The sequence below is a fragment of the Gastrolobium bilobum genome, unplaced genomic scaffold (assembly GCF_033153095.1).
Source record: "Gastrolobium bilobum isolate Gb01-03AN ecotype WA unplaced genomic scaffold, APGP_CSIRO_Gbil_v1 utg19125, whole genome shotgun sequence".
NCBI classification, from domain to species: Eukaryota; Viridiplantae; Streptophyta; class Magnoliopsida; order Fabales; family Fabaceae; genus Gastrolobium; species Gastrolobium bilobum.
In genome coordinates this window covers 2,747-74,835 of record NW_026895862.1, presented here as the reverse complement: position 1 = coordinate 74,835, position 72,089 = coordinate 2,747, and the positions used below count along the sequence as shown (strand labels likewise).

Here is a 72,089-nt window from a genome sequence, read left to right as displayed (position 1 = left end):
AATATAATTTTCATAAAAGAGTCAAAACTTCCTAATAAATCTTTATTTTTGTCAACTTCCCAACTTAGGAAGAGTTTGTTAGAAGGAACACAAGGATATGTTCTCTTTATTCCTCCAGAACCAAAGGTTAAGCCCGATACAACTAGTATCCCTGTTGTCTGTAACATCCTATGTCTACCCGATTTGTTATGATGCCATCGTATTAAGCCACGCTTAATTAAAATTGCGGAATAACTTTTTCTTTTCAGTTATGACGTCATTAATATTACCAAGTTGATTACTTAATCCTTTTCATAAAACATCGTCTGTATATAATTGAAAATAAACAGCTAGCTACACTGAATAACCTCATAACAGTGTCCAACAATGGCAAAACCGAGGACACGAAAGCTTACCTCGCAAGCTAAACCCTCCCTCACGACTCGGTGTCCAAAGGGTCACAAGTAATAACAGTGTCCAGCAAGGTCCCAGATCTGTTTTCATAACATTCATACTATCAATAAACATATCATAGATTTTTCAGATTTAAAATGAACATTATTTCTTTTTCATTTCGCTTACTGCGGGCTCTTTCCGAAGCCACAAGCACTAAACTATATTTACCATTTTCAAGATTGCAATTTCATCTTTTTATGAAATAATCTAATATTTTACTATGTTAAACTAGACATCTTAAGGTTTTCAAATATATATTTTATGTCTCAATCGGAGTTGTATAACTCCGGTTATATTTTTCGCAAAGTGACTGCTGCAAACCGAATTTCAAGCAATCAAGTCTCAACTTCAAACTAACACTACGACCAATCCACTTATCCAATGGCTATTAAATTTTACAGTATTTTAGCCCTATGTGTTAGATTTACATAGGTCTAAATCTAACTCAATTTGGAGCTCTGTAGCTCGAGATATCGCGATTTTACTAAACTAGGTCGTTGTTGTCACAGGTAGGAATCAATTCCCAAACATGGGGAATCCATTCCTGCACTTGGAAATCGATTCCTAACAGAAGGGAATCGATTCCCATGCATGCAGAACAGAATTCTGCAGCAGATTTCTGCATAATCCAAGGTGGGAAAGGTTCCTAATGATCCAAGGTCCGGTTTTTCTCAAAAACAGAAGTTCCAAAGCATTAAACATGCATAAATTAACCACTTTTAACTTGATTAATCAAAGTTCCCTCATTTAGTGACTTAAACAAGCTAAAATCATGGATTTCAAGAGGAATGATCAAGGTATACCTATGGAGGTCTCAAAACAGCAGAAAGGTGTGCTCTTGGAGCTCTCAAATCTGTCCCAAAAGTCAGGTTCTACAAAGCCTCGAAATGGTGACCAAAGCTTGATCCTTTCTCTACCAAGATGGCACCTTGAAGCTTCAAAAACCAATCACAAGACTCCCACATCACCTCACCACGAGTCAGCAACCCTCACTCACCCCAAACTGACTTCACAACTCAGAAATGCCAAGACTTTCACCCACCCAAGGCTAGAGCACACTCACACAAGGAACTTTTGTGAAGAAACCAAGATAAAATGTGGTCTCTTGGTGCTCATGGAGGGGAAATGGTGGAGGAAGGTGGCTGCCACACAAGGGTTCAGAAATGCCACGAAGAGGATGAAGAAAAGTGACCTAGGATCATGTGCCCTTTGTATTTATAGGTGCACTTAAGTTAATCGCGCAGTATTAACATTAATAGCTACGCTTATCATTTTAACCTCAAACTTCATTTTATGAACCTAATCATTTTTCTAATATTTTTCATATTTATATTTTAATTTTTCACAACACTTTTCCGGTACGCGTTTTAACGCTGTCAGTATTAGTTCTGCCATCAATTCTCGTCATTTTGACTTGAAACTTGTTTTACTAGTCCTATATATTATTATAGAAATATTCATGCACTTATTATAATTTTTTGGGATACTTCATCGGTACGCACTTATACTGTGGAACAGAACCGGTATCTGCACTTTTCGTCAGAAAAGTGACTTTCAGTGTTATTAAGCACTTACTATAATTATTCAAGGTCAATTAAGCACTTACTATAATTATTTAAGTCTTATAATAATTATTCAAGGTCAATTATGAAATTATTTCTTTAATCTCCTATTTATTTAATTAATTTTCTAAATTAACGGTGCAGGTTCTTACATTGTTTCTGAATACCCTGAGATTTTTTCATATGATATTCCAGGTTTTCCCCCAAGCAGAGAAATTGAATTCTCTATTGATTTGATATCTAGAGTAGGGGAAATTTCTATTACACCCTATAGTATGTCACCGTATAGCTTGTTGAACTAAATAAACAAATAGAGGAACTGCCATCAAAGTAGTTTATCTGGCCAAGTGTTCACCCTAGGGAACACCAGTGAACCGGTATCTGCACTTTTCGTCAGAAAAGTGACTTTCAGTGTTATTAAGCACTTACTATAATTATTCAAGGTCAATTAAGCACTTACTATAATTATTTAAGTCTTATAATAATTATTCAAGGTCAATTATGAAATTATTTCTTTAATCTCCTATTTATTTAATTAATTTCCTAAATTAACGGTGCAGGTTCTTACATTGTCTCTGAATACCCTGAGATTTTTTCATATGATATTCCAGGTTTTCCCCCAAGCAGAGAAATTGAATTCTCTATTGATTTGATATCTAGAGTAGGGGAAATTTCTATTACACCCTATAGTATGTCACCGTATAGCTTGTTGAACTAAATAAACAAATAGAGGAACTGCCATCAAAGTAGTTTATCTGGCCAAGTGTTCACCCTAGGGAACACCAGTGAACCGGTATCTGCACTTTTCGTCAGAAAAGTGACTTTCAGTGTTATTAAGCACTTACTATAATTATTCAAGGTCAATTAAGCACTTACTATAATTATTTAAGTCTTATAATAATTATTCAAGGTCAATTATGGAATTATTTCTTTAATCTCCTATTTATTTAATTAATTTCCTAAATTAACGGTGCAGGTTCTTACATTGTCTCTGAATACCCTGAGATTTTTTCATATGATATTCCAGGTTTTCCCCCAAGCAGAGAAATTGAATTCTCTATGGATTTGATATCTAGAGTAGGGGAAATTTCTATTACACCCTATAGGATGTCACTGTATAGCTTGTTGAACTAAATAAACAAATAGAGGAACTGCCATCAAAGTAGTTTATCTGGCCAAGTGTTCACCCTAGGGAACACCAGTGCTCTGTCTCAAGAAAAATGATGGAAGTACGAGGCTGTGTGTGGACTATAGGCAATTGAACAAAGTCACTATTAAAATAAATATCATTTTCCTAGGATATAGATGACCTTTTAGATCAGTGGAAAGGAGCTACAGTGTTCTGAAAAATAGATTTAAGGTCAGGATATCACCATATTAGGATTAAGACTGAAGATATTCCAAAGACAGCCTTTAGAACTAGGTATGGACACTATGAGTATCTAGTGAAGCCTTTTGGGTTAACAAATGCTCCAGCAGTATTTATGGATTATATGAACAGGATTTCTAGAACTTATCTGGATCAATTTATAATATTATTTATAGATGATATTTTAATATACTCTAAGAATGAAGAGGAAAATAAAGAGCATCTGAGGATAGTGTTGCAAATTCTAAAAGATAAGCAATTGTATGCTGAACTTTCAAAATATGAATTCTAGATTAAAGAAGTTAAATTTTTAGGGCATGTTATATCAAAAGTAGGAGTGTTAGTTGACCCTAGTAAAATTGAGGCTGTAATGCATTGGGAGAGACCTAAGACTATCACTGAGTTAAGATTTTTTAGGATTGACAAGATATTATAGAAGATTTATCAAGAGATTTTAACAACTATTATTACCTTTAACTAGGTTAACTAGAAAGGGAATTTCTTTTTATATGGACATAGGAGTATGAGAATTGTTTTCAAGATTTGATGAATAAGTTGACTCTATAATAATTTTAATAATTCCTGATCCATTAGGAAAATTTGATGTTTACAGTGATGCATCTATGAAGGGATAAGATGTGTTTTAATGCAAGAAAGGAAAGTTGTAGCTTATGGATCAAGGTAATTAAAACCCTATGAGAAAAATTATCCAACTCATGACTTAGAATTAACTATAGTAATTTTTACTCTTGAGATTTGGACGCATTATTTGTATGGTGTCAAATTTGAAGTTTTTAGTGATCATAGGATTCTTAAATATTTGTCTGACCAAAAAGAGTTAAATATGAAGTAAAGAAGATGGATGGAATTTTTGAAAGATTACGATTTTGAACTTAAATATGATCCAGGAAAAGCAAATGTGGTGGTTGATGCTTTAACCAGAAAATCTTTATATATGTCACATTTAATGGTCAAAGAAATAGGGTTATTGGAAAAATTTAGAGATATGAGGATATGAGATTATCTATGATTGTGTTGCCTCAAAGTTTAGGTATTAGTGAAATAAGAGTTTATAATGAGCTAATAGACAAAGTTAAAGAAGCTCAGCAGGAGGATCTAAGTTTAGAAAAATTGTTGGAGCATGAAGGACTTACCAAAAGGGATGATGATTTAGTGAAATTTCAAGAAAAGATTGTTGTACCTAGAAAGAAAGAATTGATGAAAGAAGTTCAGTAAGTTCACATTTCACCCTAGTTCCACTAAAATGTATCAGGATTTGAAAAAGATGTTTTGGTGGCCAGAAATGAAAAAGCATATTACTAAGTATGTTTCAAAGTGTTTAGTTTGTCAAAAAGTAAAAATTGAACATTAGAAGCCTTTAAGATTACTTCAATCATTAGACATACCAGAATGGGAGTGGGAAAGTGTAGCCATTGATTTTATAATGGGTTTTCCAAGAACCCAAGAGGGGCATAATGTAATTTGGGTAATCATTGATCGATTAACCAAATATGCATATTTTTTACCAATTAGGGCTCAATATTTATTGAGAAGTTAGCCAAATTATATGTAAAAGAAATTGTCAAACTTCATGGGGTACCTCTAAGTATTGTGTCAGATAGAGGTCCTATATTTACTTTGAGATTTTGGGGACCTTTGCAGCGAGCCTTTGGAATGAATTTGAGACTTAGTACATCTTATTATCCTCAAACTGATGGTTAAACTGAGAGAACCATTCAAACTTTGGAGGATATGCTCAAAGCTTGTATTCTTGAACAAGGAGGCAGCTGGTATAGATATTTACCATTAATAGGGTTTTCTTATAATAATAGTCTTCATCTAGTATTGGAATGGCTTGATATGAGACACTCCATAGAAGAAATTGTAGATCTCCAGTATGTTGGTATGAAAAAGGGAAAAAATAATTGTTGGGAGTAGAATTAGTCTAAGAAACCTCAAGACAAATTCAGATGATTAAGGAAAATTTGAAAAAAGCTCAAAGCAGATAGAAAAGTTATGCTGATAATAGGCAAAAACCTTTAGCTTTTGAAGAAGGAGAACATGTCTTTCTAAAACTTTATCCTATCACAGTTGTAGGCAAAACTCTTAGAGTTAGAAAATTAAGTCCTAAGTATATTGATATGTTTCAAATACTCCGAAAGATAGGGTCAATTGCCTACCAAATTTCTCTTTCACCTCATTTTTTCAATCTCAATAGTGTTTTTCATGTTTCTCAGCTTAGAAAATTGATACAGACTATGTACAAGTTAAAGAGAATCTGATATTGTTATCAAAAAAAAAAAAAAAAAGAATCTGATATTAGCACAAGGTCAGCTCAAATTCTTGACAAAAGTCTGAAGCAACTAAGAAATATAATAATTTTGTTAATAAGAGTACATTGGGAAGAACCTTCACCACATGAAAAAAAGAAGAATATTTACGACAGAACTATCTAGAATTTTTCCTTGCAGGTATGACAAAATTTTGAAGGCAAAATTTTATTTAGAGAAGGAAAATGTAATATTCAAATAATAATAATAATAAGGGTAAAAAAAAAATTAAAAAAAATGAAAATAGAAATAAAATGAAATAAATTAAAATATACAATATACAATATATATATATAAAAGTAATGATGTAAGATGTAAGCTTATAAGATAAGTAATGGTCTTAGACTTATAAGTTAAGTAATGATGTAAGCTTTTAGACTTATAAGATAAGTAATGATGTAAGATTAAGATATTTTTAGGGGGGAAAAGAAAGAAGAGACTAACATTAGCTATGTGTAAAAGGGACATGTAACACCCCGTGTATACCCGGTTTGTTAACATATCATCGTATTAAGCTGCGCTTAATTAAAAATGCGGAATATCTTTTTCTTTTCAATTATGACGTCATTATACTTAGTCAAGTTGATTACTTAATCAATTTCATAAAATATCGCTTGTATGTAAATTGCAAAAAGACATCTAACTGAAATACCTCATAATATAGATAAAGTGAGTATCTATGTCACAGATCCACTACACGTAGTCCGGACAATAATCCTGATACATTAATACAACTCCAACATAAAACAAGACATAATCAAGTCTATGTGGCATGGACAATCCCCATGCTCACCAAATCAGCAGCATAACCACAGAGTCTCAACAGAGGAATCCATAAAATGAAGCTAAAAGCGTAAGACAGTAAATAAGATCCAACATCCAATCATAACAGCATATCAGCATAAGCAGCATAAACATGTAACATCTATCAGCTAAGCTCTGGCCTCCTGCCACTAGAGGTCTCAACCCCCGCATTACCTGAACCTGAAATAAGCATTCCCCAAACGTGGGGTGAGATCTCTAAACCAGAAATCTCAGTAAGACAAGGGATCCTCAAGGATCTTCCACCCCAAGCTCACTTACATGTGCAATATAAGTTCAAAAAGCAGTAACTCAGTATAAGTTCCAAAACTATGCAGTGCAACAGATATTCATGCCATGTGTGTTTAAACTATTCTACTGGCCAGAGAAATGCAGGAATACGTCTATTACCTACAGATAGTACAAGGAACACCGCTTGCACCTCACCCACAACCTCACCATATCGTATGTATCACATACTCAGGCTTACCGTATAGGTGGAACACTACATGCATATTATAAAGGCACTAGCATATAACAGCTCAACAGCATTTCCAAAATATCAAAAACATGTAACACAGCATGCATATAACCATACCCCCATGGGACATGGTGGAACCACAACATGGCTAAACCGAGGACACGAAAGCTTACCTTGAAAGCTAGCTATCCCAGCCAAGAGTCCACACAATATCAATGTCCAAACACAGCAGTATCACAATCTGTTATGGACCAAATATATATATCATTAATCAAGCTCTACAAGCATACAACTTAAAGACAACGCCTTTCTTTACGTTTTACGTCTTAAGGCTTCACACCAAGCCACAAGCCCTTAATCACAATGATTCTGACTTAGTTCAATTAAAACAGAAGTTCAACTTCACTAATCTAGGATCCACAAACCCCCAATAGCCTACTGTATGAACAGTGCAGCTACTGTTCTTCGAAATCTTAAAATATTCGGATATATGTCGGGGGCATATCCGGATATCATATCCGGATATTCCGCGATAGAATGCAGTTTCTGCACTTCGCGAAATATCACTTCCAAGGTTCCATTTTTAAGCCATTCCAACGTCCAAGCATGCATCTTTATACATTTTTAGGTTCATGTTAAGGTTAGTTACTTGTTTAACCCATTAACATACCAAGACTTCATCTTTAGAGCATAAAAAAACATGATCAAGGTTGAGTCACTTACCCAAAGCTTAAAATTGAACCAAAGGTTGCTCTTGGAGCTCACAACAAGCTCCTCAAGGTTCTGACTTGGATAGAAAACGAAAATACCAAGCAAGTCTTGGCTCTTTCTCCCCAAAGGTTGCTTCTTGAAGCCACACAACCAAAGAACAAAGCTCTAAACCCCACAACCAGAGAAGACAGCCCACGAAACACCCAAGAGTAGCTCACCAACTCAGAAACCAAACGTCTCACCCAACCCAACACAACCGCAAGGTGATTTCGAGGAAGAATCAAGAGAAAAGATGATTATTTAGTGGTTTCTCATGAAGAAATGGTGAAGACAAGTCAACAAAGCTCCAAGTCAGCAATGGGAGGCACAAAGGTCACGTAGGAAGGCTGAGTATTAGCCTAGGGTTTAGTGCCCTTAGTATTTATAGGTGGTTTAACACTTAAACACACAATATTAACTTTAATTGCTACGCTTAGAATTTTAATCCCAAAATTTGGATTCTTAACCTACTCAATTTTACAAGAATTATCATATTTTTATTTTATTTTTCGGAGCACCTTTTCGGTACGCGCTTTTCATAGCCAGTATCAGTTTCTCGCACCAGTTCTCATTATTTTAACTTGAAAATTGTTTTACAAGTCCTATATAATATTCTAGGAATATTCATGCATTTATTATAATATTCTGGGATACTTTTTCAGTACGCATTTATACCGACTAGCGGAACCGATATCTACACTTTTCTTCCGAAAAGCGACTTTCAGCATTCTTAATCACTTACTATATTTATTTAAGCCTCATAATAATTATTAGGATCAATTATGGAATTATTTCCTAATTCTCATATATAATTAATTAATTTCCTTAATTAACGGTGTGGGTTCTTACATTCTCCCCACCTTTTTAGGATTTTGTCCTCAAAATCATAAACATACCTGTCTCGAAACTCGGGGTACTGCCAGAGAAGCTCGTCCTCACGCTCCCAAGTACACTCCTCAGGAGTTCTTCCAGTCCACTGCACTTTGACCATCGGAATGACCTTGCTCCTCAGCTGCTTCTCGCCACGATCGAGAATCTTGAGTGGTCCGATGGGAGTCTTTAGGTTCTCCCGAACTTCCACATCATCAGGTTGCACCACGTGTGAAGGAGCTGCTATGTATTTTTGAAGCTGAGACACGTGAAACACGTCGTGAATGTTGGCCAAGTTCGGAGGCAAGGCAAGCCGGTAGGCAACAGGTCCTACTCTACCAAGGACCTGGTATGGCCCAATATATCGCGGGCTCGGCTTCCTCACTCCGAGTGCCTGTCCAACACTGGTGACAGGTGAAAGTCTCACAAACACGTGCTCACCCTCACTGAACTCCAGTGGACGATGCTTGACATCATAGTAGCTCTTCTAGCGATTCTGCACCTGCTTCAACTTTTCCCTGATCATCTGGATCTTCTGGGTGGTATCTTGGACAAAGTCTAACCCAAAAATCTCCTTGTCTCCAACCTCATACCAACAGGTAGGAGTCCAACACCTCCTACCATACAGTGCTTCGTAGGGCGTCATGCTCAGGCTAGCATGAAAGCTATTGTTGTACGAAAACTCAACCAACGGAAGGTACCTATCCCATGCCGAGCCCTGCTCCAACGTGCAAGCCCGCAACATGTCCTCCAAGGTCTGGATGGTTCTCTCAGTCTGTCCATCAGTTTGAGGGTGATAGGCGGTACTCAATCTCAACTGCGTAACAAAACCCTCCTGCAGCGCCTCCCAGAACTGAGATGTGAACTTCGGGTCCCTATCACTGATGATACTCTCGGGCACCCCGTGAAGCCTCACAATCTCGCGAACATAAAGCTTGGCCAATTGCTCTGTAGTGAAGCTCACCTTCACTAGAAGAAAATGGGCAGACTTCGTCAGTCTGTCCACAATGACCCAGATAGAGTCACAACCCGCCTGAGTCTTAGGCAATCCCACCACAAAGTCCATAGAAATACTTTTCCACTTCCACTGTGGTACTTCAAGAGGTTGAAGCTCATCGGACGGTTTCTGATGCTCGATCTTCACCTTCTGGAAAACCAAACACTTAGACACAAAAACGGCAACATCCTTCTTCATGCCCGGCAACCAAAAATTATTCTTCAAGTCTTGATACATCTTAGTAGCACCAGGGTGGATAGAAAACTGGCCCTTATGGGCCTCTGCCATAACCTCTACGATCAACGGACCTCGAGGGACCATAATCCTCTGCTGAAACAAAAGAAGTACATCTTCATTCCAAGACACACCGTCTTGGTTCTTCACATAATCCAGATACTCTCTCGGAACTTGTGCCTCTTTGATCTTTTCTAACAGCTCATTCACAACGTCTGTTGCTTCCAACTCGAGAAGTGCACTCCCACATGGAACGGTCACTGCCAAGTTTCGGAACTTCTCAACCATATCAAAATTACCAAGTAACAAACTGGATGAGCTCCCGGGTTTCCGGCTCAAGGCATCAACTACCACATTGGCCTTGCCAGGATTGTACTTCAACTCGAAGTCGTAATCCTTTAGGAAATCCATCCATCTCCTCTGCCTCATGTTCAGCTCCTTCTGGTCGAAAAGATACTTCAAACACTTGTGGTCACTGAACACCACAAACTTCAAACCAAAAAAATAATGCCTCCAAATCTTGAAAGCAAACACAATAGCAGCCAACTCCAAGTCATGAGTAGGGTAGTTCTCCTCATGAAGCTTCAGCTGCCTCGAAGCATAGGCAATCACCTTGCTCAACTGCATCAACACACAACCTAGCCCATTCCCGGAGGCGTCAGTGTAAAGCTCAATCTCAAGCGCAGGATCAGGAAGGACCAACACAGGAGCAGTAGTCAGTCTCTCCTTCAACTCCTGAAAACAAACCTCACACTCGTGACTCCACACAAATGGAGTCTCCTTACGGGTAAGGCTAGTCAATGGCAGAACCATGGTGGAGAATCCCTTGATGAACCTCTGATAGTAACCTGCCAAACCCAGAAAGCTCCTCACTTCCGTAACTGTCTTGGGCCTCTCCCAATCTAGCACGACCTCGATCTTGTTCGGATCCACTGCAACTCCTTCAGCAGAAATAACATACCCAAGGAACTTCACGGACTTGAGCCAAAACTCACACTTGGAAGGCTTCGCATACAGCTTCTTCTCCTTCAGCACTTGCAGAACAATCCTCAGATGCTCTACATGCTCTTCCTCCGTCTTGGAGTAAATCAAAGTATCGTCAATGAAGACGATCACAAACTGATCCAGGTACGGCTGGAAAATCTGGTTCATGTAATCCATGAAAACTGCAAGTGCATTAGTGAGTCCAAACGGAATCACCAAATACTCAAAATGATCGTATCTCGAACAAAATGCGGTCTTAGGGACATCCTCCGGCTTCACCCGAATCTGATGGTATCCGGACCGGAGATCAATCTTCGAATACACGCAAGCACCCCTGAGTTGATCCAACAGATCATCAATCCGAGGAAGGGAATACTTGTTCTTGATCGTCACCTTGTTCAGCTGCCTGTAGTCGGTGCATAATTGCATTGTCCCGTCCTTCTTCTTCACAAAGATGACCGGTGCTCCCCAAGGAGACACACTCGGTCGAATGAAATCTTTGGCTGAAAGATCCTCAATATGTTTCTTCAGCTTTGCCAGCTCCGGTGGCGACATCCGGTATGGAGCTAATGAAATAGGCCCCACACCAGGCAACAGATCTATGGAGAACTCTATCTCCCTCTGTGGCAGAAACTCAGGAATCTCCTCAGGAAAAACCTCGAGGAATTCCCTCACCACAGGAATGCCAGTGATATCCTCTTGTGTCCTACTCACCAAACCTCCCAACATTACATATACAAATGCCCCAGCTCTCAAGGCTCTCCTAGCCTGCAACAAAGAAATGTACGGCGAGGAACTGACTGTGGAATCAGACAGAGACATCACCACACGCTTGGAACAACAATCAATCAATGCACAGTTCCTGGACAACCAATCCATGCCCAAAATAACCTCCAAGTTGGCCATCGGCAATCCTATCAGATCTACCGAGAACTCATGGCCGTCCCACTGAAACACGACATCTCGATGTACAGTGGTAGAATCACACTTTTCTCCGGTGGCGGTGGTCACCCGCAACGGTGGAGAAAGCACAGACATGGGCAACTCAAGCCCCACAACAATCAGGGTTGCAACAAAAGAATGCGTAGCCCCAGAGTCAAACAAGACATCAACAGATGATGCACCAATAGTAACAGTACCTCTGACAAGGTTCGGAGCTCTGTCCGACTGCTGACGATCCAGGGTATAAACACGCCCGGAAGACGGTGGCACTGCCAGTGCCGAAGTAAGTGGAAGGGGAACCATCTGAAGTGGCACTGCCTGAACCGCAATAGCTCTCGTCGTCGACGACGGAAAATCTCTAGAGAAGTGGCCCTCCTTGCCACAGTGGAAACAAATCAACTGGCCGGTAGAGCACGGCCCAAAATGAGTCTTCCCGCATCCCGAACACTTGGGAGAAGGAGGTCTCGCTGCACTCCCCTGAGCAAAAGTCCTCTTAAACTGATTCGGCGCTTGCCGAGACGCCATCTGTTTTCCCTTGCCCTTGTTCCCAAACTTCCTGTCTCTCCAAGAAGTGGAACTACCAGCTACCTTCGTCGTCTCAGCAACCTTGGCCATCTTGGCCTTACTCGAGCTGTAGAAGTCCTCGATATCCCGACACTGTTGTACCAGTGTCCCAAAGTCTCTCGAAGCAGAACCAGCAAGGTAACCAGTAATATCCTCACTAAGTCCCCTGCGGAACTTAGCAGCCAAGAACGTCGGAATAGGCCTCGCCATCCGGAAGTATGCAAACTTCACCACCTGATTAAACTGGGCCAGGTACTCGTCAACAAACAACGAGCCCTGAACCAACCTGTCAAACTCCCCCTGCTTCCTCTCCTGTGCGTCATAAGGGAAATAGTGACCCAGAAAACAATCCTCGAAGAATGGTCACGTCATCACATGGCCCTGCATCTCGTAAACATGAGAAGTGTTCGTCCACCACTCATGGGCATCGCCCTCCAGCATATAGGTAGCGAACATCAACTTCTGCGGATCCGTACACTGCATGACCAAAAAAATCTTGTCCAACGCCTGTAGCCAACGTGCCGCAGCAATAGGATCATAAGACCCATCAAAGGTAGGTGGCTTATGCTTACGAAAAGCATTCAGCCGGCGATCGATCTCATCTCGATCCTCAACAAAAATAGGGACGGTCTGCATGGCCCCTGTAAGGTGACTGCCATCACCCATCTGACTCTGACTGTCGTCCTGCAGACTGGGTGGAGGCAGAGGCGGTGGCGGTGGAGGTGGCGGTGGTGGCGGAGGAAACTGGCCAATAGCAGAACCAACCCTCAACTCCTCTAACATGACTCTCATCATCGTCATGTTCGCCAGACAGTTGGCCTCCAACACATCCTCAGTGGCCTTCCTGTTTGCCTCTCTGAAGGCGTCCAATATGGTCTGGTTTGCCATTCTTATGGCATCCTGGTCGGCTTGTCGGGCCGCCTGCATCTCAGCCAATGCAGCCAGGACCGGGTCAGGTTGACCCTCATCAGTCTCCCGTATTCTCCTGGATCCTACCATGACTTTGCACAAGTTACACAAATTATGAGTTGATCAGGCCCACGCAATGTGATCACGTATGCATCATCATAATAAAAACCAACGGAGCAAACACACAAGACAGACACAACCAAACATCCTAATCATTGCAATACATACAGGCTTTTCCCTCGAACCGTCGCTCTGATGCCATAAAATGTAACACCCCGTGTATACCCGGTTTGTTAACATATCATCGTATTAAGCTGCGCTTAATTAAAAATGCAGAATATCTTTTTCTTTTCAATTGTGACATCATTATATTTAGTCAAGTTGATTACTTAATCAATTTTATAAAATATCGCCTGTATGTAAATTGCAAAAAGACATCTAACTGAAATACCTCATAATATAGATAAAGTGAGTATCTATGTCACGGATCCACTACACGTAGTCCGGACAATAATCCTGATACATTAATACAACTCCAACATAAAACAAGACATAATCAAGTCTATGTGGCATGGACAATCCCCATGCTCACCAAATCACCAGCATAACCACAGAGTCTCAACAGAGGAATCCATAAACTGAAGCTAAAAGCGTAAGACAGTAATAAAGATCCAACATCCAATCATAACAGCATATCAGCATAAGCAGCATAAACATGTAACATCTTTCAGCTAAGCTCTGGCCTCCTGCCACTAGAGGTCTCAGCCCCCGCATTACCTGAACCTGAAATAAGCATTCTTCAAACGTGGGGTGAGATCTCTAAACCAGAAATCTCAGTAAGACAAGGGGTCCTCAAGGATCTTCCACCCCAAGCTCACTTACATGTGCAATATATGTTCAAAAAGCAGTAACTCAGTATAAGTTCCAAAACTATGCAGTGCAACAAATATTCATGCCATTTGTGTTTAAACTATTCTACTGGCCAGAGAAATGCAGGAATACGTCTATTACCTACAGATAGTACAAGGAACACCGCTTGCACCTCACCCACAGCCTCACCATATTGTATGTACCACATACTCAGGCTTACCGTATAGGTGGAACACCACATGCATATCATAAAGGCACTAGCATATAACAGCTCAACAGCATTTCCAAAACATCAAAAGCGTGTAACACAGCATGCATATAACCATACCCCCATGGGACATGGTGGAACCACAACATGGCTAAACCAAAGACACGAAAGCTTACCTTGCAAGCTAGCTATCCTAGCCAAGAGTCCACACAATCTCAAAGTCCAAACACAACAGTATCGCAATCTGTTATGGACCAAATATATATATCATTAATCAAGCTCTACAAGCATACAACTTAAAGACAACGCCTTTCTTTACGTTTTACGTCTTAAGGCTTCACACCAAGCCACAAGCCCTTAATCACAATGATTCTGACTTAGTTCAATTAAAACAGAAGTTCAACTTCACCAATCTAGGGTCCACAAACCCCCCAATAACCTAATGTATGAACAATGCAGCTATTGTTCTTCGAAATCCCAAAATATCTGGATATATGTCGGGGGCATATCCGGATATCAATATTCGAATATCCAGATCCCCATATCCGGATATCAATATCCGGATATCATATCCGGATATCCCATATCGGGATATCATATCCAGATATTCTGCGACAGAATGCAGTTTCTGCATTTCGCGAAGTATCACTTCCAAGGTTCCATTTTTAAGCCATTCCAACGTCCAAGCATGCATCTATATACATTTTTAGGTTCATGTTAAGGTTAGTTACTTGTTTAACCCATTAACATACCAAGACTTCATCTTTAGAGCACAAAAACACATGATCAAGGTTGAGTCACTTACCCAAAGCTTAAAACTGAACCAAAGGTTGCTCTTGGAGCTCACGACCAGCTCCTCAAGGTTCTGACTTGGATAGAAAACGAAAATACCTAGCAAAGCTTGGCTCTTTCTCCCCAAAGGTTGCTTCTTGAAGCCACACAACTAAAGAACAAAGCTCTAAACCCCACAACCAGAGAAGACAGCCCACGAAACACCCAAGAGTAGCTCACCAACTCAGAAACCAAACGTCTCACCCAACCCAACACAACCACAAGGTGATTTCAAGGAAGAATCAAGAGAAAAGATAATTATTTGGTGGTTTCTCATGAAGAAATGGTGAAGACAAGTCAATAAAGCACCAAGTCAGCAATGGGAGGCACAAGGGTCACATAGGAAGGCTGAGTATAAGCCTAGGGTTTAGTGCCCTTAGTATTTATAGGCGGTTTAACACTTAAACACACAGTATTAACTTTAATTCCTACGCTTAGCATTTTAATCCCAAACTTTGGATTCTTAACCTACTCAATTTTACAAGAATTATCATATTTTTATTTTATTTTTCGGAGCACCTTTCCGGTACGGGCTTTTCATAGCCAGTATCAGTTTCTCACACCAGTTCTCAATATTTTAACTTGAAACTCGTTTTACAAGTCCTATATAATATTCTAGGAATATTCATGCATTTATTATAATATTCCGGGATACATTTTTGGTACGCATTTATACCGACTAGCGGAACCTGCACTTTTCTTCCGAAAAGCGACTTTCAGCATTCTTAATCACTTACTATATTTATTTAAGCCTCATAATAATTATTAGGGTCAATTATGGAATTATTTCCTAATTCTCATATATAATTAATTAATTTCCTTAATTAACGGTGCGGGTTCTTACAGGACCCCCCTCCCCCAATTTTGATGGTCATGGAGGAAGAATAAGAAATAGAGAGAACAGGAAAGAAAAAGAAAGGAGGAAAAGAAAGAGAAAGAGATAGAAAGAAGAAGAAGGTGGGAGAAATAAAAGAGGCATGTAATATTGAACAGTGGTGGAGCCACTTAGGGGTAGGGTAAGGCTTGGGCCGGGCTAAAATTCGAAAACTAGCCACGTTTTGAACGTGGCTAAATAACCTTGGCTAAGTTTTCTGGATAAAATTTAGTGTTAGGCCCACCTAAATTTTTGGTGGCCCTATCTCAATGAATGGGTTGGCTCCGCTACTGATATTGAGAGAGTAAAATTTTCTCTCACTTTTCTTCTTTTTAATTATTCTTTTAAAGTTGATTTTTAGCTTTGATAATGTTGTTATATATTCTACCAAACTCTTTTATTTAGACTCTCTTTTATTTGACTTATTCTTTGATTTTATTATTATCTTTTATTTAGACTTTAAATTCTTTTGCAAGTACCTCTAGTTTTAAAATTTTATTTTTTTTAAAGATTGATTATCAGACTGATAAATTATTTGATACCAAATAAATAGAAAGAGTGTGTAATTTTTAACTGTTGATGCTGCTATGAACTGACCCACAAAATTTTGGGATCAAATAGTTATAGGATAAGAAACGTCTTATCATGGTTTGAGCTCTGCCATAGAAAACTTTTCACATGCAAAGACCCACAAAACTGGGTATTTAATTAGCTTCAATTAAATATTACACAATTTATTATTTATTATTACTTCATTTTTATGAAATTATTAGAGAGAATGATATTTTTCGTTATTGCGACTTCACTTGTTATAGTGCAAAAATCTCAATATTACTGAGATTTATCTCACGTGTATTTGTTGTTATGCTAATCTTTTCAGAAAATAAAGATGTGTATACTTGGAGAGTAGGATGAAGCACCATGATTAAAGATTGTGAAGAAGACAATATGGAGTTCATGGAGATCATGTATACAAGCTCAGTTAAAGTTCCTACTTGATGTAAAATAGTTTAGAGACAATAAATCAATATATTTGACTCAGTCATATGTATAATTAAATTGTAAGTGTATTTTATCATATGCTTTTTACAACCTACATTTGTTTTCTTAGTGATCAGGAATCCACTAATCATAATTAAGAGTTTTAGAGATTTAAATAATGGATAAAAGTTGACTTATTTAATTAATATTAGATTTTTCATGGGCATTATGTGCCATCAATATGCAATTTTATGTATAATTAAGACAAGTTACACAAGAAGTCCATTATAACTGCAAAACAAAAAATATTATAATCTTATTGTTTTTCTGTAGTCATGCTGATAAAATAACTGATATTAATTTTTCAAAATGTAAAAATTAAGGGTCAGGTTACGTTTATAATTTTTATTTATTTATAACTCTTACAACTTTAATTATGTGTTTGGGGAGTACACTCTTAAATATTTGTATTTTTCAGAATACATAATTGAGGTTGTAAGAGTTATAAACAAAAAAAGTTATAAACTCAACTCTTCCCATAAATTACATATGAAATATAAAAAGGTTTAATGTTTTTAATACTGTAGGAGTTAAATTTACTCTTATATAACACAAAACTGTATGGGGCTAATGTGAACTTATGTAAAGAAAAAAATATATATATAAATTTTACTTATTTTTATCACGAAAAACATTAAATCCTTTATTTAATTACGATAAATAAGAATAATCAGCTTTCAAAACTTTCTTTGCGAAAGACAGCTTGTCCATTTATCCTTAACGAAGCCCCTATCAATGGTGACTGCTAGCCCTACACTACATCCTATTGGTGGTTGTTGCCATCTTGTTCTATAAAGGAGGCACCTATAATAATGTTTAGGTCTAAGTATCTACCAACTTCCTTGTACACCCTTATTGGTTGCGGAAATTTTTTTGGTTGAGGAACCTATTACATGTGGTTCTTTCATATAGGAATGACATCTGGACAATTTTATTTTATTTTTTATTTCTCATCTCTTCTCTCTTAATTATCAGCTGATAACAAAAAAAAATGGTAACAGCCACGATTGATCCGAGTAAATTACACCTATAACAAATTATATGCGTTTTATTGCTTCCACAATTTATTTTTAATCAAGAGTTATGGGGTAACATGTGAGGGAGTTGGATAGCAATAGTTATTCATGAACTCCTAAAAAAGGCATATCATATCCGGATTTTAAGACTTGTGACATGTAACATGTGATTTGATGTTTTTATGGTTTTGTCGTGACTTTAATTTAGATTCTTTTTTTTCTTTTTTAAAGTCAATAATTAAATAAAAAATAAATATAAAGCAAATTAACATAATAAAAATAAGAGTTTATTGTTTGTCCTTCAAAAAAATGGTCTTTTTAGATAAATGAAGTGTGTTTTTTTAAATTTCAAATTATAAATTTTTTTCTTCACTCTCTCTTCTCCAAATTTGTTTCTTTATCTCTCCTAAAAGGATATAAGTGTGTATCCTTTAAAAGGATACACACTCTTCTCTAAAAATAAGGAAGAAATAAAATTATGGAGTTATATTTTCTTCTGTCATAGAAGATACCAATTTTTCCTGCACATCCATGAAAATCCGTGTTAACAGTTTTTTTTTTTTTTAAATAGTGGGACCCACTTAAAAAAAATATATCTAAAACAATTTTTCTGTTGCAGAACAATATGATTTCCCTAAAATTATACGGCGGAGGAATTAGCCAGTAATACGTACGGACATATGTTGCATTCTCCGATCAAATTTCTAATTAATTAATATCAAAATTTTCTAAAAAATTCAATCTTAAACTGTCATAATTGACTTATGATCTTTAATTGTGTTGCAAATAAATCCTGTATCAAAAGAATCATTTTCATTAAATCTTAATTATATTGCAGTATAATATATTATTTTCTTGAAATAAGTTACATTCTACTATCAGAATTTCAGTTAATATCATAATTTTCTAAATTAATTCAATCTTGAATAGTTATATTTAAATTTAACGCAAATAAATTGTGTATCAATAAAAATAATTTTCATTAAATCCATAATGAAATATATATATATATATATATATATATATATATATATATATATATATATATATATATATGAGTCAGGATCATTTTACACCAGTGTAAGTTACACTCTCAATCTTGTCCGTTGATCCCACTTATATCTAAGAGCTCTAATTTTTTAGTAATATGAGTCATTGGATACAAGTGGATCAATGGTCAAGATTGAGTGTAAGACTTCTAACTCTTACACTGGTGTAACAATATACTGCCCCATATATAGGGGCAGGATATTCTTACACCGGTGTAAGAGTTAGAAGTCTTACATTCAATCTTGAGCATTGATCCACTTGTATCCTATGGCTAACATTACTAAAAATTTAGAGCCGTTAGATATAAGTGGGATCAACGGATAAGATTGTGAGTGTAACTTACACTGATGTAAAATGATCCTGACCCATATATATATATATATATATATATATATATATATATATCAATCATGATGGCACCGAGGTTCCAACATATAACCTCGTTCATAAACACTTCTTTGCTCGTGTATTCAGTTATATATTTCATAGATAAACGGCTAGTGAAAGCTTTGCCCCGTATGAATCTTTTATTTAATAATGCCTTATTATTATAAAGACTGGGCTTTCGTCCGAAATGCTATGACTTACTGGTTGGACTTGTGATATTGAGCTCAAGATAAAACAAAGTCGTCAAAAACTCTTAATTGATATCAATTCAGCTTAAAAGAGAATTAATATTTTTTGATCTTTTATAAATGCCTTTATCTCTTTGAAGATAGAGTAGAGTGTTCGGTCCTAGAAAGACCGTATTGCTATACCGTATGGTATGCGCTCAGAGATACTGTATAAACTGATGTATACTTGGCTTATAGTCGATGTTCCAATCACTGCGCACAAGCAATAGGCTTTATAGCCAAGACGTGGGTGTGTGCACAGTGTTGGCAGTATTAGTAAATAGGTTAAAAGTGTATACTTGGGGTCTTTAACCTCTTATTTATAAGGGTTACCTCTTGGGCTTGTGTAGATCTCCCAGTTGTAGTAGGATTTAACTTCCTTTCTGTTGGGATAGGGACCCTATCCTTAGCTGCCTTACTGTTTTATATTGTTAGGATAATTGGAGAATTATCCTTTAAGGGATCCTTGGGTAGGTGGTTAGGATATGGAAATATTCCATAACAGTTGCCCCCCAGCCCGGCAGTTCGGAAGCTCGGACTGCTGGGGTGCCTAAGTTTGATTGATAAGTCGACCCTACCGAGGTACTATGATCCTGCCTTGGGTCTGGTGTGACTACCTCTTCTGGTTTTAGCTTTTTATATTGGCTTCTTTTCTCTTGAAGTCTCTGAGTGGTGAGTTTGTTGACTTTGAGCTCGACTTCTCTTGCCGAGGTTTTTTAGTTTTGACTAGGCTTATAGTCAGTCTTTTATATAGGCGTTCGCCTAAGTTTAGGATGGCTTTTCATGCCTCCTTAATAATTAACCCGACTTTGCACTTCCTGGCGTTAAGTGTCGTGGTTCCAGATTTAGCTCGGTTTCGCATACCGAGGTCTCTATTAGCATGGACTTCACCTTTTGCAAAGGTGTATTGTACTTTAGGGAGCATGGATTTTCTTACTACGACTTCCCCCTTTTGGATTTGACTTGCTGCCAATGTTAATTTTGGGAAGGCCTTCCGTGCCTTCTTGAACCATTAATCTGGCTTCGAATATCATGACTTCTCTTGTTTTTTATGGACTTGGCTTCTTTTGCCATAGTCTTGGATTCTTGAAGGAGGAGTTCGCCTCCTCCATTTTAAGCCCGAATACGTATACCGAGGCTTTTATTTTGAGCCCCACTTCATTTGCGATGGCTTTCTTTAAATTGACTCGGCTTTTGCCTTGTCTACACTTTTGAAGGCATCGTTGCCTTTCTGATTTTAGCCTGGCTTAAAGTACCATGGCTTTACTGTTGGACTAGACTTTTTGCCAGTTTTGTTTGAGCCCGGCTTCGCATACCGTGGCTTTCTACTTTGAGCCACGCTTCATTAGCGGTGGACTTTTTATCTGAACCTGGCTTCTTACGCCGTGGTTTTCTTATTTTGAACCCCGCTTCATTTACGGTGGATCTTTAATTTGAGGCTGGCCTGTTGGGCCGCCGCCTCGATTTTTCTTTTATCTCAAATTGGGATGTGATCCTTTTCCAGGATCACGATCTCTCCAAATTCGTCTTCTCAGATTGGGGTGTGATCTTTTTACTAGAATCACATCTCTCCGATTCTGTCTTCATTTTTATCTCAGATTGGGGTGTGATCCTTTTATTAGGATCACATCTCTCATTTTCTGTCTCCATTTTGATCTCGGAGCCTGAAGATAAGGCTAGGGCTGAGTTGAAGCTCAAGGCCAAGGTCAAGCTTTAATCTTGAAGCCCTTCACTGGGCTGAGTTGGAGCTCAAGGCTGAGGCCGAGCTTATAAACATGAAGCCCTTCACTGGGCTGAGTTGGAACTCAAGGCTGAAGCTGTGCTTTAATCTTGAAGCCCTTTTTTTGGGCTGAGCTCAAGGTAGTGGCCGAGCTATTAAACTTGAAGCCTTTCGTTAGGCTGAGCTTAAGGCCGAGGCCGAGCTAATAAATTTGAAGCCCTTCATTGGGCTGAGTTGGAGCTCAAGGCCGAGGCCGAGCTATTAAAGTTGAAACCCTTCACTGGGCTGAGCTCGAGGCTGATGCCGAGCTTTTAAACTTGAAGCCCTTTGTTGGGCTTAGCTCAAGGCTGATGCCAAGCTTTTAAACTTGAAGCCTTTTTTTTTGTAATAAAACTTGAAGCCCTTTGTTGGGCTTAGCTCAAGGCTGATGCCAAGCTTTTAAACTTGAAGCCTTTTTTTTTGTAATAAAACTTGAAGCCCTTTGTTGGGCTTAGCTCAAGGCTGATGCCGAGCTTTTAAACTTGAAGCCCTTTGTTGGTCTGAGCTCAAGGCCGAGGTCGAGCTATTAAATTTGAAGCCTTCATTGGGCTGAGTTGGAGCTCAAGGCTGAGGCCGAGCTATTAAATTTGAAGCCTTCATTGGGCTAAGTTGGAGCTCAAGGCCGAGGCCGAGCTATTAAATTTGAAGCCTTCATTGGGCTGAGTTGGAGCTCAAGGCCGAGGCCGAGCTATTAAAGTTGAAGCCCTTCACTGGGCTGAGCTCGAGGCTGATGCCGAGCTTTTAAACTTGAAGCCCTTTGTTGGGCTGAGCTCAAGGCCGAGGTCGAGCTATTAAATTTGAAGCCCTTTGTTGGGCTGAGCTCAAGGCCGAGGCCGAGCTATTAAATTTGAAGCCTTCATTGGGCTGAGTTGGAGCTTTTTCCTTATGATTTAATGACCTCCAGGTCTTCACTTGCTCCATCAAGAATTGCGACGACGAGAATCTTTGTCAAATCGTCATCTGCTTGGATCTTGAGCTCCATTCTAGAGTCTCTCGGAGGATCAAAAGCCTTTTTTGCGGTAGGATTTGTCTCCTCATATGTATGTGGTTTCAGCAATTTCAGGGCGCGCGAGGTCGCCTGCAATCTGTGGCTTCGTGCTATGTCGCGCGTGTTCACCATGGATGGGAGTCGAAATTTGTTATTTTCCACAGACGACGCCAATGTTCGGTCCTAGAAAGACCGTATTGTTATACCGTATGGTATGCGCTCAGAGATACTGTATAAACTGATGTATACTTGGCTTATAGCCGATATCCCAATCACTGCGCACAAGCAATAGGCTTATAGCCAAGACGTGGGTGTGTGCACATTGTTGACAGTATTAGTAAATAGGTTAAAAGTGTATACCTGGGGTCTTTAACCTCTTATTTATAAGGGTTACCTCTTGAGCTTGTGTAGATCTCCTAGTTGTAGTAAGATTTAACTTCCTTTCTGTTGGGATAGAGACTCTATCCTTAGCTGCCTTACTGTTTTATATTGTTAGGATAATTGGAGAATTATCTTTTAAGGGATCCTTGGATAGGTAGTTAGGATATAGAAATATTCCATAACATAGAGTATCTGCAATTTCATGAAGCTTGCTCGAAGATCATGGCATCCTATAGGTATTTTATTTAATTTTATAGGGATAATAATGATTCAATAGCATAAATTAATTCCTATGTTAACATCATGCTTTCCATTATATCATTTTCCTTTAATTGGTACCAGATATCCATGGAAACTTTTTATGTTAATATGTATGTTAGGGTTAGCGAGTTGGTGTTAGTTTTTTTTTTGGTGCCTTCCTAAGCTTTTGGTATATCTAATATAGCTTGGTCCAGTATCTTGCGGACCTATTAGAAGGGAAAAAAGAAATTGGATCCGACAAAGAATTTTTTTGGTATCAAATATGAGGCATATAATTTTATTTTATTTCATAAGAAAACTATGGATTAAGTCTATTTGATTAAATATTTTATGAATTATTAAATTAAATATTTGAGAACATGACTGGTGTCAAAACATGCCATATATAGAATAGGTGGTGTCAAATTAATTGTATTAAATGTTGATTATACGTGCATAATAATTATTATGATTTAAATCTAGATTGTAATTGTTATTGTAATTAATTTAGATTTTAAGCTATTTAAGAAATAATTGTTTATAATTATAATGATTTAATTTATATGAATTCATAACTATTAAGTTAATTATTTTAAATATTTAAAGTCTAGGAAAATAATTTAAAAATTTCTTATTAAAAATATCAAATGGTTGATGATTTTAATTAAGAAATTAATTTAATTCCACTTGCTCTGTTAATAAAATGATCATGTCAAATAACTGAATAAGTATGATTTATTTTATTGAGATTGAATTTAAATAATTTCAAAATTAAATGATATGGTTGATTACATTGAATTGTAATTTAAATTTTAATTCTCCCAAAGACTCTAATAAGTTTTTAAATAGACCGAAATAACAATTGTAATTTGATTTAAATGACTTGTGCAACGAAACTAAATATTATACGTATGACGTTTTTAGTTATTCGGTATAACTATCTTATAATATAAGGGTATGTTTGGTGCATAGTATAGGATAAGGCTTGATAGTATAAGGCTTGATTATATAAGACTTGATTGAATTTTAATACTATCAAGTGTTTGGTACGATATTGTATAAAATAATATATTGTATAAGATAATATCATCTAGTATTTGATAATCCACTGTATAATACTATATATGATAAAAATAAATATTTTTAATAAAAATATCCTTTAATAAAAAAATTATATAATTCTTCAAAAAATGTCATATGATATTAATTTTTATAAAAATTTATTGATCAGTGTGTCCAAAATATAAATTAATTTTTATAAAAATAAAAATATTCAATAATTTAAAAATTAATATATTGAAAAATAAATTTTTATTTTAATAGATTAATATTAAAATAATATATTAATTTTTAAGAATTACATTGGTTAACGATGTTAATACATTAATCTCTTATCAGGTCTTATCCATCACCCTTAGGCCGGATTAAATTATACATCGTTTTGATGTATTAAAAGATTATGCTATATAAGCTTATACTATGTGGTGGTCACACCAAACAACTGAAAATGTCATAACGTATAGTATAAACTTTTACTATCATGCCTTATACATCACACCAAACAAGCCCTAAGTTTATACAGCAAATTTTTTTAATATATTAAAATAAAATATAATTTAATAGGCCCAAGGGATAGAATTAGATCTAACAAGAAATTAATGTATTAGGTTAATTTCTTGTTAGAACCCCTGTGTCCCTTTCTTTTTCTTCCCTTTTTTTCTTCTCCCTTTTATCACCAGGCATTGCGTTCGCGAGAAAATTGGTAATTACAGCCACCTCACTACACAATCTCGTCTTCAAATCGCATATCCCTCTCTCTCACCCATCTTTGCCATCTCTTCCATTTCTCCTTTCTTCATTCTCTGTCTAAAATTTCAAACTTTCTATCTTCCATCGTCCAACTCGATTCCCGACACGAAAACCAACAACCATAATCATCAATCATCAAACCATGTCTCAGAAAACAGAGAAAGAAGAAATGGAGTTCAAAGTCCCCGAAACTATCACCCCCTACATTAACAACAATGGTGTCACTGGCAACCCCGCCACTACCGCCACCATGTCCTCCACCGGAATCTAACCTCCTGTTTCTAGATCCGCCACTACTGCTCGATCCCCCAAGAGATCCTGCCCGGAAGAGCCCAGACCGACCACGAATCTTCCTGCATCCGACCAAACGACGTCGTCCGAGGCCAAGCGGGGCGTTAACCGCTGCTCCAACTGCACGCGAAAGGTGGGCCTTGTAGGAAGAACCCTGTGATTAGAGCCGCGAAGATAGTGAACGTCTAAAGGAATACTGTTAAAATCGAGATCTTCGATATTTTAAAAAATCATAAAACATAAAATTGTGTTGTAAAAAAATTGTAAAAGTGTAAAAGTATTCTTGATAAAAAAAATCGTAAAAACATAAAATCATAGGTGATAAATCAAAATTTTAATAATAATCGTCTGAATCCAAAAAGAAGAACAAAACCGTATAGGAATCTCGTGCAAACATGGCTCGTTAATGTAAGAGTAAATATCATTTTTGATCCCTGACAATATCTACGAAATCTTGTTTAGTCCCTGGCAATAAAAAAGGACCAAAATGGTCTCTAAAATTATGAAAAAAGGGCCACATTAGTCCTTATGTCAACTCCTCCGTCACTAACGTGGCCCTTTTTGCATACTGTTAGGGACCAATTTGGTCTTTTTTTATTGCCAGGGACTAAAAGGATTTCGTAGATATTGTCAGGGACCAAAAAAGGTGTTTACTCTTAATGTAATTATTAAGAATTAATATATTATTTTAATATTAGATTTGATGTTTGTCATTTTAAATGACATAAGTTATGTCATTTTAGGAGAGAGATAGACAAAGAAAAACAGAAATCATGGAAGAGAGAAAGTGAGTGGTTTTTTTTAATTTAAAATTCAAATTTTCTGTGTCTGTATCTCTCTTAAAATGACATAACTTTCTGTTATTTAAAATGACAAACACTTTTCCCTTTAATATTAATATATTAAAATAAAAAATTAATTTTTTAAATATTAATATTTAAAATATTTGAGAAATTTATTTTTATGAAAAATAATATATATTTTTGAGCATATCGATCGATAGATTTTTATAAAAATTAATATTTTATGACATATTTAGAAGAATTATATATATTCTTTATTAAAAGCTGTTTTTGTTATTATCTTATCTAGTATTATATAATGCATTACAAAATACTGAATTAGATCTAAACAAGAAATCTCAGTAAGACAAGGGGTCCTCAAGGATCTTCCACCCCAAGCTCACTTACATGTGCAATATAAGTTCTAAAAGCAGTAATTCAATATCAGTTCCAAAATCAGTGCAATGCAATAGATATTCATGTCATGTGTGTTATAACAATTCTAATGATCAGAGAAATGTAAGAATACGTCTATTACCCACATAAATGTCAGCCCATGCTGTACCCGCCCACAGGAATACCCCATGGCATCCTGTTTAGACGGGACACCACATACATACCATATAGCATTTGCACTTAACAGTTCAATGACATTTCATCAAAACAATACATGAAAACACATCATGCATATAAATCATCCCCCCATGGAGTATGGTGGAACAGACAATGGCTAAACCGAGGACACAAAAGCTTACCTTGCAAGCTAACAATCCAAGCCAAGAGTCCACAGCTCAAAGTCCAAACACAGCAGAATCACAATCTGTTATGGACCAATAGTATATCAACAACCATACTCATAAACATAAAGACTACGTCTTTCCTTTTATGTTTTACGTCTTTAGACTCCTCACAAAGCCTCAAGCCTTTAATCACTTGATTCTGACTTAGTTCAATTATTACAGAAGTTCAACTTCCTCAAACTAGGGTCTACAAACCCTAAACATCAGTTCTGGATGAACAGTAAGCTATTGTTCCTCGCAAACCCAGAATATCCGGATATTCGTCGGGGGCATATTCGGGTATCAATATCCGGATATTTATATCCCCATATCCGGATATCAATATCCGGATACCCATATCCGGATATCAATATTTGGATATTCACAACAAAATATCCGGATATTTCACGACAGAACCCAGATTCTGAATTTTGCGAAAATCCAAACCAAAGGTCCAACTTTTACCGATTACATAAGCTTACACATGCATTTCTAAGTGTGTTAAGCATTACCCAACGTTAGGTTATCAACTTTAGCTCATTACATACATCAAGGTTCCATTTTTAACCACTTAGACTCATGATCAAAGGTGATGAAGCTTACCCAAACTTAAACTCAGCAAATAAACACTCTTGGAGCTCACCACACAGCCTCTACACTTCAGACTTGCAAAGGACACGAAAATGCTAACAAAGCTTGACCTTTTTTTCACAAAGGAAGCTTCTTGGAGCCTCCACACACACAAGACAAGGCTTCAACCTCACAACTCAGAAAACTCAGCACCTTAAACTCACTAGGCAGCTCACTCAACTCAGAAAAGACACCTTTTACATTCTCCAATGTTCACACCCAAGTGTTTGCAAGGTTAAAAGAGAGGAAACCAAGAAGAAAGGAAGCTCCTTGGCTCACAAAAATGGAGGAGAAGGTGGCAAATGGTGGCTGACTCACAGCACCAGAAAAACTAACAAAGGAGGCTAGAAACATAACCTAGGATCATGTGCCAAGGCTATATATAGCCACTTAAGTTCTAATCACACAGTATTAACTTTAATCGCTACGCTTAGCATTTTAATCCTAAACTCGTAATTTTTAACCTTCTCAATTTTACAAGAATTATCATATTTTTCTTATATTTTTCGGAGCACCTTTCCGATACGCGTTTTTCATAGCCAGTATCAGTTTCTGGCACCAGTTCTCATTATTTTAACTTGAAACTCATTTTACAAGTCCTATATATCATTCTAGGAATTAGTATGCACTTATTATAATTTTTCGGGATACTATTTTGATACGCATTTATACTGACTAGCAGAACCGATATCTGCACTTTTCGTCAGAAAAATGACTTTCAGCATTCTTAATCACTTACTACATTCATTTAAGCCTCATGATAATTATTAGGGTCAATTATGGAATTATTTCCTAATTCTCATATTTAATTAATTAATTTCCTTAATTAACGGTGCGGGTTCTTACAGAGCGTGCTACACAATTATATATAGAACTAGGGAAAAAGAAGTCATTTTAAAGGACACAAGTTTGTGTCCTTTTATGTGATTTACACAAAGTATGACCGATCATACTTTGTATAAATCTGAAAAGTTACTTTTTTTTCTCTCTCTCCCTAGTCATATCGCTGACGTGTAAAGTAAAAAAAAAATTTAACTTTTCAGATTTACACAAAGTATGACCAGTCATACTTTGTGTAAATCTGAAAAGTTGCTTTTTTCTCTCTCCTCAGTCACATTGCTGATGTGTAAAGTGAAAAAAAAAACAATTTTTCATATTTACATAAAGTAAGACCGATCAGACTTTGTGTAAGTCACTAAAAGAACACAACTTACATCCTTTAAAAATACACACACTAAACCTATAAAATTATTAATGTGGTCTTTCTTTACATTAGAGAACCCTGATTACCTTTTGGACTTAATTTATATTAATTAAGGGCCTGTTTGAATTTTGTTTTACAAAATAGTTTTTTAATTTTTAGAATGAAATTTTTTTTTTTAATAAGGTCTATTTTGTAAAAAGAGTTCTGGAAATTATAACTGTTTTTTAATTTTTAGAATCAAATTTAGAGATAATTTATCAATTGTTTTTTTTTTAAATATTTAACTTTCAAAATAAGAAAAAACTCAAAAGACACATATTTTATTAACTATTCTATAAATTAATTTTAAGAACAAAAATAAACAGAACACAATTAAACAGCCCTAAGTTTTTTTTTTTTTTTTTTGCATTTGTTTTCTAAATTTCAAAATCTTTACCTAGAACATGAACGTTGTGGTGATAATTTCAGAGGATGGGGAGGATCATTTTATGGAAATCAACGCCCCAAATGTCCGAAGTATGATCTGCATAGGTGTTAAAGCTTCGTTTTACAGCAGGAGTAAAGATACTTAGGAATTGAGTTGTAAATGTCAAAGTGTCAAACCATAGTGGTTTAGTTTTTCTGGACATTATTTTGATGCGTCCATGTGAGAGTTGTTCTTCAAGCTCCTAAAAGAGTTACATGGTGTGAGAACTTTACATCTTATCAACTGGTTTGTCCAAGTAAATTACTTATGCAGAGCAAACTAAAAACAGGACTTATAACTGGTGATTTGTTAGAGACAAGCATAAATAATTATATGTTTCTAAGTTTTGCAATGTGTACACAATCGCATACCAACGGGCTTGGGTAATGTTTGGCACTTCTTGACTCCATTCATAGCTCACTTCATGAAAGAATTAATCACTCTATAAGTTCCTATGGTGAAATACATTCTCAAGTATGGCAGAGATTTAGAAATTATGACTGTCATTTGTCCAAGTCAAGGTATGCATCAAATATCTTACCATTTTAGGCTTTTAAGAAAGCTTCCTCTGTTGCAATTTCTCTACTACCAAAATGATTATTAGCACGAAGGCAGCATCATGTTACCTTTTTCCATTATATTCTCTCTTTTTGTTTTCATTATTAACTTAATTGGTTCTCTATGTGATTGCTTAATATGATTAGCAAATCATTACTGTTCCGGGTTCATACCTTCGAGTATAGCAGGCCGAGGATAACGGCTGAGGGAACTCGGATTGATCCTTTATTGGGGGCTGGTTAATTAGCCGGGTGAAAGCCCACGTATTGGCATCAGGGTTGAGCCCTATCATGATTCCACGTTAACACCAGTAACCACCCACGTCTATAGTAACCGTCCAAGCTGAGCTATATATATAAGGGATAGATATCTAAGATCAGGTAGACACTAACTAAAGAGAATCCATACTAATGTTCATCGAGAACAATTACAATAGTACTGATATTGGCATATGAAGGAACTCCATAAATTTTGGTTACTTATTGTTTCTAATGTATATTAACATTCACATGAAGTACATAGAATTCCTATTCATTTTAACTTATAGAATCTGACTGACAACAAACAATAAGTTGAGGTTTCTGAGCATAGCTATCACTTCCCTAGTATTTACAAGTTTTTGAATATTAACTGCATTAAATTTCAGAATGACAGTCAAGCATACAGTTGCTTTCTACTATCTCAAGGGGTTTTTTTTGGATACTACAGAGTACCAAACACGGTACTCCTTTTAAAATTTTATCTCATTTGAATCCACACTTTTATTTTTATTTTCCTCTAAATCTCAAATTTTTTATCCCTTTTGGAAGAGATATATGTACTACTGGAGTACATTTCGAGCATATGATATCATAAGAAAGATACAATTTTTATTTTTATTTTTTGACTAGTAATAGAGCCTGATCAAAACATGAAAAAACATTATGAAGTATTGAATAGCAATTTGTCATTCTGGATTGTACATGACTTATGTCCATTCACAAGTCAGGGCTTCTGTTAACATGTAAAAAGATATGAAAACTGATATAAGACATTGATGATTTTGCTCGGGTTTGTACAGAGATACATCAACATACCCTAATACGAAAAATAAGTTAACAACTCATTAAGCTATTCTTATTTGGTAAGGTATACAAAATAAAAAACAGTTGACAAATAACCTTCACTTTCACATAGATCACTGATTAACCCTTTTGTGTCAACAATCGAAATAGTTAGCGTTAAAAAGAGTAAAGTATGAATTTATATCTTTATAAGAGTTTAAAGTTTACAATCTTTTGGATTACCACCTTTTAAGTCGACATTTAGGGGCACCTCATGTCACCAAGCCAATTCATATAACAAATATGTAGGGAATTCACTTTCTCTATCTATATGTGTTGTTTTTCTACCTTCTGTGTTCTCCTTGTCTTGATTTTGCATCTGAATCAATTGCCACAAACAGAATACACATGTAGATGCTAAAAAAATTACCAATCTAAAAAAACAATAATTACACTCTTAATGACTATTGATCATCTTGAATAATCATTTGGGTTAACCCATCCCATTATCTAATAGTTAGCATTTTATTTCTTCTCATGGCTAAGTATGCAACATGAAGGAATTTGAAGTCAACCTGGTACAAAATCTTTTTCTCAGATAGGAAACCAAAGGAAACTCAAATAATTAAATACAAACTAGAAATTTGGTTAGAGGAGATGGGGAAATGCATGCTTCATCCCTTCACACCTACAACTATGCTTCTCCTTCCATTTTCTCATGTTTGATTCAATAACTACTATTTCAAGCTCTCTTTTTCCTCGCCATTACAGATCTCTTGCCAAGAGCTGAACTTGCCTTGGAAGAACATGGCAGCAACCCTCGCAGAGTAGCTAAAACACCCATACCCATAATAGGGACATACATTGTCAACAGCTTATCAGATGCCCTGTTGGAATTCATCATTTCTGATAATATAGCAACCTGCAACCCACAAATAACCAAAAGATGTAAACTAAAAAGCAAGACATAAAAGCCACTAGGTTTGGTCTGGTGGCGAGGGGTTTGAGTAATTTGTATTAAGTTATATGTTCAATTCCCACCAATGTATCAACAAAAAGCAAAGACATAGATTATCCAAACTGCAACAAAATCTCATTGTGACAACACCTATGGCTGGGAGGGAGGCTATTAGACCTCCAACTTCGGGGAAACAAATGTCATTGTACAAAGCCAAAGCACAGAGGTCACAACTTAGGAGGGTAAAGCCCTAGCATGCATCTGATTGTTAGAAAAGCCATGTAATATACCTTGACCATATGTTCTGATTAAAATTTAAATCTAAGCTATAAATTGCATAACCCCAATTTTCTTTTGTATTATATATTGACATATCGATGACAAATTTATCATCATTTTTAACAGAACATAACAGCTAAAGCCTACAAATGCAAACATAAGGAAAGAGATAAGACCACTTCTCCTAGTACAATGTAAAACCAAGCTTATCTTCAAATGGAAATCTATGGCACAATACTATAGACCAAAGGACGAGGATGAATCTAATAACAACCAACAGATTCTTATAAAGAAAAGTGTTGATGCTAAATGAATGGTTGCTATTAACTGTTGTCCTATTCATCTCTGCCATTACAATTTTTGACTTTTCTTGATCCAAACATCAGAAAAAGGCATAATTTCCGTTTTCTCTCTTCCTCTCAAACGTACTTAGAGGCCTAATCATGCATATCATTGCAGGATCCATATAAATGCGTGATCCAATTAAAATATTAAAAAAAAAAAAGGTAGTTCATAAGAAATTCAAAAGGGAGAAACTTGAATAAGAAAAAAATGAATTTAAAGGAAATTAGTAAATACCATGGAAGTAGAGACAGAGACACCATAGATCAAGCAAGTGGTGTTGAACCAAGGCTTGGAAGCTAAAATGGCATAGAGATTGAGGAGAGAAAGGGGCCATTGGAAGAGAAGTTCAAGCCAAACAAGACCAACAAAGAAATGGGGCTTCTCAGAGACAAGGTAATCGTTATATTCATGGGTGTACCATGTCTTAAGTTGGACAAAGATGTCAGGGAAGAAGGTTAGAGGGAGACATGTCTGAGCATCTATGAGAGGAACCACCAATGCTATCAACAAAAAAAACAGAAACAGAATAGCATCTATGAGCTTACACACAACACCCATTTCTAGCTTCTCAAAACACGATGATGAAGATTGCAGGAATGAAAGAGGAAATGGGTTGCAGCAAAAGAGGGATCTTGGCTTGGAGCCTTGGAAATTCCACAAGATTTGGACTTTGAATTGTTGTTGTATGATTTGTATGGATCCATCTTTTTTTAATTTTTGTCTTTTTTTTTACAAAAAATAAATATAAAATAAAATAAAATTATTTCCTTGACATTTTTATTAATAATTATAATTTCCTTAAAATAGATGAAGAATGAATATGTTTAGATGTTATTATTTTCCACTTATACTTAGTTGTTACATTTTATTATGATTAGATATAACTTCATATACCAATATTTTACCGCATTAAGTATTCGTGTATGGGTTTCGATTTTTTTTGTAGAAGAAAATTTTTCATATCCTAAGACATATCTTATGTGGGGTCCACATCTATTAAAAAAAATAAAAAAATAAAAGAAAATATTACACAAAAATCAAAGGATCACTGTTAGAAGAAAATAACTCTCCTACGACATGAGAAAATATTTTTCTTTAATTTATTATATCCAAGTGAGCATTACCACCTCATTTAATAAGAATGAGAAGCCAAACTCATTAAAACATATGATGAAATTATACAATTTTTCACATTAACAATATATCAAAATTAAACTCTTATTTTAAAATGGGGAGGAATCATTTACCATCTCACTTCTTACCACCAAATCTTAACCATTGATTTTCATTAATTTGACGGTTATAATTTATTGGATGATACATATTAATTAATTATTAATTTCTAATAAATTATAAGCATCAAATTGACAGAAATCAGCGGTTAAGATTTAATAGTAAGAAATTGTAAATTTAATTGGTGGTAAGTATATCCTACCATTTTTAAAATATGATAAACAAAATATTAAATTTATAATACATAATCATAAAAAGAAGGTTTTATCTATGCAATCATTGTTATTATAATCCGTTTTTTCTTTTGTATTTTCGAATGTATATCCTTGCAATTTTTATTAGTGATTTTAATTTTAAATTTATATCCTCCTAACTTAATTCTATTTTCTCTTTACATGATTGAGGTAAAGAGAAAATTATTTATTAGTAAGTTTTAATCAGGTAAGATTTTTTTTTTATTTCGGTATAAAATTAAAAAATCTTACCCTTTATCTTAACCTTTGATTTTTGTCTATCTGACAACTGTAATTTATTGAATTATATCTATTAATTAATTATTAATTTCAAATAAATTACAATCCTCGTATAAATGAAAACCCCACACTGAGATAAGAAGTGAAACTCCTTAACCTTATACCAAAAAGATCGTCCCACAATTTTCTTATACATCATTTATCACACAAGTTATAAATTTTGGTACGGGTAAACACATATTTTATAAGATTTTTTGTGGAAAAAAATCGCGATAATTAACACCACTCTTTAGAAAAATGTAAACTTAAAATTTTTATATGATTCAATTTTGACCTATTATTAGTAAGTGATATTCTAATTTGCAACGATGTAGCACCTTATAATTTACCAAATGTTTCGTGATTGTGTTATGGCAACTCAAATTTTATCATATTAGCGAGTATCAGCTTAGCAAACATGCCTGCTGTAGATTGTTTCCAAGGATTATTCAGCACACATATTCTTTTGTAAGTTCCACAAAAAAATTATATTTAATTACTTTTGAATACTGTTTGATACTTAAAATTGTGTAGAATAAGGAAATGAGTGAAATGCTATCAAATCGAATGAGACTAGAGTGACAGAAAAAGGGAACCATATGAAATGATTTTATTTATTCAGAAGAAGCTTTGAATTACAAGAATTTCAAAGCTGGGGTGAAGAAAATAAAAACAAAACAAAACAAAACAAAACAAAAGGAGATTCAGTAAATGGCTAACTCTAACTGGTATCTAATTCTCCAAATACTTCATAGCAAGACAAGGGCACAATTGACTTAATTTATACTCGAATAATGCATTAGCTCCATGCTCTTGTTACCTTTAGTCCTTCTCCTCTGTTTCAAATTTATATTATTTCCCACTTGGCTTTTATTCCTTTCCTTGTAAAACCTTGATGTTGGTGATGATTAATGAAGAGTCTTTTTTCCATAGAAAATGAACATGTCTAAACCTAACAACTCGAATGCCCCAAGAGAGTGTGATTTACTTACACATCTCTTGGTTGGCCGGTTGACTTTTGAACACTTGACTCCAACATTTCTATGTTTAATGTACAGTTTAGAAATCTATGATGGGCTCCCCAACAGTTAGATTTCTTTCCACTGTCCATGGTAAGTCAAAGAGTTTAGCAGTGATGAACTTGAAGATCTTGTTCACGTTGATATTGTAGGTTGCACTCGAAAAAAACAACGTGGCATTGATGGCCTTTGCATATGTTCTTGCCTGTTCAATGTCATACACATCACTTACACCAAATCTTATCTTGATGAAATTAAAATTTGCTATCTTAGAAAGCTTATATAGCATTCCAACATGCATTGCATAACTTGCTTGTTAATAAATGGGCATAAGAGTATGGATGGACTTGTTTGATTTAGGTTCCATCATCATCTAACATGCACTGTCATCTTATAATGTAAGATGGGGTCAACACTTACAAAAAAATAAAAGATATTTATATGGGGTCCATAGTAGCACATTATGCTTTATGCAGGTGATTCTATTTGATTTGGGTTTTTGACCAAAAAAATAAAAATTTCAAAAAAATCCACATGTTTAGTTCGTTGACCAAACGTTTTACCGGACTAATGCAGGAAGACGCGTTTCAGGTGGTTACGCTCGTAGTCGCGCACCTGACACGTGCGTGTTTCTGACAAATCTGAATACGTTTGTACCAGGTACGTGTCTAAACACGTCTGTACCAAGTGAGCGTTTCTGACAAGTCTGACGAGCACAATACCAAGATGTGTCATATTCAGGCACACATTTCGTGGCATAGTCGCATCACAGTCAGAAACGCGCACCTGGTACAGACGTGTTTAGACACGTACCTGGTACAGACGTGTTCAGATTTATAAGAAACGTGTATGTGTCAGGTGCGCGACTAAACGCGTAACCACCTGAAACGCGTCTTTTTGCATTAGTCCGATAAAATGTTTGGTCAACAAACTAAACAGGTGAATTTTTTTAAAATTTACATTTCTTAGGTCAAAACCCCATTTAATTTTGAAAGGGGTAAAAAGTTCAAGACCATATAGAGCATGCAGAATTAACTTTATCATTTATGTGCCTACCCTACAGAGAAATTAATGGTTAGATAGTAATGTGTTAGGAAATTGTATGTTATCGGTAGAGATCCTATCAATCCCTTTCACTTGAGTCGACATTGCAACCGAAAACAACCATTTCTAAATAGTAGCTTAATCAAACAAACAAACAAAACCAATGGAGGAGGTTTTTTTAGAGCATGGACTAAAAAGTTTTTTGGTTTGATTTCTCTTTCAAATAGATCATTCTGTTGGCTTCCAAGGCAATCATGCCTTGGACTAAAATCCCCTTAAGCAGTTTTTAAACTATTAGATGCTTCAGGTAGTTATTGATAAGTTATAATCAAACAGTATTTTATCCAAAACATGATTATGCATAAAAATAATTGCAAAAGTCACTAGAAGAAATCTGACTAAATTTCGTCTTCTGTTGCTTTAAGAAATGTACACTATTTTTTGTAGATACAATTTTACTTTGTAAAGAAAATAAATTGTCAAATCATGTATATCACCATGATAATGTATAGATTCATTTAAAATAGTATATGAAATACTTCTTTAAGCCTGGAGGGGTTCTGTTTTAATAGATCTAGGAATTTCATACTTATTTTGTTGTGACTTGTGAGGAAGATCATGCTTGAACTGCAAATTTTAATGGTAAATGGTGAAGTTGGAATCTTTACCTCACTGGCGATGGTCCATTGCAAATCAATAGGGAGCTGAATGAAATCATCAAACTTTGTTCCTATCAACACTGGAATTGCCGTCTACAAAAAATTAAGCACACAGAACTATAAAATTCTGACCCTTCTCTGCATCCACACACATACAATTAAGTTTAAGCAAACATTGATGCCAAAAGATATATACATGTACCTGATTCCATTTCCTGGCTTCTTTGTACCAGCCAAGGACACTGAAATCAAACACCCACAACCAATAAACAAAGCAAATAAAATAAAATGGTGGAAAGTTCTTCTGAGATTAGCAATTAGGTCCTAAATAAAGAAGACACCTGTTTAATGTGCATCGACTTGTTAGATCAAACATAATCAAAATTGCCACAGAGTCCATACAAGCCATTGGAATTTGTTCTTCTGATTTTCCATCACCTGCATAGATAATAAACATACATATAATTGAATTAACAATCAATAATCATTCTTAAAATCATCAAATACAATATTAGATCTTGTGTAACTCTCTACCTTGTACTTCCCAGATACAATATGATATACGTGCCCCTCTTACAACCAAAGTTTTGTCCATTTGATTTAACCCTTTCCTCTGTTGCTCTTGCTGCTCATTTTCATCACCTACATATTTCACCTTCAAACCCAAAAAAATTAAAAAAATTAAAATAAAGTAAATCAAAACAAAACAAAACAAAACAAAATTGATCAACCCATTTATAGATTAAATTTAACAGAACAAAAAAAAAAAATTTAAAAAATGATGATGATAATTTGTGTATTTATATATATAAAGTAACACACTAACCAAAAAGCTGGTTTTTCCAATTTGGCAGTCACCCAACAAGGTGATCTTCAAGGAAACCAAATCAGAGTCCATGTCATGTGTGTGAAACACAGGTGGTGGCGCAACCTGCACCGTTTCACGGCCAGGCTCAACGGCGGAAGCCGGCGGCGGAGGAGGACTCGAGGGCAATGCTGCATGCGGCGGCAGCATGGTGTACACGGCATTGGCCGGCTTCCTTCCGGAGCAGAGCAGGAAGCGGTGGAGGACACGGAGGATGGATCGACGGAGCACGGAAACTCGGTGCTGAAACCGTCGCCGGAGGGTGGAGGAGCGGCCAACTTTCCGGCATAACTGGGACATGTTTTATTATTTTTCCTTTTATTTAATTTTTTTTTTCGGAGAAAATAAGAAAAGTGGGGAAGTAAGTGTGCGTAATGGTGATGGCCTCAAGTGCAACAAGTGAGCCTCTCAGCCATGAAAATGAAAACCGAGGTTATGTGTTGTCTCATATTTTTGAAAACGCAAGGGCATTTTCGGAATATCGCTTTTCTCTCTTTCGATTTTTGTGAAAGGTTTCCACTTTTCAGTTACAACTCACAACGACTTTTTTGCTCTCAGCAACGTTAGCGTTACTACTTTAACGCCACGGTTGACCGTTAAAACATGGACCCTATCCATTTCGTTCCGCATTTTTCTTTAATTAATTTATATATTTATTAGTGGCTACAATTTTTCTTTTTTTTTCTTTTATTTATTTTTCCTCTCAGTTTACTCTAAACACATGAATCTCTATTCAATAATTGTGAGAGACAAAAGCGTAATAGTATTAAATTGAAGAATTGTTTGGTGTTTGTGTTGCTTATGTTGTTAATGATAGAGATAGTGACTGTTCAATTACCCTTCCAAATGGCAATTGCACATAGATGTTCTCGTGCCACCCGTAACTCTTGTCGTGTTTCCTTGACAAGTGTCGATTAGAGAAAGGTTTTCATTTATAGGAGAATTGTACCTAACTGTTTGTATTCTTTGTAGGTTGACTAAATCAAAATCTGAAGTTCATGATTGAGGATATGGGTTAGTGAGGGTATTATAATTTTTATTTTATTTTTTATATTACAGAAAATAAATTTATTTTACATATATATATATAAATATATGGGATCAATATTTTTTTCTTTCTATTTTTTTATATGAATCTCACATATTTTTGTGTATTGTATAAAAAATATTAAAATATTTTTTATTTTGAGTTGAAAAGTAAAATGCAGCTTTTGAGGAACAAGACAACATCAATGAACACGTGTTGCCATGCCAAACATGTGCAGTGGTCTCATTGAGTTGATGAATCATTTTCAATTATGCAACTTAAGAAAGACAACCACATACAGTGAAGTTATGAAATTATTCAATGAGTAATGCGGTTTTGCAGATTTTATAATGCATGATTATATAAATAGTTTTGGAGATTAGTGTAATGACCGCATAGGATCCGATCATCAAGCTTGAATTTGCTGTTTTTTTTTCCTATTTTTTTAGGAGAATGGTTTATTACTAAATTAAGGGTCTGTAAAAACCCAAGTTATCAAAAGTGGAATTTTTTTTTTTAATACAATGGGAATCGAATGCAACATTTATTAGCCATTATCCCCCCCCCCCCCTCTCACCACTAGCTTGCCCTAATGGCTTAGACAACTAACAAGAGCTCACGTTAACACTTGAATAAATGTCACAGTGCGCATTAATTAACACAAGGGTACATTGAACATGCTGGTCTTGGAACCCTTGCCTATATTCGTATTCTTATAATAAGCTCACTTTATAAAAGGACCACCATAGGCTTAGCAATTGACGCATACAAGGATGGGAATTGCGGTACAATTAAACATGATTGTCTAAATCTAGGTATATGACTTGAAAATCAAAACTAACAATTTTTTATTTTGTTTTTTGTTTTTAATACCGTGTTAATGACATTCATGCAAGACAAGTGCATGTGAGACGGATGTGACTTATCCAAGGATCATTAAATAAATAATGAAAAATATTATAATTGAGTTAGCACATGGAAAAGAGTTATCTAATTTAAGATGAAACAAGATACTCTTCCTAACATAATATCTAGAGAAAAGTTGTTGAGACTTGACCAAATTGCCACGTTTATTAAAAAAAAATTGGAAAAGTGTGACAATTAAGTCACTGATTCAAAGTTGTTAATAGGAGAAAAGTGTGACCTATGCAGAGATTAATAAATAATTAATTAAACCATTAAAAGCTAAACTATAATAAGGCATAAAAAAAAGAGCAATATGAGATTACTTGATAGAAGTTAGCATCCTAAAGAAATTATCTTATTTAACGAGAAACAAGGTCCTGTTTTTGAAATAACAATATTCTCCTCTCTCACCATAGCCGTCAAGGGATAAAAATCAAGCTTCAAGTTCTTTTAAAAAATCAAAAGAAACTCAGTGAAAATTATAAAGTTCTAAGATTCTTGATGTTATAATTGCTAAGGTATAAGATTGTTGTTTGATTTAAGAAGACTATAGGAAAACTACAACTTACAATATTCCACTGCTCGAACCGGACTACTCGAGTAATCAATGAACTGGTTGGGAAACAAAAAAAAATACACCAATCAAAATGCAGGGGTTACTAGGTAGGTGAATTGGATATCCCCTCCAAGCTCTGGCTGCGTCTCCTTTTTTTATTCTGCTTAAGTATCTCTTTGATTTCTGCTTCCTTTCTATCTACAAAAACAATCAAGTCCTTGAAGCTAGGAGTTCTGCTTGTTCTTCTGAGCCTGTTTGGTTGAGTTTCCTCATCAACCTCCTCAGGCTCTGGGCTGAACTTGGTATATTGATATAACACTCTAGCAAAGAATACAATCAAAGCTAGGACACATGCAATGCCACATATTAGAAAGAGACCCCAGAAGCTTGTCAGAGATAGTTTGTCTGGACTAACATTAGTGGTTGCACACTCCTTTTCATTACTAAACCATTTGTCATGAATCTTTTGCAGGTTCCCATTCTCAGAGAGTTGGAGAATAGCAGTTGACAAGTCAATAGCAAGGGGAGAGTCCCTCTGGAATGCCTGTTATCAGGGAAACAAGAAATGAGAACAATATAAAAGATATAGAAATGACGAGTACACATGCACAAAGCTCCCCGTCTTGTGAGGGTAAAGGTGAAGGTCGATTGTGTTGTAAATAGTAATTATGTAGTCATTTATTAGTAATTATGTAGACATTTATTTGTATTAAGTAGTAATTATGTAGTCATTTATTAGTAATTATGTAGTCATTTATTTGTATTTATTTAGTCCGTTACTTGTATATTGGGCCAAGCCCATTAGGTCAAAATTAGGTCAAGAAGTCTCTATAAATAGAGACCCCTATGTACAGATTCAAATACGATTCAATAATATTTCAAATACCCTTTTATTTCAAGTTGGTATCAGAGCTCTCGATCCTGAGGGCTCTGCTTCCGCGCCTATTGTCTTTAGAACAAGAACCTTTTATTCTTTTTGTCTCTCGCTGCCATCAGCCGCCACCGGATTTTTTTTTCCGGGGACCTCTTGGACCGAGAAGATCTCTGTTATACTAGATCTCTGTTACTGTTCATCGTCTCCATTATTCTTCATCACAAGACAGCATCTGTTCATCACAACTGGACCCTTTCCCGGTGGTTTTTCAACTCCGAACAGACTCAGAAAAAACCGCGCTCACCGGACGACGTTGCTCCAGAAATTTCAGACCGGACGGCCACCGCACGCGCCCACACGCGCCGCCCCTTCAACCGCGAGTGAAGTCCACGTGCAGCCAATCTCACCGGCGCGTGGCGGCGCGTGAGATCATTTTTCCGGATCGGACCACCGCTATCTTGATCGTCCCTTCATCCTCTTTCTGGATCTGTGCTCCTCTCTTTGATCGGACATCGTTTGGTATTTATTTGTGATTTTTTGGCTTCTTGGAGCTTTTCTTTGACCATTTTCTGTGCAGTATGGCCTCTTCTCAAAGGAGTTCTTTTTCAAAATTTTATGATGGTACCTCTTCTAGACCTAAGAGAGATGATCGATGGTGTTCTTATTGTAAAAGAACAGGTCATATCAAGGATTTATGCTTTCGCCTTTATGGAAAGCAATTTGTCTTAGAAAAGATGGCAAAGTTGCGTGGTCAAGCGCATTTTACTTCCTCTGAAATAACTCCTACACCTAATAAGACCCAACCTGCATTTCGTCCAGATGAGTTGGAACGGCTCCGAACCATTCTTGATTCTATGAGTAAGCCATCTGATACTAGTGCTTTGACTATGACTGGTATGAGCTCCAAAACTTATTATTTCCTTTCTTCATGTAATGATTTTAAACATTCTTGGGTTGTTGATTCTGGTGCTACTGATCATATGGCTTGTTGTGCTGACTCCTTTACCTCTTATCATCCTACCATTGGAACTCATACAATAGCCGTAGCTGATGGCTCTCATACATCAGTTGCGGGATCTGGTGACATAAACTTACAGCAGTCCTTACATCTTAAGGATGTTCTTCATGTTCCTAAACTCTCCACGAATCTTCTTTCTATTCATAAAATTACAAAAGATTTGAATTGTACTGTAACCTTCTATCCTACCCATTGTGTTTTTCAGGATCTCGCCACGGGGAAGGCGATTGGTAGTGCTAAAGAGCAAGGTGGGCTGTACTATCTGATGTCACAATCTCCTGCAAATAAAGTAACAAATCACATCTTGATGTCTCATGGTCAATCAACTGCTAATTCTTTGATTTGGCTTCATCATAAGCGCTTAGGTCATCCTCCATTTAGTTTACTCAAATCTTTATTTCCGTCATTGTTTTTGTCTAAATCTGTTGAGTCTTTTCATTGTGATGTTTGTGAATTTGCTAAGCATCATCGTGTGTCTTTTCCTTCTAGTATTACTAAGAGTGTTGAACCTTTTGATCTTATTCATTCTGATGTTTGGGGTCCCTCTAAAGTCCCTCATGGTTCTGGAAATAGATGGTTTGTTTCTTTTATTGATGATTGCACTCGTGTAACTTGGGTGTACTTAATGCGTGAAAAGTCTGAGGTACCACAACTGTTCTTTCAATTTTATAAAATGATTGAGACCCAGTTTGGTAAAAAACTCAAGAGACTAAGAACAGATAATGGTATTGAATATGTTAATCATAGCTTTTCCCAATTTATAAGAAATAACGGTATGATTCATGAACTTACTTGTGTTGACACCCCCTAACAGAATGGGGTTGCTGAAAGAAAAAATCGTCACCTTCTTGAAGTGGCTCGTGCATTAATGTTTCAGACACATGTACCCAAATACTATTGGGGAGATGTTATTCTTACTGCAGCATTCTTGATCAACCGTTTACCCACTCGGGTACTTGACCATGTAAGTCCTATTCACTCTATGACTTTTTTTTCCCTTCTATTCCAACTATGATGAGTCTTCCTCCACGAGTGTTTGGGTGTGTTGCTTTTGTTCATGTTCATAAACATCATCGCAGTAAGTTGGACCCTAGGGCTATTAAATGTGTTTTTCTTGGTTATGTTCCTGATAAGAAGGGCTACAAGTGCTATCACCCTAGTAGTAGGAAATTTTTTGTTTCTATGGATGTTACATTTCAGGAATCTGAGTCCTTTTTCCAAGGTCCTCATCTTCAGGGGGAGAATCCTTCACCAGAAATCTCATCACCTCCCTTCTTTGAGTTTGAATCATCAGTGTCTACTCCTTTACCTATGTCAGTGTATCCTCCACCTGGTCCTGTTCCTCCTGTGTCTGTTTCTCCTTTGTCTGTTCCTCCTGTGTCTGATCCTCTTGTGAGTAATCCTCCTGTGACTGATTCTCATGTGATTGATACATCAAGTACACCAGAGATACGAAAGATTATGACACCTGAAAGAAGGAAACAACCCACATTGTCTCAGCAGCAACCTCAATCGTCTGAACCACTGGTAAGTCCTGAATCTCATATTTCTGAACATGATGTTAATACTTCTGATGACTTACCCATTACTACTGATTCTGATGATTTACCCATTGCTCTTAGAAAAGGAAAAAGAGCTTGTCCCAAGAAATCTTGTCCCTCTTGTACTCAATATCCTATCTCCCAGTTTGTTTCCTCTGCTAATCTTTCTGTGCAGCACAAAAGCTTTGTTTCAGCACTAGACTCTATTGCAATCCCAAAATCAGTACATGAAGCCTTGAAAGATAGGAATTGGGCTCAAGCCATGCAAGAGGAGATGAATGCATTGGAGAAAAATAAAACATGGGAGGTTATTGATAGACCTACTGGAAAGAAAGCAGTAGGGTGCAGATGGGTTTATGCCTGTAGGGGTGGCAATTCGTGTTCTTGGGTCGGGTTCGGGTCAACCTGGTTCTGACACGAACACGAATAAGCTCAACCCGAACACGACACGATTAACAATTCGTGTTATAAAACTGAACCCGAACACGACCTGTTAATTAAACGGGTTGACACGATACAACCCGAATTTGAGTACAACCTGCTTTTACACCACACAACACGACCCAACCCGACACGAACCGACTTTATTAGCATCCTCAACATTTGCATTTCGAACATCAACCTCCTGGTCCATCATTTCAGCGTTGTTTTGTGATTCAAAATCCATCTACATGTACAAATAATAACAATAATATAGATAAGAAATTTATATAACAAATAAAACCCAAATAACTAACAACCAGCACAGCTATACGGTGGGCATAACAAAGGAATGTGATATATTATTTTATTTTTATTTTAAAAAGAAAATTTTAAAATTGAAACCTGTGAAAACTGCATAACAATATACGGTGGGTTACTCACAAATTTTGAAAATTATAACTCTTGAATCCGTGAAACATGATCCATTGAATATATATATATATATATTCAGTAAAGCAACGGTGGGTATAGATTTCATTCGCAGGAAGTCAGGAACAAAATATATATATATATACAGTATATATATAAAACGACAAAAGTGAATAAAGCAAAAAAATGAAAGAAGACTTAATAAATTTGCGGACAGTATGCGTACCTTTTGGTTGAGGTGGAAGAAGGTTTGCAGACATACGAGAGATCGCCAACAGAGAGAAAGATCAGTAGCTGAGTGTTTGAACTTTGGAAGTGAGAGAGAAAAGGGTTGGGCCGCGGAGAGTGAAGAGAGAGAAGAGTTAAAACCCTAACATTTAGTTTTTATACCATGACATAAAATTACCAGAACATCCTTATAATTTTGCGGGTCGGCAGGTTTGCGGGTTAACCTGTAACCCGACACGAATTTTTTCGTGTTGTTTTTCTTCAACCCGGACACGACCCATTTAATAAATGGGTTGACCCGAACACGAAAATTTCGTGTCGGGTTCGGGTTGGGTTGGCGGGTCGTGTCATAAATTGCCACCCCTGATGCCCTGAAATATAATTCTGATGGAACTCTTGAGAGATACAAAGCTCGATTAGTTGCCAAAGGTTACTCTCAAACCTATGGCATTGATTATGAAGAAACATTTGCTCCAGTTGCAAAGATGAATACGGTGAGAGTTTTGTTATCTCTTGCTGCCCATTACAATTGGGATATAAACCAATTTGATGTGAAGAATGCTTTCCTCAATGGTGAGTTAGAAGAAGAAGTCTACATGGAAATTCCGCCTGATTTTGATTCTGTGAAGGGAGAAAATAAAGTTTGTAAATTAAAAAAGGCCTTGTATGGATTGAAGCAGTCACCTCGTGCCTGGTTTGGAAAGTTTACTAAGGTTATGATGACCTTAGGATATAAACAAAGTCAAGGAGATCACACTCTTTTTTTCAAAACTCCCAAAATGGGAAGCTTACTGTGCTCCTTGTATATGTTGATGATATTATTATCACAGGTGATGATTTTGTGGAGAGACAGATTCTGCAAACACAGCTTGCCTCTGAGTTTGAAGTCAAAGACCTTGGGAAACTGAGATATTTCCTAGGGATAGAAGTAGCTCATTCGAGCAAAGGAATCTTTATCAGCCAGAGGAAATATGTTCTTGATCTTCTCAAAGAAGCAGGAAAGCTCGCGTGTAAACCCTCTAATACTCCTATTGAGCAGAATCACAAGATGGGTTATGAAGAGGAGAGTCCTCCAGTTGATAAAGGACAATATCAACGGCTAGTTGGGAAATTGATATATTTGGCCCATACTAGACCAGACTTAGCTTATGCTGTTAGTGTTGTCAGTCAGTTTATGCACGATCCAAAGGAGAAACATATGCAGGCAGTAGAGAGAGTTCTTCAGTATCTGAAAGGTACTCCTGGTAAAGGGTTGTTATTCCGACGTGATGGCAATCTATCTTTAGAAGTCTACACAGATGCTGATTATGCTGGATCCGTGACTGACCGTCGTTCTACCACTGGTTATTGCATGTTTCTTTGTGGTAACTTGGTGACATGGAGAAGTAAGAAACAAGATGTGTCGCCAGATCAAGTGCAGAAGCTGAATTTCGAGCTATGGCTCAAGGCATTTGTGAGTTACTGTGGCTGAAAATTGTACTTGATGATCTAAAAATAAAATGTGAGGGACCTATGAAGCTGCTATGTGATAATAAGTCCGCTATTTGTATAGCTCATAATCCAGTTCAACATGATCGGACTAAACATATTGAGGTCGACCGCCATTTCATCAAAGAGAAACTTGATAGCGGGTTGATTACCACTCCATACATTCCCACTGGGCGTCAATTAGCTGATCTATTGACAAAGGGGCTTCCTTCAGATAGATTTCAAGAACTTGCTAGCAAGCTGGGAATGATAAATATCTATTCCTCAGCTTGAGGGGGAGTGTTGTAAATAGTAATTATGTAGTCATTTATTAGTAATTATGTAGTCATTTATTTGTATTAAGTAATAATTATGTAGTCATTTATTAGTAATTATGTAGTCATTTATTTGTATTTATTTAGTCCGTTACTTGTATATTGGGCCAAGCCCATTAGGTCAAAATTAGGTCAAGAAGTCTCTATAAATAGAGACCCCTATGTACAGATTCAAATACGATTCAATAATATTTCAAATACCCTTTTATTTCAAGTGATTGTATGCAGTATTAACCTTGTATTTTTTTAAAAAGATTGTTTCCCAGAAACGAACCCATGGTCACAAGGAGCAACCTTATCACCCTTTACTTTTATTTTTAGATATTAGTAGAAAATATAAAATGTTTTCAAATCACCATTTGTAAAGTAATTTTCTCTTTAGAGAGACGTTCTAACTGTCTAGTGTTCTATAAAAACATTAAAATCCGTGATTAGTATTAAACTTAGCTTATGGATAAACATATAGAATCATGAACCATTGACATGCAACTAGAGATTACTTACAAATCCCCAGCCACTTTTTGTGAATTCCTGTCCAACATTTCTGAACTTACAGTTGGCGCTGGACATCAAGATCTCAATATAAGGAAGCTCATCAACAATTGCCACAACCCCTCCACCACTTGGACCACGCTCAAGAGCATCAATATAATCCTGCATGTTTTTCAATGTAACTATCCTAGATTCGGCTATATGGAGTTCCTCTATCAGATACTTCCGTGCAAATGACCCATCTTGAATTCCAATCGGTTGAGTACTCGAGATCAAGCTGTCAATTCCTGCAATTTGTGATGACAGTTTCTGCACAGTGAGGATAGATGTCAAGCTAGCTGTGTAGCTTGAATTGATAATTAACACCACAAAGAGCCATATGATTAGCACCAATCTCCCAAGAGCACTCATAGTGTTCTCTCCTATGCCAAGTCAAAGAAGCAATCAAGTCAGAGAATTTTACAATGTACCATACAAAATAAGGATAATGAGAATCTATAGGGTACGTACTGTGTGAGAAAAACATTGTTGATAAACTAAACCTGCAAAAAAAGGAGCTAATCTCAGCAAAAATATCACTTAATTTTAGAGTAAGTCATACACCTCCTAAAGCTAAAAAAGGAACTTTTATCATCTTCACGGATAAACAATGTTTTGGAATGGATAAAAACTTAAAACAAACTAACCAAAAGATTGTGATAAGTTGCTTTCTTGGTGGCCCACGGAACTCAGGATTGAGCCGGTGCTCAAGAATCCACACAACAGCTCCCACAAAAAAAAAAAAAGCACCAGTGACACACCACATTTGAGTAGTGAATGGCTCAAGGAAAGACCAAGGGCTTGACTTCTCCTCCTTGACAGGAACAACAACAACAAGCCCTGATTCCAAGAAAGGTTGAGTAAAATCCACAATCCTTGTCCTGTTTGTGACAATTGTAACATCTCCAACAGCTGCATCAAAGTTCTGAACAAGGAAAGGACCAAATTAACATAATTACCAGAATATGAAAATCATAGCAGTGTTCTATATGTCCTTGAACCACTCATGGAAATCAGATACCCTATTTCAAATCAATCTTATAGATACCACATTTAAAAATATCCACAACTGGAATCCATATTATGGCTACTTGCAGTCCTTGTTAGACCATACATTATCAATGCTTGCATAAGATTTAGAAACTCACATTTTGTGCAACCTGTTCCACGAGCTCATTGTAGTTAGGATTCCTTTCGCCATTTCCATATAATATATATTGTCTTGGGACAGGATAAGGCAACAAGTTTAAGGCTGCTTCAAAGATATCAATGCTATAGCCTTGTACCCATGGTGGGTTCTTGTCTTTAGCAACAAACTCCTTGAAGCTTACCCGGTTTGGCACTGCTATTCTCAGTGGCTTTCCATTGTTGGGAAATACCCATCCCTTAGGTGTAGCTGTAGCCTCACCAGGCCATAAAACACTGTATAGTTGTTGATTGCTCGTTGAAGAAGTGTTAGATGATTTTTTCATATACAAAATTTCAGGTGCTATAACTGAAAGACCAGAGTGATTAGACCAATAACCAATTCTACGGGATCCAGTACCACCAATATTAAGAATATCATATGCTGGATGAATTAAATTCTTATCCATGTCAAACTCAATTTGACCACTCAGACCAGTGAAATTTATTCTCAAAATTGTCTGGAGAAACTGTGAGCCACCATCAAAAGTACGAAGTGATGCTAAATGCAACATGCTTCCATTTGTGTCACGCAACTTAGGGTCATTGGAGAAAGATATATTCCCACCTTCATTGAGAAAAACATCAAGGGCATGAGCTGCTAACCAAACAGAATCATATGCATAAAATGCATAAGAATTGAAGCTTGCAGTGTCCTTGGCTTTAGGGCTTTTCATCCTTGAGACAAAACTCTTTTTGAGATAAGTATCAGGAATGTGATGACGAAAAGCCACAACCCCTTGTAAATGATCCATTGTGTTAGTGTTAGCAGGCTCTAACGAATCCAGCACTGAAGGAAGCCAATCTGTTGCAATCCAAACATAACCATTGCTCATCATTCGTAGCTTGTCGGCAATAGAAAAGATTGCTAAACCGGAATCAGGATTAACATGCAGAACATAGACCCGTGATTCCATTAAGTTTACTTCATTTAACAAGTCACTGATATCACTTTCTGTGGCTCCAAGAGGGAATGCAGCCTTGTAAGAGATCTTGGCACGTTTCTTTGATAATGCATCACCCAATACAGAAATTCCATTCCTTCCATTATCATCATCTACAAAAATAGCAATTACCTCCTTCCATCTGTAATAATCAACAAAGTCTGCAATAGCAAACATCTGATAATAGTCACTTTGGGTAGTGCGGATAAAATATGGGTATTGCAAAGCAGATAGTGTTGGATCAGTTGCCCCGAACGACAGAAGAGGTACATGGAGTTCATTAACAACATGAGAGATGATATGAGCCACTCCAGAGGATTGTGGACCAACGACAGCAACCACATCATTCTGCATTAACTGCAGAGCTACATGATCAACAAGATTAATCAAGCTTGTTTGCTTCTTTTCCCCACAGACAAATACATAGAGGGGCCAATAAACCACTCCCCATTAAACCTCGACTAGGGAGGATAGGGATGAGGGAAATCCTTATATGCGGCCTTACCCTTACATATTTGCAAAGAAACTATTTCTCAAATTCAAACCTATGATCTTTTAGTCACAAAGGAGCCATTTTACCACTGCTGCAGGCTTACTAAAGGGGACAATAAGGGGATATTTATATTAATCAAGCTTAATGTTTTTGGTCCAGTAAAGTTTCATTTCTTGGTGCAGGTAGTCAGTCAAGCAGAATGTGATTTAACAAGATTGAGAGGCAAACTTCAAAGAAAAGTAATTCTGCAAGAAACCATATAATATACTCTTTAAATTAAAATCACACTTTTTTACATTTTAATTGATATTGGTTTTACTTAAAACTAATGTTATTGACCATTTACTCTTACATTGATAAGTATATTCCTATAAAAACCGTTTCTTTTTTGTTGGTAGTTTTATTCCAAAAGTAGTCTTCAATTAAAAAAAGAAACATCATCTTGTAGCTAATCAAAATTTGAAGTTTTGGCAAATACCTTCCACTGTTCCAAGAAACGCATTGCATTGTGTATCATGTAAAATAACTTGCAGCTCAATGCCAGGGAGAATGGTTGTATTAGAATTAACATCATCAACAGCAGCCACAATAGCAGGTTTTGCTGATCTTCCAATGACAGAATTAAAATTAAATAGGGCTCCAAATTTCACAACCTTGGGTCTTGAAGAAACAGTAGAATTCACAGTGGTAGCTGAAGGTACCGTCCTCCCCACAACTTCTGAGGGAACCCACATGCAGAAAACCAAGAGGAACAATGTCTTGACCATAACCATGCTTCCAAGAGGGTCCTCACTTTGAGAAAAAGCTCCAAAAGTGTGCAATTTTCAGCTCCAGTTCTTCAGTTTATACTAAGCACAAGTCAAGTGCAAAAGTCAAACCGTTTCTGAAGCAGCACAAAGAGGAACAACAGAAACAAAGCATCATCATAGTTGGATAAAAGAAGACAAACCCATGAGTCCAAAGGTTCTAAGAAATAAGAACTCATTCAAGGAAGAAAAAAAAAAACAACAACAAAGAAACAGAAACAGAAACAGAACCCCACAAAACTAGATTTCAGCACTCAACAAGAACAGTCTATGGTATCTACAGTTTCGATTCTAAAATTTGATACCTCTTACCCAGATTAAAAAGAAAGAAAGAAAACTATTAAATATGCATATTAATGACTTGGAGAAGTTAAACTAAACCCATGTGTCTAATTTATTAATAATAATATGAAAAAAGTAAACAATATAATATGCGACAGAAACCTCAACAAGAAGTTAAGAATATGAAAGTATCTGAGATTACTCGAGATCAGAATTGAAAGGATAAAAGCTTGGAACCGTGGTTTACTTGTACAGTTAGCGTGTTTCACGTTCAAGACTAGAATCATTCCCTCACTTTCCATCATATTCATCTTAGCAGTTTATTGTGCTCATAAAAAGTTTCCACTATGGAATCATTAGACAAATGAATGTTAAATTACTATATTGCCTGCGATGCACACACCACATCATGAGGCACCCCAAACATTGGGAAAGACATGATTTGATTTGGTTTTGGCTATTTTCGTGCTAGTCCTTTTCAATGATTGCGTTAGGAATCTTATCTCACATAAAACTATTCATGATTTTATTTAATGTAATATGATGCTAGAATTCTTATGAGTCTCATTTTTTGGCACAAAGTTGGATAGTTAAAATGCAGTTAAATTTGGGATTAATTTCACATTTTTCTGTGGACCTTTTTTTTTCCAGTTCGAGAATACATGGGGACATGATTCGTCCCAAAAGAATAATTAAGATAATAGAATTAAAAAATAAATAAATTCATTTTAGGTCCTCGACAAAAAAAACACGAAACTCATTTTAATTTCTTAAAAGAAAAAAAATTCAACTTATGGTTCTTCTGAAATTTCAGTTCTTTGAAATTGTAATTCCTTTGAAATTTAAAGAAGACACATATTAGTTCTTCAAAAAGAACTAATATGAGTATTTTTTTAAAAAAAATTAAAATGAATTCCGTATTTTTTTGTTGAGGATCCAAAAGAATATTTACTTAAAAAAAAATCTTATGATTAGATAAACTATAATTTTAACTTTATTATTCTTAGTTTTTTAAAATACAAGTTAGATTCTAACACAATAAATACATATTGTAACTTTTTAAATTTAAAAAAAGATTGATATAAAAATATAATAAATTCTTAAACGGCCCAATTCAACCCACGTGGAAAATGGGCATTGTTCTTTCCAAGATTATGAATACGTGATAATGAAAGTGGGCCCTTAAGTGGACCCGTCGTGAAGAGTAGAATTCGAGATTCACCTTCGTGTCTTTTCGCGAAATAATTAAAAAAAAAACTTTTGCCTGGACGAGAAACACGTTCCATTAAACACCCGTGAGAGTGTGGGTCTAAAAAAATTAACCACATGTGCACAATGCCCTACCAATTTTGTGTAAAAAAAACAAAGATTATGCACAATCACTGGAGGAGGAAAAACGGGCTGTCCCGAACTCAATTCGTCAAAAATGTGACAGATGGGTTGACTTGTCATGGGTTAGAAATATCAACTTTATAAGGTGAGTTAGCGGGTCAACACATTTAAAAAATAAAAAATAATTAAAAAATAATAATAAATTATATAAAATTTATAAAAATATTTATTTTTATTTCACACTTCCTTTAATTTTTTTCTCAATCTCAAGCCTAAATATAAACTAATATTCAATCCGATTTTTTTTAGAAATTTATTTTTGCCTCCATATATGGATAACTTTTGGCATAAACAAAGGTTTTCTTCTTTATTTTTTCTAGAGGAGTACTAAAATAAAAAAAAATTATATCAGAAAAGTTTAGTGACGAATAAAATACTACCTAATAGTAAAAAAATAAAATAACCCGCGGGCCAACTGGCCACCAACCCGTTTTGACACACAACTAAGCGGAGCGAGTTGAGGCGGGTTGGTGGCTTGTAATGTATAACCCAACCCGTCCCGTTTTGGCAAGTTGGCCGGTTGACCAGTCGGGTTCAACTCATATTGCCACCTCTAACAACCCCTGTAACTCTGTAAGTATTAACCTTATACCTAGATATAATATGATTAACTAAATTATACAATGATTATACTACTTAACCATATTTTATGTCACATCATTTAAGAATACAAATATCATTAGGGTTTAAGTAGAGTTATCCTAAATATAATTTTTATTTTTCATTCGTATTGAACTATTATGAATTTAGAACCAAGAATGTATCTTCCGAGATGTTAAGTATGTCAATATAGGGATACTTAAAGTAGTAATGGTATAGACCAAGGTACAATATGAGCTACCCAAGTGTTAAGGAGATATTTTTGCAACGGAGGAGGTGTGTTTCAGTTTTGGTGACTCTAAATCTCAGCAGAGTAACAGCTCATGAAAGTAGGAAAAATTTGGTGCCTCTTCAATGGGAGAAGAGAGGTATATATAGGGGAGTGGGTATTCCTCAAGCGCAGGAGAGAGAGAGAGAGGGGAAAAGTTGAGCACACAATTAGCCTTGCCTCGACATTGCAGTGAGGCGTTTTGCATCCATTTGCAGTGTACGATGGGCAGTTGTGCAACGAGGAAGGGGTATTCTATTATGAGGCTCCATGGCTTATTATGGAGTGCTATCTAGAAAGTTCTAGACATGGATCATTAGCATTCGGACCTATTCGTTGGGCCTAGAGAGGCCGACCAGAAAACGCATAGGAGAAGATTTTTATTTTATTAAATAAAATAAAAGAAGAAAAATCTTTTTAACTCTTGCTTGTTATGATTTTATTTATTTAATATGAACAATCATTTATTTTTAATTAAATTAAAAATGAATTAGTTAAAAAAACTTATAAGTCAACTCAAACAACCTATGATAGAATGTACAGAAATGTATCCTTTAAATCATGAAAAATGCTTCTTCTTTTTCACATTCTTGTTCGTGCTTTGAATTTTAGATATCCTATAAACGTCTTCCTTTCATGTTAGGACTAGTTGGTGGCTAGTTACGTCGCATTAAAGAAGATTTATAGTCCACCTTCTATAAAGGATGTGGTGTGGGGATGCACCTCTAATATTAACTAGTATATTAAGTTTATTGAATTTATAACAAAATCTATTATCTTATTTATCTTTTAGTCCTTCCCAATCGTAAATTTCATTTTAGTCATAATATGTTTCCCAAATCCATCTGAAATTAAGTTTGATTAACTCGCAACAGAGGACCAAAACAAGCATCAAATCACATCAAATATAGCCGAGCAAAATGAAAAATGTAGGAAACAAAGTTCATGGAGAACTCAAAATCCGTTAATTTAAAATAAAGTTCATGGGGATAAAGTCTTATACCCTAAAATTGTGTAAACTTTGAAAGGGCATAATATTTGACTCAATTGTCCAAATCATGTGTCTTTTTCTATTTCGTGTAACTTTTTGAGATCTATGTGATTTCCATGGGGATTTGGTCAAAAAGATGCTCCCTTCATGGATTTCAGAAATGACAAAGTAAATGGGCATAAATCTTTGAAAGCAATGCAACATGAGCATAAAAATGTACATAAAACTTACTTTAGTAAATTTAGTGTAGGGTATAAAGAGCTTGGATGAAGATTGTTCTCAGTTGTTTTGACCCTCAAACCCATATATAAAGTTCAAATATGTGTGTGCATGATATAATAATAAACATGGATTAATAAAAAAAATGAACCCAATTTATCAAGTCATATTGAAAATCAATAGAAAATCATGTTTTCACGCCTTGAATTGAAGGGGAATGTCCTCAATAGTAAAGGACCCACAAACACTCATTCGAATTCTATTTATACATGTTTAAGACATTAGAACGTGGTTTGAATCAAAATTATTCGTGGATCCAAATTTTAGTTGCTTACTTGCCTGAGTTACAAGAGTAACTGAGCCGGTTACTCGAGTAACTGGCCCAGTTACTCTAGTAACTTGCTGTCAACATGGTAAATAGAGACAGATTGGTACATAGTTTTGATTAGGGGTGTGCACGGTTCAGTTCGTTTCCTTTTTTCTTTATCGAACGAACTAAACTGGAAAAAATAATTCATTTCAGAGAATTGAATTGGTTTATTTTTTCAAACCAATTTAGTTCTGTTTATAACTGGTTCTGAGATCTTGAATCAATTTAGGATTGATTTTTAAAATGAGTTTTAAACTGAAAGAAAAAGTATGAAAAAACTGAAGAAAAAAAGATAAAAAAAAAAATTATAAATGATACTAGAAACTAAAAAAATAATAAATAATTAAAAAATAAAGTAAAAATAAAAACACATAAGAGAGAAAAATATTAAGAAAAAAATAAAAAAAATGAAAGAAAGAAAAAAAGACAATAAATAAGATAAGAGAAATAGAGAGAGAAAAAGAAAAATGATTGAAAAGTAGAGAAGAAAAAAAATTGTTGTCAGTATAATATGTCTTGAATCTGAAGATCAGCATGACTGTTATTAACGGTGTACACAATTCAGTTCAGTTCAATTTTCTTTGAGAAAATTCAATTCGGAGAACTGGTTTTTTTATTTTAACAAGCTATGAATTGGTTCATAATTAGCTCAAAATGGTTATCAACCAGTTCTGAATTGGTTTTTAAATCTAGAAAAAAACAATTATGAACCCAAATGAAAAGCATGAAAAGATTGAGAATAAGAAGATAAAAAAAAATATAAATGATAATAGAATTTTTTTTTTTAAAAAAAAAGAAATAAACAATTAAAAAACATAAAATAAAATAAATATAAACATAAATAAGAGAAAAAAATAAAAGTAAATTAAAAATAAAAAATTAAAGAAATAAAGTAATAAAAATAAAGAAAAATAAAAAAATAAAAGTAAAGTAAAAATAAAAAATTAAAGAAATAAAGTAATAAAAATAAAGAAAAAATGACACTAAATAAATAAATAAGAAAAAAAAGACTAATTTGATTCATGAACTGATTTTTTATAAACAGTTCGGTTCATGAATTGATTTTTGAAAAATCAACTCATTTTTCAATGGAACAAAAAAAGTGGAACACCTAACAACGTATCTTCACAGACTAAGAACTACAATATTGCACCTGTGAACTGATTTTTAAAATCAATTCTTTTAAGTGCAATTCAGTTCAATTTATAGTTTATTTCTTTTGGTTCTTTTGTATACCCCTAATTTTGATAAAAGGTTACAATTAACAAATACTTTTAAAAGAGGGTCAAAGTGATAAAAAAAAATTAAATACAAGAACACAATGGTCAAGCACAAACCATGCTCCACTCAATATTACTCACTTTTTTTATACAATGGTGGGAATTGAACTCATAACTTAATACAAACTACCCAAATCCTTCACCGTTGTACCAATTCCAGTGGCTTTCAATCTTCCTCACTTTAAAAATCAATTATTTTAAATGCAGATCAGTTCACAATATAATTCAGTTCTATTGGTTCATTTGCACGCCCTTAAACCTGTTGTCAGTATAATATGTCTAGAACCTGAAGACAAGCACAAGACCAACCTGTTATTAGAGGTGTGCACAATTTAATTTGGTTCGATTTTCTTTAAGAACAGTTCAGTTCGGAGAACTAATCTATTTTTTTAACCAGTTATGAATTGGTTTATAACGAATTCAAAATGGTATCAACCAGTTCTGAACTGGTTTTTAAAGCTATAAAAAATCTATTATGAACTCAAATGAAAAGTATGAAAACATTGAGAATAAAAAGATAAAAAAAATATTATAAATGATAATAGAATTTTTTTTTAAAAAGAAAAATAAGAGAAAATAAAGTAAATATAAAGATAAATAAGAAAATAAAGAAAATAAAATTAAAGAAAAATAATAAAAATAAAGAAAAAAGACTAAATAAACAAATAAAAGAAAAAAATAGAGAAAAAAAAAATCAATTCAGTTCATAAACTAATTTTTTAAAAGCAGTTCGGTTCATGAATTGATTTTTAAAAAGCAGCTCATTTCATGAACAAGTTTTTTAAAATGAGTTCTTTTAAGTACAATTCAGTTCAAGTTTAATTCTTTTGGTTCTTTTGCACATCTCTAATTTTGATAAAATGTTACAATTAATAAATAGTTTTAAAAAGGGAACAAAGTGATAAAAAATTTAAATACAAGAACACAATGGTCAATCACAAAGCATGCTCCACTCAATCTTCTTCACTTTTTTTGATATAATAGTAAAAATTGAACTCATAACTTAATACAATAACTTAATACAAACTACTCAAACCCTGCGTCACTTTACCATTACCTTCAATCTTCCTCACTTTATTTCCCTTCATTGTAATCTATGTTGATTTTCGATCTTTTTTTAAATGTACATTGACAAAGAAAAATTAAAAAACATTTATTATTTTGCAATTTGTATTTTAATGCCCCCGAAATGACACTTTGTTAGAGATAGGTGTTTGAGATTACAAATTCAGACTTATTTTTAATTTTTAAAACTGTTTAATGAAAGTAAATTTTTGGATTTTTTTTTTTAATAGAATGTAGGTGAAAAAAAAAAATTAAGATTTTTTTTTTTTTGTTTACGTCAAAAAACAGAATGCCATTAACTAAAAACGGGGACAATTACATTCACTTAAGCTAAGTGTCCAGCAATTTGAGGTGCATCCTCCACCCAGACCAAAACTTCATCATCAACAGATTTCAACCCTAGTGGGAGTGCACTACCTTATTCCCCACCCTTCTTAGTTAAAGGTTACATGTAAATCTCCTGGTTGTTTGGCTAACAAAATTAATTAGAGATATTACATTTACCAATTCAAATGCTTTGCTCTAAGAAGAACACAAAGCACATCATTTATTATAATCTAAAATTCACGTCTCCTTCACTAGATTCTTCGTGTCACTTTCAAGATCATGTTTTCCATTATGCAAATATTTTTCTTCATCAACTTTACATCCAATTAAAGGATGATATATCAATGGCTTATCAGGCCTGTGCTTGAAGAAAAAATCCATCATGAATCTGAAAACCTAAACTGTCTTTTATACCTCTAGTCTCTGCCACAAGTTGGAATTTCAACAGATATAAATAACTGAAAAGAATAGATAGATCCCATGGAAAAAAATGAAGATAGAAGCTGACAAAATTCATAGAACCTCATCTACTTGGTTTTGATCGTTGCTTCTTTTGTTTCTTATATTGTTCATATAGCTGTAGTGATAGTGCAGTCCTATCCAACTCACTTCTCAACCTTTCATTCTCTTTGATGTCATGAAGAAGCATAAAATGGGAACTAAGTTTCCTTCGCAACTCATCCTCATTGAATGAACTCGTGACTATTGTAGAACCAATGGAAGGTGGTGATGTAGCAGAGCCATTTGTTCTTCTCTTCTTGTTATTTAATTTTATACTGCTATTTTGTGTGAAACATAACTCCTGGTCAAGAGACGTTTCCTTAAAAGCTTGTTGGGGAGAGGACTTGGAGAGAAGAAAGACTTGGTTATTTGCAGTATTACTCATGCTTGAAATGCCCGAGGCCATTGCTGATATAGCAGGATGATAATGCTTGGACAAAAGATTGAGTTCCCAAAGTACTGAGGCAAGGGCACCGCTTAAATTGGGGTCTGTGGAATACGGTTGATATTTCTGCATATCAAAAAGACACGTATAGTTAGTTATAGTCCATAAAAGCCAACACAAAAAGACACCGATAGTTTTCACTTATGTATATTTTATAGGAATAAGATATTCTACCTACTTTTTTTTTTCTTATTTACCTTATTTACTCATCTTCAATATCAATGGATCAGAATCTCACTCTTTCTCTCTCCTCTTGAGATTCTGATCCAACAGTATTAAAGATGAATAGGTAAAGTAAGGTAGGTAATAAAAAAAAGTAGGTAGAATAATAACCTATCCCCATTTTATAAGGGATGGAGGCCTTCTTGTTTTGGCATACCCAGTTTTTTTTCTCCTTATTTCATTTATAAATGACCCATTACGATTATACATTAACATCTGCAGTCTTGTTGTACACCCGCTTCTCCGCATTTAATTAAATTACTATTATAAAAATAGAGCTGGAGAAAAATAAAGCAAAGATTCTGAATGGAGATGAATGTGCCTTTTAATGCAAACAAAAAATACATGAAAGAAGCAAGCTTACTGGAATAGTGCCAGAAACAGAGCCCCCACCAATGTCATTTTCCAACAGATTTCTGCACTTAACATTCTTCTGAAAGAGATGCTTTACCGTGACCAATGCTGAAACAGGTTGAAAAGAAAACTACATATTGAGTCTGTTTATTTCTCTCTTCTTTTTCCACTATGTTTTAATTCCAAAGTTAGTAGCATATACGCAGCTTAAGGTTAATATAAGAAAATATTAAAACATACCAGCCATGGAATCTGCAGATCCAACGCACAATGACAACGTAGCCAAACGTTTTATAAATGCAGCTGTCTTTTGCATGTCATGTTGCTTATCATCACACAACATTATCTTGAAAGCTTCTGCTAATACCTCTCCTTGATCTCTGTTTCATAAAAAATGAAACATATAAATTAACTAGAATATATATAGTAAAATTATTTCTGCGGCCGCTTTACGTAAAGCAACGACAGGTGTATGGTTATGATTCCCCACAAACATCAAAACCAGCTTTAAATTTTACTAATCAAGTTAAAACAAGTGGGGGAACTAATAACACTTTCCCTGAAATAATATCAATTTCCCAAGCATATAGATGTATATCTATGTCCGCACCAAGCATATGTGAAACAATGTCAATTTTCCAAGAAACATGTCAATGAACTAACTAATTGTAGAAGCACACATATTTAGGCGAAGGCCTGGGAATGATTCTTAGCAGTTGACATATAGAAGCACACACTACCTTAAGCTATAATTATAATTTAATAAAAAATATGAGGGTGGAAAAGACTGAACTCCTAACCATATGATATACCTACTCATCTAAAAGCTTAAGATGTTAGACTGAGACCCAAGAATGTATTGTATTTATAACTTAATAGTTTGTTATTATAATTATCAATTTTATATGAATACTTGTACAAGAAAACTAACAGAAGTGCACATGAACAAGTATATTAATATCAGTATCCACAAAAATGACCTTTCCCGCATGTCTTGAAGATTTCCAGAAGCAGGAACATATTGGTCATATGGGAGAAAAAAAAAAAAGGAGGGAGGAGGGGGTTTACTTTGGGATATTGTATTTTAATGCATACCTTCCTGGCCTGTATTCAAGTAAAAGATTGTAAAGGTGGACAAAGAAGTCCTGTAAATCAACATTCAAGGCATCAAGATTGTTCCTCATCACTTTAAAAGCAACAATGCAACATTGGAGGCGTTCGGACATGGTCAAACATTTCGGACACTTCTCAGAAGTGCTGTCTGAGCTGCTACTTCCAGAAGCAAGTATTTTTAGATGGTTCATTAGATCGCCCATGAAATCAATGTCAATCAGATGTGAAAATTTTGCCAGCCCTTTCAGACATGGACCAAGCAACGGATGCGACTCCATTGCAGCAGATAATGCCCCAGGGTTCGTTTCAGGCCTGAGCGAGAGGGTGAGAGAAAATTATCAACCATCATGACAGAAATTCACTAATTTTCATGCAAAAAGTCATTAAAAGTTCAACGCAACAAAAACTACATGCAAGAAAAAAATAACAGCAAAACGTAAAGAATAAAAAAATTTAAAAACAGCACAATATATAGAAAACAAAAATCAAAACATAGTAAAATATGAAACCAACAGAGATATCCAAAGCATTATCTTTACACTGATATATTTTTAGTAAACCTTCCTTTTCCTTTCTCAGTTATATATCCAAGCAGCCCTCAACAATTAACACTACCTGCTCATCAGCTCATGCACATCTTCTCTATGCACAACTGCACATAAACTTAACAGTGAAGTTCATATAAATGAAACTTTTTTTTTATGGATAAGATAGCTAGAACTGGAAAATAACTAGCTGCCAAGGTTCCAGTTATGCAAAAGGTAAATAAAGTTGCGATGAACTGTCCTCCTATGGATGTGTTACTGGATCCATATTCTTTGAACATTTATTTAAGCTGAATGTCATTTTATTCATTTATTTATTTTGTAGTATTCATTTATTTATTTTGTAGTCTCATTTAAGTTAACCCATCCATCCATATCAGTATTTAAGCTGATTAAGTATCTCATTCTATGGGCAACTGGGTTTATAAAACCATGAACACCCATGTCTCACTGTAGTATAGTAATATGCATGATTTAAAAACACACCTGGCAAATATGGACTGCATTGTATGCTTCAAAATGCGAAAGTATGTCTCAAACACCGCAGAGAGTGTTTCAGATTGCATCTGTCTCGACTCCATAACATCCGGGGTAAAGGAGGCAGCCTTGTAGTCAGCTTCAACCTACAGAAAGTATCACTACAATCTCATCTCCACCAAACACCAGAACAGAGTGATTCTTATGGGAAAAAATAATACCTCCTCTCTTGTCTTAGAGATCGATTCTTGCCTACTTTTCTTTCTGTCATTCTCTGGAAACTGATTTGATGCCTCAAAGTTTTTTCTTTTCTTACTTTTCTTGTTTTTAAATTTCTGATCCTCAACTTTCTTTTCAGCCTTCCCAAGATCCTCATCAAATGCAAGAGACAAGAAAACCTGAAGAAGCATTGAAAAGAACAAATATCACTTAACAGCTTTGTGTTGAGTGAAACATTCCAGACAAAATAAAAAGGGCTTCACTCAAATAGCTTTAATGATTTTATCACACTAAAAAATGTACAACAGCAACTTGATTAGAAAAACAGAAAATAGAAAAAGTATAGACTCCAAACAAAATATAGGAGGGGTGAGACTCATACCTCAACGGAATCAGGATGTAATTGACAGTTATGAGCTTTGACATAATCAGCAATCAATCGAACAGCCTCCAATGTAGCTTCACCACCATGTTTACCCTCGTTTGTAAAAAGTGACTTAATTGTGGAACAACAAATTTTCCTGTTAAACAGAAACAAGAAATTTTAATTGGAGACAAACAAAATATTTTTGCTCTGCGATATGCTACCCTAACTAGAGCAGAAATTGCCTTTAGTGTAAATAAAGTCTGCCACTTCAATAAACTTGGTTGTCTCTAGCAAACTTGTCACTCATCAAGTTCTTAGTTATTGTGGGCACAATAAGTAGGTTGTGTAAGTGGAAAATAGTTTTGGGATTTGTGGAGATAGAAACTTTGTTGAACCTATGGAGGAAATAGACAGACCTTGACCATTACCCACATAAACCTGTTATAGTCCAGTGTATGGTTCACCTTGGAGGAGATTGTGAGCCTCAGATGTCACGTGGTAAGAGGCACCTCAATGATCTGGGCCGAGCCAAGCTTTAGCTTTAACGAGCCAAGCCTATGAAAAAAAATTGAGCTTTGCTTGGCTTGTTTATGAAAAATTAAAGGCTTGGCTTGGCTCATTTACAATTATAAAATGTATTTTTTCCAAACTCACATTTGTCCAAATGTTGAGACTATAAATGCATCAAATTTTGTATTCCTTCGTAAGGAAAAAAACTATCATAGAACCTACGCAGTCCACATATAATTACATCTTTCATGCTATCTAGCCAGAACAAAATATATTATTTATTATAAAAAAATATCAGGCCAGCTAAGGGTCTTTCAAGCCAAGCCTCATTAAATTAGGCTTGCTAAACAAACTTTTTTTAAAGCTTGAGCGTTCTATTTATTAAACAAGGCAGGTCAAGTCAAGCGTAAAGCAAATCAAGCCTTGGGCCCCTAACAAGCCGTTCGGCGCATTTACACCCCTAACCCCTAGGCACCTGAACCTGGAAACCATTTCATAGCTAAGGAATTAGAGGTTGAGGTCTGCGCATAAACTTAGCAGGTCTTGGAGTGGTAGATAGAGTGTTTAATTGAGATTGGAAGGTGGCTGAGGGAAGAGCTTGGTTTGCTGGAAAGTTTGAAAGTACCACCATCTAATAGTTAGCTTGAGACGCTGGAAAATTTGGTTTGCCCACTGGAAAATTGGACTGAGTTACCGAAAAGTTAGTTTAACACATCGGAAAATATGGTTGACTCGCCGAAAAAGTTTGTTGGTTGAAGGAAGGTGGAGCTGGTGAGCTCTGAAAGACGTATCAAAATCCCACCAACAACTGGACACCTCATGGCCATTTTTGCAGCAGAGCTGACACTGAAGCGAAGACCTTCCTCCAATGTTGTCACCACGGTTTCTGCCTCTTCCACCATGCCAGCCATCGCGAGTAGGAATTACAGTGCCTCCAAAAGAGTTTCCAACGTTTTGCAAAGGATTTTATTGAGCGTAACCAAGTTTGTTGGACTAAATTACAATCCCCTGTTGTGCTACACCTGAAACATGAACAAACAGAGGATTTGGATTTTTGTGTGTTAGATTTGCAGAGGACGAAATGGAACTGGTTTGATACTTAGCAATCATTGTCTCTCGAGCTAGGATTTGGGACTCAAGATCTTCAAAGCTAGTTGCACCTCCTCGTCCAAGAAAGTAGGTAATAAATTGTGTGTAATCTTCAGGAATCCTTATTAACCATTTCAATTTGCTCAACTTCTGAAATTGGATCAACAATAATCAAAGCGGTTCAACTATGGAGAAGAAGACTCCATCCCTATTCAACTATCATATTTTTGTCAAATTGTCAGAGAACAACTATCTCTTTTGGCACAAATTGTAGTGTTAATCATTGCCTCTCATCAACTCCATCATTTCCTTGCAAACCCTAAGATTCCATTAAAGTTCATATCAAAGAAGAATTGTGCGAATAACAAGGTGAATCCTTGGTATAATGAGTGGTTAACTCACGATCAAATTCTCTTCCTGTGGTTGCTCTCCACATTTTCAGAACCTGTCGTGAATGAGAAAATATCAACAAATTATTCCACAGAATGATGAAATCAAAAGCGAGACACTTGATATCTGAGTTGTGATCTATGAAAAAAGGAACGCAGACAATTCCAAAATATGACTATATACTTGAAGGATTACTAGCTGAGTATAATTCTTTCGTTCTCAAACCTCTCTTGATGACTTGGCAATAGAGCTAATGGCTCATGAACAACTTTTGTTTTAGCAAAATGATAATTTACAAAGTAATTCAGCAATTGCTAATCTCGCTCAACATGCTCAGGTGAAAACGAAACAACAGAAAAGGAGGTGTTGTTTGGCTTTGTTCTAGTGAACCAGAACTCCAGCATCAACCAGGGAGAATCATACTCTGATTCTAGAGGTTCTGGCCCTTCCAACACTTTGAATCAAGGTTGAGGAAGCAGTAATGGCAGGATTAATCGAGGAAGAGGATGTGGGAATCGAGCAAACGTCTACTGCCCGCTCTGCCACAAATTCGGACATGATGTTCGTTCATACTGGTATAGATTTGATGAAGCATTTGTAACCAGCCTTCCTCCTCCACCAAATGCCATGCATTCTCAATACTTTGGAGCTACTCCTCAGCAAGAACAACCAAGGCTGTTTCAGTATGTTTGACCAACAAACGTGAATGCCCGGCCTCAAGCAATGCTAGCTAAACAAACTAGTATTCTCCCCACTCCAGAATTACCATAATTATGGGGATATCCTGATTATGGAGTATCACATCACATTACAGCCAATCCACTCAATTTGCTACAAAGCCAATAGTTATCAGGGCCAGATAAGGTCCTGATTGGAAACGGACAAGATTTGACCATAATGCTATAGGCTCCCCTAATTTTGTATCACCCACTGATTAGCAAACACATCTTCAACTTAAAAATCTTCTTCATGTTCCTTTAATTGTGAAGAATCTGATTAGTGTAAAGAAATTTGCCCAAGATAATCATGTGCTTTTCAAATTTCACCCCATTGTTTGGTATGTTAAATCATAGGGGTCCAATAAAATTCTTCTCAATGGAACTGTGGGTCGTGATGGCTTGTATTGTTTCTCTAGAATCAATATTCTTCAAGACGGAACTCGTGCATTAGAGCCATTATCTAGTATTGATAGTCAACCTACCAAATCTCAATGTAACAATTCTGTTTTTGATAAATGTAAAAGTCCTAGTGTTGTAGTCACTCCTTGTACAAATGTATATGATACCGCTCATAGTTGTGAACCTTGCTCTGTATATTACTTGTGGCAGTGTCGCCTAGGACACCCTTACAATGAAACTGTAAAGAATGTCCTTTCCTCTTGTAAAATTACATTCAATAATAAAACTATATTAAGTTTCTGTAATTCTTGTTGCATTGGCAAAGCCCATCGCTTACCATCTTCTCCTTCATCCACAGTATATAATCAACCATTTGAACTAATATACAGTTATCTATGGGGTCCTGACCGGATAAAATCAACCTCAAGCCATTCTTATTATATTTTGTTAATTTGTTTGTTGATGCAAACACTAGATATGCTTGGATGTACCCTTTAAAACAAAAGTCTGAGGCACTCTGTGTCTTCAAACAAATTCATTCTATGGTTAACACCCATTTCAAACTACCCATAAAAGCTATACAAACAGAATGGGGTAGTGAGTTTAGAGTTTTTCTAGAATATCTCAAACTTCATGTTCATGGTATATTGCATTGTTTAGCCCTGTGATCTTAGTCAAGAAGAAAGACGGCAGCTGGCGGGTGTGTGTAGACTACAGGGCGGTCAACAAGCTCACCGTGCCTGATAAATTTCCAATACCGGTTGTGGAAGAGTTGTTCGATGAATTGGGAGGTTTGGCGATTTTTTCTAAGTTGGATCTAAAATCTGGTTACCACCAGATAAGGATGAAAACAGATGATATACCAAAGACCGCGTTTCGGATGCATGAAGGTCATTACGAATACCTCGTAATGCCTTTTGGATTGACCAACGCTCCTTCAACTTTTCAGGCCTTAATGAACGATATCTTGCGGCCGTTTTTAAGGAAATTTGTTCTGGTTTTCTTGGATGACATCTTAATCTACAGCAAGTGTAGGAAGGAGCACGAAGATCAGTTAAGGAAGGTGTTTGAAGTGATAAGAAAAAATCAGCTGGTAGTAAATCGCAAGAAATGCAGCTTTGGGACTGATCATGTTGAATATCTTGGTCATATAATTTCCAAGGAAGGAATTAGTGCTGATCCTAACAAGCTTAAGGCTATGGATGAGTGGCCGGTACCAAAAAATGTTAAGGGGCTAAGAGGATTTTTGGGGTTGACCGGGTACTACCGACGCTTCATCAAGGACTACGGAAAAATAGCGAAACCCCTGACCAACTTGTTGAAGAAGGATGCATTCAAGTGGAATGTGGAAGCTGATGAAGCATTTAAGAGATTAAAAGGCTGCATGGTCTCTGTTTCTGTATTGGCATTACCGGATTTCAGTAAAAAATTTACTGTAGTGACCGATACTTCAGGGAAGGGAATTGGTGCTGTGCTCACGCAAGAAAATAGGCCTTTAGCCTATATCAGTTAGGGTTTTTCCTTACGGGCTCAGAGCAAGTCAGTATACGAGAAGGAGTTAATGGCCATAGTGCTTGCAATTTAGAAATGGAAGCACTACTTGATGGGAAGACACTTTGTAGTGAGAACTGACCAGAAAAGCCTAAAGCATTTATTGGAACAAAAGGTTCTAGGAAAGGAACAACAAAGGTGGCTGTCCAAACTGATAGGTTTTGACTTTGACATCCAGTATCAGCCGGGCAAGGAGAATTTAGTGGCCGATGCTCTGTCACGGCAAGAGCATTTTTTCAGCCTAACTCGGGTGCAATTACCAGACTTGGAGCTGCTGGAACGAGAAGTGCAGCAAGATGGTAAATTGAGAGGCATAGTGCAGGACCTGCTTGTAAATGCTGATGCTCATGTCGGATTCAGTTGAGAGGAGGCAGGTTGTTCTTCAAGGACAGGTTAGTCTTAACTAAAAACTCCAGTTTGATTTCTCCTCTTTTGAGTGAATTTCATGATTCGGGTATAGGAGGACATTCGGGTTATTTTCGTACGTACTAGAGGTTAGCTGGGATGGTGTATTGGGAAGGTATGAAAAAATGTATTCGAGATTATGTGGCTGTGTGCACTGTTTGCCAACAAAGTAAAATCCAAAATTTGACACCTGCGGGTTTGTTGCAACCTTTACCAATTCCCAACAAGGTGTGGGCTGACGTTTCAATGGATTTCATTGGGGGGCTTCCCAAAGCATGAGGGGTGGACACCATTTTTGTAGTAGTGGACCGTTTGTCCAAGTACGCGCATTTTTTGCCTATCTCCCATCCATATACAGCAAAAGGGGTAGCTGAATTGTTCATCAAGGAAGTGGTCAGATTGCATGGATTTCCTTTGACCATTGTGTTAGATAGGGACCGAGTTTTCATGAGTTCTTTTTGGACAGAGCTCTTTAAAAGTGCAGGAACCAAACTTCATTACAGCACAGCTTATCACCCGCAAACAAATGGGCAAACGGAGGTGGTGAATAGGTGTTTGGAGGTTTATCTTCGTTGTTTTTGTGGCCCAAAACCAAAACAGTGGCCAAAATGGGTTCATTGGGCGGAATTTTGGTACAATACCACATACAAGGATTCCACGGGAATGACTCCTTACAAGGCTCTTTATGGTGTAGACCCACCAAATTTGCTGCGCGGAACAGATTCTGTTTCAGCCATTGAGGCTGTCTCTCAAGCTTTGGTGGAAAGGGATTTAATTCTACACGAATTACAACACAACTTGGTTCAATCCCAGAATCGGATGGTCAAACATGCAAACCAGAAGCGCAGGGATCTTTCTTTCCTGGTAGGAGATATGGTGTATCTGAAACTCCAGCCTTATAGATTGAAAACCATTGCTAGGAGGGTCAATGAAAAGCTCAGTCCAAGGTATTTTGGTCCTTACCCGATTATGGAGAGAGTAGGGGAGATTGCATACATGCTACAACTACCTGACAATTGCCAAGTGCACCCGTATTCCATGTTTCGTTACTTAAACCTGCATCATCTTCTGTCCCAAATACCCAACCATTGCCTCCTAGTCTTTCAGAAGGTTGGGAGTTAAAGGTATTTCCAGAGGACGTGATAGAGTGGCGTCTATCCTCAATGGGGACAATGGAAGTTTTAATTAAATGGTGTGATCTCCCTGAATTCGAAAATACTTGGGAAGTTGTTTCTGTTTGTTAGAATATTAGATATGATATGATTAGATTTGATTAGATATGATTGGATTCTGTCTTATCCGTAAATAGTCTGACTGTATTCTGACTGTATTAGGATTAGGTTTGGATTAGGTTTGGGCCTTACACTTAAGCCCATTAGGATCTCTATATATTGTAACTCCCTGACACAGATCAATACACAACGTATTCTTTTACATTTAACTTGGTATCAGAGCCTCGCCGCCCCCCACTTTCTCTTGTGGCATTTCTTAGCACAGGTAGGATGAGCCTGTTGCATTGTCCACTCTTCAAGCCCAATGGGCTCTTGTGTGAGGGGGCGTGTTGAGATATATAGTCCCACATTGGTTGTATGTGCAACTAATGTGGCCTTTATAAGGCCTTGGGCACTCCCACCCTTTGAGCTAGCTTTTGGGGTGGTGTATCCCAAGGTTCTTTACACTGTTATCAAGGATCAAGTCCCAAATTTCCACCTTGAGGACAAGGTGCTTAAATTGGGGGGAGTATTGATACAACCCCAATCCAGCAGGTATACCGAAGGGACAAGAATAGGAAGAATTGGGCTTCTCTTGCAGCAACAGGTCCAGCTGTCAATACTGGTCCAATTGGAACGGCTAAGATGTAACACAACTGTATGGACAAGTTTGCCCTCTAACAGAATGCAGCTGTGGATGTTTGAGTTGGTTACGCGTTTGTTTAAGAGGAGGAGCGGAGGAACGTTGAGGGAGAGGAAATTCAGAAACGTCTTGGGCCCTTTTTAGGATTGGGAGAGAGTGGAACCTCTCATATGTGTTCCGCATTATCTTTACTTTTTGCTTGTTAATTTCCATTGGAAGTTCTGCATTATTTCTTTCACATTTCCACTTATTGTAATTACCTTGCTCTGGTTGTAATGGAAACCTTGAAATATATGAATGAGGAATATTCAGATCTATTTCCTTGAGTAATTTCTGTTTTAGTTCGTTATTTGCTTGGTCCTTATCAATGACCCTCACCACTATAGGTGTATTGTTGGAGCTCTCCAATATCCACCATCACTAGACCATAGATAGCTTTGTTGTTAACAAAATTTGTCAGTTAATGGCTCAACCTCCTATGAATCATTGGAAAATCATTAAGCGTATTTTGAGATATCTCAAGGGCACCACCTCTTTCAGGTTGAGAAATCAGCAGCTCCTAATCGCTCCTTATTTCTAACTGCCTACTGTGATGCAGTTTGGCAAAGTGATGCTGATGACAGGCATTCAACCTTGGGTGCTTGGTTATTCTTGGGACCAAACCTTGTCCGATGGTGACCAAGAAGCAAACTTTGGTGGTCAGGTCCAGCACTAAAGCTTAATACTAAAGTTTGGCTAACTTGTGCAAAAATATTGTGGCTTCAATCTCTTTTATGTGAACTGTGTGTGCCTTTAGCTACACCAGTATTTTTTTGTGACAGTTTGAATACCATAGCATTCATGATCCAGTTCTTCACACTCGCACAAAACATATGGAACTTGACATTTTCTTTGTGAGGGAGAGGGTTTTGGCTAAAGACATGGTGGTTGCTCATGTTCCAACCATTGATCATGTGGCTAACGCTCTCACAAAAGCACTCATTTGAGCCAAATTTTAATTGTGTTCACTGTAATTACAATTAAATCTGAAATATATTTTATATTCAAGTGTATGTAATTTGTACAAGGAGGCTCTCTATTTATAGAGACTACAAAACCTAATGCGATGACCTAATGGGCCAAGCCCACAATCTGGACTATTCTAGACTATTCTAATAATAATAAATTAATATTATTTCTAACACTCCCCCGCAAGCTGGTGAGTATATATCAAAAGCTCCCAGCTTGTTACAAATATGATCTATTCGGGGACCTCTAAGAGCTTTAGTGAATACATCCGCAAGTTGATCATTGGAATTGACAAATGCTGTCTCGATCTCCCTTGACTGGATCTTTTCTCTAACAAAATGACAGTCAATTTCTATATGCTTGGTCCTCTCATGAAAGACTGGGTTAGAGGATATATGCAAAGCGGCTTGGTTGTCACAAATGAGCTTTATAGGCCTTTGTTCACAGAGATGGAGTTCTTTAAGCAATTGTCTCAGCCAGATGAGCTCACAGGTTGCATTTGCCATTGCCCGATATTCTGCCTCCGCACTGGATCTGGCGACCACAGTTTGCTTCTTACTCTTCCAAGAGATCAAATTTCCTCCTAAGAGGACACAATACCCTGAGGTGGATCGTCTATCTGAAGAAGAACCTACCCAGTCAGCATCTGAATAACTAGAGATCTCTGAACTCCCTTTATTTGTATATAATAAACCTCTTCCTAGCGCCTTTTTAATATATCGGAGAATTCTAATAACTGCATCCCAATGGGAGTCACAGGGAGAATCAAGAAATTGACTTGCAACACTCACTGCGAAGGAGATATTTGGCCTTGTCACAGTAAGATAATTCAATTTTCCAACTAGTTGGCGGTAGCGACTAGGATCTGGCAGTGGCTCCCCCTGTCCTGGTAATAACTTAACATTGGGGTCCATAGGTGTATCAATGGGTTTACAGCCTAACATGCCCGTCTCATCTAGGATATCCAGTGCATATAGGGGTGTTCACGGTCTGGATTGGATCGGTTTTGGAATCAAAAATCATCCGGTACAATTCCTTCGGTTTGACCATGTAATCATCCATTCGGTTTGGACTTTTTTTCAAATCCGATCCGATCCAATCCAATTTTTTTCGGTTTGGATTGGATCGGTTTTCGATTTTTTGAAAATCCTAAAATTTATTTCATGCAGATAACATCTTTTATATATATATATTGGCTTTGTAAAAAAATTGAAATACATAAGCATCACTAAACGATAATATAGTTTTTTTGGGGGGGGGCAATGAGATATAAAGCTCTACGCAGATGAAATTTTGTTGATGAGATGTGACTAGGTTTTTTCTTGGGTTTAGTTGATGGATTAATGGGTCTTGCATTTAGAAATTTTTGGATTATGATCAGAGAAAGACCAAAGTAAATAGAGGGAAATTAATATATTGGATCGATTTGGATTGGATCGGTTTTCATTAAACAATCCGAAAACCGATCCAATCCAATTAAAAGTTGTAGTTTTTTTCGGTTTTCGATTTTTTGGTTTTCGGTTTATTCGGCTATCGGTTTTTCGGTTCGGTCACCGCGGTTTGAATCGGTTTGGATCGGTTGATGAACACCCCTAAGTGCATACTTCCTCTGACAGATGGAAATGCCCCGCCTAGACTGTGCAACTACGATCCCTAAGAAATATCGAAGTCTGCCAAGATCTTTGGTCTGAAATTGATTGAATAAATGCTCTTTCAACTGATCAATCCCGGTCTGATCACTGCCTGTAATGATAATGTCATCAACATAGACCAGAAGATAAACGCACTGGCCAGAAGAGCTATACCGGTAAAAGACAGAATGATCGGCTTTGCTTCTGATTAAGCCAAAGGATTCAACAACTGAACTAAAGCGGCTAAACCAGGCCTGAGGAGATTGCTTCAGACCATATAAAGATTTCCGAAGTTTACATATCATTCCAGAACTCTCCCCCTGAGCAACAAAACCTGGTGGTTGCTCCATATAAACTTCCTCCTGCAAGTCACCATGTAGAAAAGCATTCTTAATATCAAGTTGGAGAAGGGGCCAGTGATGAATGGCAGCAAGGGCAAGAAACAGACGAACAGAAGCCATCTTAGCAACAGGAGAAAAGGTATCCCCATAATCAAGACCAAAGATCTGTGTGTATCCCTTTGCCACTAAGCGAGCTTTAAGGCGATCAACAGTGCCATCAGGACCAACTTTAACTGTGAACACCCATCGAAAACCAACAACAGGATTCCCGGGAGGAGCACGAACAAGATCCCAAGTGCCATTGGAGTGAAGTGCCTGCATTTCATCAAGCATCGCCTGGCGCCACCCTGGATGAGATAGTGCTTCACCTGTGGTTTTAGGGATGGAAACAGAAGAGAGACTAGAAACAAAAGTAAAATGTTGTGAAGAAAGTCTGTCATAACTCAAGAAAGAATAAAGGGGATGAGGATTTCGAGTGGATCGAATACCTTTCCGAAGGGCAATGGGAGGAGTCTCTGATGGAGGATCCGGAGGAGAAGAGCCGACGGGAAAGGACGATGAGTCATCAAGAGGCAAAGTCGGAGGAGGCGCAGGCTGACGACGCTGGTATGTGAGGAGAGGACGATCTGCAGGTATGGAGTTAATGGGTTGCTCCTCTGGAATAGGGTCACCTGCAGCTAGTAAAGACAAGTCAAGAAAAGGAGGAAGGACCTGATCAACCTGTGACACTGGAGACGAAGTAGAGTGAAAAGGCTGCTGATCAAGGAAAGTGACATCAGCAGAAACGATATAACGCTTGAGATCAGGAGAATAGCA

The 72,089-nt window shown here is 36.2% G+C and overlaps 4 protein-coding genes across 11 annotated transcripts; all 4 read right to left on the bottom strand.

Moving 5' to 3' along the window:
- Positions 1-30,932: 30,932 nt before the first annotated feature.
- LOC133296482 (uncharacterized) lies at positions 30,933-32,886 on the bottom strand. The gene is made up of 2 exons (XM_061495482.1): positions 32,479-32,886; positions 30,933-31,584 (listed from the first exon to the last, which is right to left on the bottom strand). The coding sequence occupies exons 1-2, from the start codon at positions 32,800-32,802 to the stop codon at positions 31,405-31,407; spliced, it is 504 nt and encodes a 167-aa protein (XP_061351466.1). The 5' UTR covers positions 32,803-32,886; the 3' UTR covers positions 30,933-31,404.
- A 1,689-nt stretch (positions 32,887-34,575) lies between these two features.
- Positions 34,576-38,055, bottom strand: LOC133296479 (septum-promoting GTP-binding protein 1-like). Its single transcript, XM_061495479.1, has 6 exons — positions 37,538-38,055; positions 37,246-37,366; positions 37,053-37,149; positions 36,914-36,953; positions 36,721-36,804; positions 34,576-35,213 (listed from the first exon to the last, which is right to left on the bottom strand). Exons 1-6 carry the CDS (start codon positions 37,874-37,876, stop codon positions 35,049-35,051), a joined length of 846 nt encoding a protein of 281 aa, XP_061351463.1. The 5' UTR covers positions 37,877-38,055; the 3' UTR covers positions 34,576-35,048.
- A 1,839-nt stretch (positions 38,056-39,894) lies between these two features.
- On the bottom strand, positions 39,895-50,964 carry LOC133296477 (glutamate receptor 3.4-like). Of its 8 annotated transcripts, none has more exons than XM_061495472.1 (7): positions 50,869-50,964; positions 50,012-50,381; positions 48,060-49,405; positions 47,559-47,836; positions 47,383-47,414; positions 46,885-47,294; positions 39,895-40,609 (listed from the first exon to the last, which is right to left on the bottom strand). In XM_061495472.1, the coding sequence occupies exons 2-7, from the start codon at positions 50,304-50,306 to the stop codon at positions 40,169-40,171; spliced, it is 2,802 nt and encodes a 933-aa protein (XP_061351456.1). In that variant the 5' UTR covers positions 50,307-50,381; positions 50,869-50,964; the 3' UTR covers positions 39,895-40,168. The 8 variants fall into 8 exon arrangements, with proteins under 8 accessions (XP_061351456.1, XP_061351454.1, XP_061351453.1 ...); XM_061495470.1 differs by having other exon boundaries at positions 50,824-50,923; XM_061495469.1 differs by having other exon boundaries at positions 50,012-50,416; positions 50,824-50,918.
- Positions 50,965-57,178: 6,214 nt separating this feature from the next.
- On the bottom strand, positions 57,179-63,300 carry LOC133296481 (nucleolar complex-associated protein 3). The gene is made up of 8 exons (XM_061495481.1): positions 62,703-63,300; positions 61,392-61,530; positions 61,012-61,188; positions 60,800-60,936; positions 59,751-60,080; positions 58,896-59,035; positions 58,666-58,763; positions 57,179-58,145 (listed from the first exon to the last, which is right to left on the bottom strand). The coding sequence occupies exons 1-8, from the start codon at positions 62,795-62,797 to the stop codon at positions 57,657-57,659; spliced, it is 1,605 nt and encodes a 534-aa protein (XP_061351465.1). The 5' UTR covers positions 62,798-63,300; the 3' UTR covers positions 57,179-57,656.
- Between the last annotated feature and the right edge of the window lie 8,789 nt (positions 63,301-72,089).

What these genes read in the sequence shown, in the direction of transcription:
- LOC133296481 (XM_061495481.1), bottom strand. Translation starts at nt 62,797, where the DNA reads ATGGCTGGCATGGTGGAAGAGGCAGAAACCGTGGTGACAACATTGGAG. An exon ending in GCTGCAAAAATGGCCATGAG is followed by an intron (nt 61,531 to 62,702) that starts GTGTCCAGTTGT and finishes TCTGTTTAACAG; the next exon opens with GAAAATTTGTTGTTCCACAA. An exon ending in ATGCAGTCCATATTTGCCAG is followed by an intron (nt 60,081 to 60,799) that starts GTGTGTTTTTAA and finishes CCTCTCGCTCAG; the next exon opens with GCCTGAAACGAACCCTGGGG.
- LOC133296479 (XM_061495479.1), bottom strand. Translation starts at nt 37,876, where the DNA reads ATGTCCCAGTTATGCCGGAAAGTTGGCCGCTCCTCCACCCTCCGGCGA. An exon ending in TTGTATCTGGGAAGTACAAG is followed by an intron (nt 37,150 to 37,245) that starts GTAGAGAGTTAC and finishes TTATCTATGCAG; the next exon opens with GTGATGGAAAATCAGAAGAA. An exon ending in AAGCCAGGAAATGGAATCAG is followed by an intron (nt 36,805 to 36,913) that starts GTACATGTATAT and finishes AATTTTTTGTAG; the next exon opens with ACGGCAATTCCAGTGTTGAT.
- LOC133296482 (XM_061495482.1), bottom strand. Translation starts at nt 32,802, where the DNA reads ATGGGTGTTGTGTGTAAGCTCATAGATGCTATTCTGTTTCTGTTTTTT. An exon ending in TCTCTGTCTCTACTTCCATG is followed by an intron (nt 31,585 to 32,478) that starts GTATTTACTAAT and finishes TGTGGGTTGCAG; the next exon opens with GTTGCTATATTATCAGAAAT.
- LOC133296477 (XM_061495472.1), bottom strand. Translation starts at nt 50,306, where the DNA reads ATGGTTATGGTCAAGACATTGTTCCTCTTGGTTTTCTGCATGTGGGTT. An exon ending in CAACTTATCACAATCTTTTG is followed by an intron (nt 47,415 to 47,558) that starts GTTAGTTTGTTT and finishes CTTTTTTTGCAG; the next exon opens with GTTTAGTTTATCAACAATGT. An exon ending in AACAATGTTTTTCTCACACA is followed by an intron (nt 47,295 to 47,382) that starts GTACGTACCCTA and finishes GACTTGGCATAG; the next exon opens with GAGAGAACACTATGAGTGCT.